A 72,089-nucleotide genomic window follows, 5' to 3' on the forward strand; every position below is an offset into this window, starting at 1 on the left:
CCAGCTTTTGATCACTTTTTAGTACCTTCAAAGAGTAACTTCCCATATTTCACTGAGATTTTCTTTTTCTTATTTTTTTTTTTGCAGAAAGTAAGTCTGACCAAGTCCCTTTATTTCTAGAATCCAGAAGTTACTCTTCCATTCCCAGAACCAGAAGCTTATGTTATTTATTTTAGAATTAAAAGTCAATCTTTTCCAACTGTCTTATGTGGCTTGGATATGTAACTGTAAGAATTTCTTAACTGCTAGAATTTGAACTCTTATATGATATCTTAAGTGTGTGTGTGTGTGTGTATGAAAATGTTAAATTTTGCAAGGTACAAGAGTATATTAGTTAATGAAATGTATACATTGTTGTAGACTTATTATTATTTCATCTTTCGAAGACTTTTCTTTACTATTTCCTGCTATATTCAATGACGTTTTTCTGATCTCTGTCATATAGATTTTACTGCTGATTTTTACTAACATTTTCCCTGGAAAAAATATAAATTGGTTAAAACCAGACTCTTAGAATAGATTTTAGTGTCTAATAAAAATGGAGATTTTCATATGGTCCACTGGTTTTAGTTCAGCCTGCTTTTCTCATTCCTGACTACAGAATTAATGTAATTGTATGAAAATTTTTCGTTATAGATTCCAGACTTTTAGCAATTCCAAAGGGAAAGAGAAAGTAAAAACCAGAGATGAAAGTGAGTTTTTCCCAGAGGGATGGTATGGGGAGGGAGGAGGGAGGAGGGTTCGGGATGGGGAACACATGTATACCTGTGGCGGATTCATGTTGATATTTGGCAAAACTAATACAATTATGTAAAGTTTAAAAATAAAATAAAATTAGAAAAAAAAAACAGTAACTCTGTGAAAAGAATTGAACACAAACAATATAGAAAAAAATCTTTGCTTAGTTCAAATTTTGTTAGTTATTTCAGAATTTTATTATCTTCATGGTCTTCAAGAGTTGTCAATATTTCATTAGAGAAAAAGACAAAGGCAATGTGTACATATTTTAAAAAAGTAAAGCACACTAAAAAATATAACTATGATTTGAGTTCCTTTTCTCCTATAAATTTGCAATATTAGTCTGAAGGTTATGTTGGGCTAGGAAAAAGTCAGCTGGGCTTCCTACAGAATTTTAATTTTTATGTACATGCTATCCACAGATATAAACATATCTGAAGGAAACAATTTTGCCATCAATCAATAACCACAGAGAAATAAACAATTTTACTAAAGTAAATGAGAAAACATGTCAGAGCATTTCATTTCAAAAGCCAAATGAATTTATTATATATACTTCAAGTATTTTTGATCACTATATATAATTTTTCACTATTAAGTATACTCATTTCTAGAGTGAGAAATTCAGCACATTTTTATATGTACCTATGGAATAATACAGAGAAGGCGATGGCACCCCACTCCAGTACTCTTGCCTGGAAAATCCCATGGACGGAGGAGCCTGGTAGACTGCAGTCCATTGGGTCGGGAAGAGTCAGACACGAATGAGCGACTTCACTTTCACTTTTCACTTTCATGCATTGGAGAAGGAAATGGCAACCCACTCCAGTGTTCTTGCCTGGAGAATCCCAGGGATGGGGGATCCTGGTGGGTTGCCATCTATGGGGTCGCACAGAGTTGGACACGACTGATGCGACTTAGCAGCAGCAGCAGCATGGAATAATAAGTGATGATAAAATGGTTTATACTGAAGACATTTAGATTGAAATTGTAAAAACTTGTTGTTCTGTAACTTCACAATTAGTTGAGGAGACAGTTCTAAATTTTAGTGTTCAGAAAATAGACACTTTATTAGAAATTAAACATGAAAAAAATTCAATTTGCCTAGATAAAACTTATCAGAAGCTCAATGATAACTGGTTGCAATGTCCTAGAGATGAAAAAGGAGGTTTGTTTAAGAATTTTGGTATTTAAAAAAAAAAAAAGAGTTTTGGTATAGACTTTCAGAGTTTGGGAGTTGGGGCAAAGCTCTATTTCATCTTTAAGAAATAACAAGATTATAAAATGAGACATTAGCCCCAAAAAATTGGTAATGAGATGCTACAAGCACTATAAAGAAAATTTAAATATTGAGGAATAAGTTAAATAATCTATAGATCATCATTTGGTCTTTTGAAATTGGGATTCCTTACATAAAAGAAAAAAATTTGGTCTTGAAGGATGCACTTTCAGATTGTTTTAAGCCGTGCCCTTTGGCCACTCTTCAATCATCTATTTCAGTTATTCTCAACAACAACAACAAAGGCTATAAAAAAAGATCCACAGGAGACAGGTTGAAAGGGAAGAGATGAGATCAGGTACGGAACTGAGTCCCTAAGAGGGGACACAGAAGAGGAGGGTGATTATATAGGCTTGGAGAGCTTGGCGAGGGTGCAATCTGAGCCACATATTGGACATCTCAGCCCAGGGTCCGACACTAGGAAGACAAGTCTCCTTTCCTGGTTTTGAACAAGTGGGACTTAAGGAAGAGCTACAGGAACCTAGACTTCTCTTGTGAAGAGCTCATCATACCTGCTCACTCTCACAAGCAGAGGAAGCAGACTGAAAGCACCTGCCACTCAGGACAGTTTTTCGGGACCACCTCAGCATGCACTCTGGCCCATGTCAAGTGCCCCTCTGACATGTCTAGCTCTGCAGCAACTTCCCCCTAGAGCAAAGGCTAAATAAAGAGAGTGAGCACCTGAGGTGAACGAAATCAGCTCAGACCTGGCACCGATCTGAACAGGGCGAGGGTGGCCATTATTGCTGCTTGCAGAGGTGGTGGATTGGCAGTTGTCTGTAGCTCTGACTGGTACTCCAGGACCACCCCAGTGAGCACCCCACCCTGCATCAGGCACCAACTGCAGCCCCTCTCACTCCAGTGCTGTTCCCTTCTGAGGCAAAGGTGTCATTGCTGAGAGTAGTAAATATGCACACTTACAAGAAATGGAGTCAGCTAATCTCCAACCCTCAGGGCCACAGCTTCAGCATCTTGGGATCTGACCCTGCCCTCAAGAGGGCAGTGATGGCCACTGAGAATAGGAGAAGCCCCGGTCACACCTGGCTTTGGCTCTATCCCCTCCATCTCCAGCCCCCCTCAGATCAAGGTGACAGCTGCCAGCACACCCTAGGGGAAGGTGTAAGCCTTGCTCATTTCAGATCCAGCTCTCCTACCAAAGCCACTAGGCACACATAAACTACATAGAGATTCACACACAAACATACCCCTTACAGACTGGGACTAGTTAACTGTTTCACCAAGTTTCATAAAGATAAAGTTAAACAAAATGAAGTGAAGAGGGATTTGTTTCCAAGGAAAGAGCAAAGGGGAAAAAAAAAACCTCAAACAACTGATGAAAAAGAGAAGTAATTTGCCAGATAAAGAGTACAAAGTATTAAGGATGCTAACTGAACTTGGAAAAAGGATAGATGAACACAGTGAGAATTTTAACAAGGAACTAGAAAACATAAAGACGAATCAGTAGGAGCTGAGACAAATGAAATTTTGTTATCAGACAACGTGAATGTTTTGTGGAATCTGAGAATTTAGATTAGATAAAACAATGCTAGAAAAGGAGAGACAAACTCAATTTGTTTCAGAGATAGCATCATTTGGAAAAAGGAAAAGCTTCTCTAAGAGTTCATAATCTGCTCAGTTACAAGTTTCTCATTTCTTTTGCCTTTATCCTTAGGGCCTCAGATACTAAGACATGTCTACAGGTATTTTTAAAGAATTTAATAGTTCTCTGAAAATATTAAAAGCAGATACAGGTAAACAAACATCAGAAATACTACATCAATACATCATAAAATACAAAAGACACATAAAGTGTTAAGTTCAACGGACATAGAATACATACATAAACATGTAGACCAGAACATTATCAAATTTTAGTAATTGATATTTTTAGATATTTATAGAATGCACACTCAACGATGTCAGAATATACTTTCTTACCACAAACATTACAGAATCCAGAAGTAGTCCCATACCTATGTGAAAAGTAGCTTTTTATCAAAGGTATAAAGGCAATTAAATGGGGAAAAAAAATAGCCATTTCAACAAATGGAGCTAGAGCCACTGGATATCTTTAGATTTAAAAAAGGCTCAAAACAGACATACACCTAAGTCTAAAGTCTAAATAAAACTATAGAACTTCTTGATCAAATGTAGCATAAAATGTTTGTGACCTTATGTTAGGCATAAAGAGAAAAATAACTTCTCAGTAAAGAAGAACATCAATATGCTTACCAACAGACATCTAATTTAATATGATGAATCCCTGAAAGCAATGGAATGACTAAGAAAAAGGGACGTGAACCAAAAAGAATTCTATATCTAGCAATATTATTCTTCAGGATTGGAGGTGAAATAAAGGCATTCAAAAGTAACCCAAAACTAATAAAACCAATTGCTAACAGACTTGGTTTATAAGAAATAATAAAGAATTACATAAGAAATTATATAATTTAGAAATAATATAGAATTATATAAGAAATAATAAAGGAATTCTCTGAAAAGGATAATTCTCTGAAAAAGATAGTATCTTATAGTAACTATTGTTTCTGATTTTTATTCCCCCATCCCCCAGAAGGTTATTGCTCTTTTTTCTTTGTTTATTTAGTAATATGGCTGGACTAAATTAATGAAATCTCTCACAGTGTGCTACCTGAGGTCTTTGCTTAGTTTAGTTTTATTATTATTGTTGTTGTTACTCTTATTTTAAATGGGGCTAGCTAGCTAGCTAGGAGTACAGAGACAGAGAAGGCGATGGCACCCCACTCCAGTACTCTTGCCTAGAAAATCCCATGGAAGGAGGAGCCTGGTAGGCTGCAGTCCATGGGATCACGAAGAGTCGGACACGACTGAGCGACTTCACTTTCACTTTTCACTTTCATGCATTGGAGAAGGAAATGGCAGCCCACTCCAGTGTTCTTGCCTGGAGAATCCCAGGGACGGGGGAGCTTTAGTGGGCTGCCGTCTATGGGGTAGCACAGAGTCGAACACGACTGAAGCGACTTAGCAGCAGCAGCAGCAGGAGTACGGAGAAGGCAATGGCAACTCACTCCAGTACTCCTGCCTGGAAAATCCCATGGACGGAGGAGCCTGGTAGGCTGCAGTCCAGGAGGTCGCTAAGAGTTGGACACGACTGAGCGACTTCACTTTCACTTTTCACTTTCATGCATTGGAGAAGGAAATGGCAACCCACTCCAGTGTTCTTGCCTGGAGAATCCCAGGGACGGAGGAGCCTGGTGGGCTGCCGTCTATGGGGTCGCACAGAGTCGGACATGACTGAAGTGACTTAGCAGCAGCAGCAGCCAGGAGTAGCCTGTGTGACTGCACTACAGGGCCAGGACTAAAGTGAGACGAGTAAGGAACCTTGAGAGAGAAATTCAAGGAGGTATTTGCTCTCAGTATTGTGCAGTACAGGACTGATTGATGGGTCCATGCATAGTTTTAGTAGCACACTCAAAGTTAAGCACTTTTCCATCTGCCCCCATTTTATTTTTGCTAGAACCTCTTGTGTATCCTTTACATGTTGTGCAGCCTCCTCTTGCTGGTAATATTTGGATATCTTGAACTATATGGATTGTTTGATGCAAATCTGCACAGCCTTTGTCCATATTCAGGCATACTTAGTGTACCAAGGCTGTCCATGGCTAGCTCACCTCCCAGATTTTCCAGTTAAATCCCTGTTTAGTCTGTGGCTCTGCCATTTACCTTGACTGGGACTGAAATCTCAGTCTAGGGTATCTGCAGGCCTTTGCTTTTCTCTGCTGGGTGCGGGGTTTCTGCTTTTACTCAATTAATTGATCCTTCTCCAGCATTAATGCTGCTGATTTTCTCAGTTTGTCTCTCTCTGATAGAAGCAAACTGACTGCTAAACTGGAAAGGAAAGCAGATGGGAGCAGCTCCAGGCAAGAATGCTACAGACACCCACCATTCTTAGTTGAAATTTAGTAGTTTCTCATGAAAAAAAAAAAAGGCATTTCCATTTGCTGTATGCATTTGGCTAAATTCCAGAGAACCAAATGGTTGTTTTTGGCAGTTTGGTCAAACTATATATTTACTTCTGAGGAAGAGGATTTGCCAACCTCATTTGGACATGCCAGAAGTAGCCTTGAGGGCTTCCCTGGTGGCTCAGAGAATAAAGAATCTGCCTGCAATGTGGAAGGCCTGGGTTCAATCCCTGGGTTGTGAAGATCCCCTGGAGAAGGGAAAGGCTACCTACTCCAGTATTCTGGCCTGGAGAATTCCATGGACTGTATAGTTCACGGGCTCACAAAGAGTCAGACATGACTGAACAACTTGGCTACTATAAGTAGCTTATCTTCATTTGACCATCAGGACATATTTTCTTAACCCATGATTTGAGCCTAATGTTGCTTAATGTGTTAATCGCATATGACTTTTAAGGCAGTCAAATGATATATTTATAATTTTACCAGAAAGCATTTATGGATGCCTCTACAGTGTCAAAAACTATTTTTGAGAATGTATTTAATTCTCAAAAAATCCTCATTGGTTATGCATCCTAATTATTAATTTCAGAGATTACAAAAGAATTTAAGAGGTTAAGTTGCCCAAGCACACAGTAAGAAGAAAAAAAAAAAAGATCCAGAGCCTAAAATTTTAATACCCACATTTTGTCACCAACATTGTAAAGTATAAGAGTAAGATGTTGTTCATGTTGTCTTCCATATTCTATATCATCCTCCAGATATTTAGAAGAGTTTTCAGTCACTGATTTATCTACTGAGTCTTTGTTATCTTTATCAGCTCTGTGTCTCAGAGTGGATGGATAACCTGTAGATATAAATAGAAGCAGAATTTTCAGAGCAAAGGGCAACAAGCCAAAGAGATTTTGATTAGGAACCTGAAGAGCTATGGCACAGAAATCATAGCACAGAAGAGCGCATGGCCTATATAGTTGTCATTTTGATAAAGGGATTTTTTTCCCTTTGGGAATGGTCAGAGTTTATAGTCATCTCCCATTAGCTGTCTGGAATTTCTTTCTGATAAAGAGTCTTAGATGTGTGGAGAAGCAAATCATATTTTCCTTTCCATGCCACTGTATCTTCAGAATTGAGGCTGTATCACACAGTGTTTTATTTTCTTATTGTTTTTTTTTTTTTTTTACCAACATCTTAATAGACATATAGTACAGATATCACTGGAAGGAATGCAAACCACAGCTACCACATAAAGTGTGGGTTGTGAAATGAAAACATTTTTCACTAGAGGTAGATAAAACACATGGAAACCACCCTCCCACTTCATCAGTTTATGTCAAAGCTTATTCCCACGCGGCCACAAGGAGCCCACACACTTGAAGCCTCGTTTGACATACACAAATACACTCTGGATCCTTTGCAGTAACAATTGTTTACCCTACACTATTCTGTCTCCATTATGTCAACATTAAATAAGCATTATGTCCAACATAAAGAACAATGACTGCCCTTTAATTCAAATGCCATTGATTCTCTATTTGTTTTTGAGGTAAATGTCAGTTAGGACCAAAAAGAAAAAAAAAGGCACCAATATTAAAATTGGATGTGACTGGGTTGCAAAGCACTTATTTCTTGCTTAAAGTACTTGGGCTTTGTTAGTGATGCCCTAAAAGTACACTCCCACAGAGAGGCAGCGTGGGTTCAAATTCAGCTCTACCATTACTGCCTCTTCAGTGCTGGCCTAACTCCGTTAACTCCCAAGCCTCAGCTTCTTCACTGTCCTGTCCACTCTAACCTATCTCACAACATGTTTAGGGGTTCAAAATGATAAAATGTTTATAAATTCTAATAACAGTAAATGCAAAATCACTTTATAATTACTGGTTCATGTTATTTTGTTAATGAAAACGATTCATATGAAAGTCCTGATTTGATTCTCACACTGAAACCTGGCTAGTCATTTTTAAGTATAATTTTCAGAAAGAGCCAACTAAAATCCTGCATTCAGAGGTTTGAATTTTTTTTTTTAAATCAGTGATCCACAATTAAAATATTTTGTACAAGAAGGTAAGTCATTGTAGGATTCAGACATATCAGGATACAAAGAAAAAACTCCATTAATGGGGAAAATAAATCAGCTGAATGTGAACTGTTGCATGTTGTAGGAAAGGAGTATTAGTTTTAGAGTTGTACAGAAGCAAATTCAAATTCTGATTCTACTAATGTATACCTAGGGAAAAATGGGAAAGGTACTTAACTGAACCTCTGTTTCCTCATTGGCTAAGTGAAAATAACAGAAATGCCTATCATCTACTGAGTATTCACAAAGTACTGCTGCTGCTGCTAAGTCTCTTCAGTCATGTCCGACTCTGTGCAGCCCCACAGATGGCAGCCCACCAGGCTCTGCCATCCCTGGGATTCTCCAGGCAAGAACACTGGAGTGGGTTGCCATTTCCTTCTCCAGTGCATGAAAGTGAAAAGTCAAAATGAAGTCGCTCAGTCGTGTCCGACTCTCAGCGACCTCATGGACTGCAGTCCACCAGGCTCCTCTGTCCATGGGATTTTCCAGGCAAGAGTACTAGAGTGGGGTGCCATACAAAGCACTATATTAAATATATGTCATTTAATTATTCAGGAATACAAAATGAAGCAAATTATATTAATATGCCTGTTTTATAGAGGAGGAAATTAAGGCTTTCAAAGTTTGAGTTCTTACCAAATTCACAAAGTTGGTAGGTGGGAGAGCCATTTTTATACTCAACCAGCTGGTTCTAAAGGCTGTACATTTAACAACTATATTAAAATGTCTGCTTACCTCTTTACAGTGGTTATATTTGTATGTGTCTGTTATTACTATATACAGTATAATTATTATTTATAATAACATATTTATCACTATATGGATATTTATTATATATATAAATTAGATATGTTACCTATTCAGTGTCTTTCATAAGCATTAATAGATGGCCATTTTTACTGATAAACTCTTTTAAAAAGACTTCAAGGATTTTAACAAATGTGTTATTTGTTTGGGCATTTCTTCTTAAACTCATTTAATTCCAATGAAAAACATTTTGAAGCAATTATAATGATCTATTAGATTAGATTAATTTTTTTAAAAAGAGAGCCCAAGCAATTGAGTGAGTTCCTCTGGATTATATAGCTACTGAGTAGGAGAGCTGGAATTTAAACTTGATTTTCTAGCTCCAGTATACAGATCTCACTATATCACACTGGGAATTAAACTATGCCTCATGGTTTATAAATGTATTTTTGACAAATGTTTTGTTATCAAACTATTAGCTTTTTCTTCACTTTTTTAAAAAACTATTTTTTTTCATTATTTTTTGAACATACACCAGGAGTATGATTAACACATGCCAGGGAAGGTAGAAAAATATCTTAGCTATTAGCAAACATTTTTCTCTAAATCCATGAATAGTTTTAATTAGACATATGGCACACTTGATAGACATCCCAGTTTTCAAGTGTCTATTACTCAAGACATCCTGTAATCGTAACATTCTCACCTTATTATTGCATAAAAGGATACGTGTATAATACAGATGAAGCTGTCAAAATCTCTAATTGCTAATGCAACATCAAAGTAAATTGGTGTGATCCTAGGTAAATGAGAAAATCCAGAAATACTATATGTCACAATATATTCTAAGCTACTGAACTCATTTGAGTCATCACTGTTTTGACTTGTGAAGGTAAGCTGACCCAGACAAGGAATCAGAAACACAATCAGACATTTACCATCTCATCATACATAACCCTGCGTTTTTTTACATTGATACATAATGCCAGCAAAAGCATGACTTTTTGAAGTGGTTTAGAAATCAGAAAGACCTGGTTCAAATCTGATACCCATCCCTATTTAGCTGAAAAAACAAAGGCAAGCTATTTAACAATTCCAAGTCTCATTTATAAGATAGGAAACTGAAATACTGTGAGAATCACATGAGACAAAGCACAAGTATAGAATGTAGAACAGTCCCTGTTAGCTTCTATTAACAGCTTCTCTCACCTGCTTGGGGTAGATTTTTCTGAATTTCTCTCAGTCTGCTAAATGTAACAAGATATTCACTGTTGATATTACAAATCTTCCTGACAATGAATTTCGATTAGATAAAGGATTATAAAATTTTTAAGCTTTTTAAAAGGATTTCTATTTTTTGGCTTAGACTTTTAATATTTATTGTTTTTGCCTTGATGTGTGGCAGACCTTTACAGTGTACATGGGGTGTAGAAGTTGTGGAGAAGGTAACTAATATGGTTAAGAACTACTTCCCAGAAACTTGTAATTTACAGAACGAGACAGACATGAATAGGACTCCAAACGGAGTGCACTATGGTAAGTTCTAAGTAACAGATAAATAACAGCCATGTTATAACATTCTGAGAGGAAAAAAAAATTCTCTCTTTGAAAGGATTCAGAGCAGAAAGCAAGCTTTGAAAAGTTGAACAGGAAGCATCAGAAGGATATTAAAATGGAGGAAATTACCAAATAGAACATGAGCCAAATTCTTGGGAAGTGACAGATTATAGGCAAATGAGAACCAAGACTAGATAGTAAATGCTGAAGAACTGAGTGCAGTGGAGAGTGAAAAAAGCATCAATTTGTTCCATGTCCAGGAGGACATGAATCTAACAAGCATTTCCCATGACTTATGGGGTGTATTCTTGCTTGGAAAATCCCATGGACAGACAGCCTGGTGGGCTCCAATCTATGGGGTCACCAAGAGTCAGATACGACTTAGCCATTAAGCACACATGGGGTAAAGAAGTCATAAAACCACTTTAAGAAAATAACTAGAGTCTTTTATTACTTTCGTGTGATATGTCACTTTTATTTGTTGGCATCTGAAATTCCAGTCACCATTTGTGAACCTCTTAATTTGTCACCTTTCATGGGTTTTATACTTTCTAACAGTAAAATAAAAGTCAGTAAGAGGTATTTATTTAGCTTTCAAAAAAAAAAAAAGTTGTTCATGCCCTGAAATCTGAAGGCAACAGATCAATGAGAAGTGAGTCTGCATTGTCTCTACAGGGTTCCTGGGATTATTGGTTCTAGGTGAGTTTTCCTGTTGATTCCTCCACTTGCAATGCTTTTCTGTGAACAGTGCTGAATTTTCACCTGTTACTACCCTCATGATACATACGTTTGGAGGTCCTATTTCTAAATTTGGCCTTCTGTACCTCATCCTCAGTCCAGTGAGAGGAGACTTTCTATACCTCATAGGATGGACAGCACTTGGATTTTTAGTTCAGACAGGGATCTCAGAAACTGCTCCTTGCAATGCACAAGGCTAATGCCACCTTCTTATTTTTATTTGCCTGGTGAAGCCTCAACTCCTGTAGTCTAATCATTTTCTGCTACTCTGGTGGACTACATAATCTCAACTGTAGCTCATGATTCTAGCTTTGAATTCTTTTCTTCTTTCTGATATATAAAATGTATCTGCTTAGTTTTTAAAATGCCTTTATTGGGATGTATTATATTTCACATGCCCATACAAGTCATCCATTTAAAACATACAACCTGAAACTAAATTTTTTCTGAATAATATATTAAAAGGATCATATATCAAGATCAAGTAGGGTTTATCCCAGGAATGCAAAGATCTTTTAATATCCACAAACCAATGTGTGATACACCACATTAATAAACTGAAGAATAAAAAATATATGATCATCTCAATAGATGCATAAAAAGCATTTGGCAAAATATAACACCAATTTATGATAAAAATTCTCCAGAAAATGGTCATAGAGGAAACATATCTCAACATAATAAAGGCCACATATGACAAACACTCAGGTAACATCATTCTCAATAGTGAAAAGCTGAAAGCATCTCTCCTAAGATCAGAAACAAGACAAAGATAGTTTCCACTCTTACCACTTTTATTCAACATAGTTTTGGAAGCCTTAGTCACATCAGCTAGAGAAGAAAAAGAAATAAAAGGAATATAACTTGGAAAAGAAGAAGTAGAACTGTCACCGTTTGCAAATGACATGGTACTATACATAGAAAGTCCTAAAGACACTATCAAAAAACGCAAACCAGGGCTCTGTAACAACCTAGAGGGTGAGATGGGGAAGGAGGTAGGAGGGATTTCAAGTGGGAAGGGACATAGGTTAAACCTATGGCTGATTCATGTTGATATTTGGCAGAAACTAATGCAATACTATAAAGCAATTATCCTTCAATTAAAAATAAATAAAAAATCAAAAAATACTAGAGCTCACGATTGAATTCACTAAACTTGCAGGAAACAAAATTAATACACAGATATCTCTGGCATTTCTATACACAAACACAAAAGGTCAGAAAAATAAATTAAGCAAACAATCCCATTTACCAACATACCAAAGAGAATAAAATACCTAGGAATCAATTTACCTAAGGAGGCAAAAGATCTGTACTCTGAAAACTATAACTCAGTGATGAAAGAAGTCAAAGATGACAGAGAAAGATATACCATGTTCTTGGATTGGAAGATTCAATATTATCAAAATGACTATACTACCTAAGACAATCTACAGATTCAGTGCCATTCCTATCAAATTACCAATGGCATTTTTCAGAGAGCTAGAACAAAACAATTAAATTCATATGAAAACACAAAATACCCTGAATACCCAAAGCAATCCTGAGAAGGAAAAATGAAGCTGGAGGAATTAAGATTCCCTGGCTTAAGTCCACACTACCAGTGTGGACCATATTGTTTTGATTCTGGCACAAAAACAGAAATATAGATCAATGGAACAGGATAGAAAGCCCAGAGATTTACCCCCACACCTATGGTCAATTAACCTACAACAAAGAAGGTAAAGAATATACAATGGAGAAAAAAGTCTCTTCCATAAGTGGTGCCAGGAAAACTGAACAGCTCCCTCTTGGTGTTATTCAAAAGTATAAAGGCACACATTCATCATTAATTATCATACAGAGTATAGTTAAGAGGAGATATTGTCTTCAGAGTGCTCATAGGCATTAATTTCCCCATATTTTTTTTTTTTTTCAAATAAAGTCAGTTCATATTGTGAGAGCTTTCTAATCTCTTTTCCTGTTGACTGTCCTTTCCCCGGAGCAAGCTTTCTGAGACACTATACTAGGCTCTGGGAGGAACAACTTTTTGTCTTCTTGTTTTGTGTCTTCCTGCATGGAACCTTGACCTTAAGCTGGGGCAAGAGTGGTTAGGTTGCAAGATTTTGTCTTCCACGCGTGAGGTAGATCTCCTCTCTTCTGAATAGGGCCAGAGGAGAGAGGGAGTCCCTGAACTCTCAGTTGCCTTCCTCATAAACTTAGCCTCTTCATCCTGGAGGAGATAAGTGCTTGGGAGCCTGTCTCTCTCGATGAGATATGGTAAGCCCTGATTGGGAGCTGAGGGGAGAGGAAGCCCCATCTTTTTGACCACATCTGCCCATATACATAGGTGGAGTGCAGCTTCCAACAAACCATTGGAAGAAGAGGTGGAGAATGGGTCATGGCTCAAACGTCAGACTCTTGCTAATCTTACTAAGCTTTAGTACATTTTCTCATATAAGTGTTTCTTCACTTTGGTATGCACTTGGTACAATTTCCAAAAACTTTAAAGGATTGCTTTTAAAAAGTTTTCCCCAGGTTTGCTTGCTTTTCCGGGGAGTTGGTATACTGCCATCCTGGAAAAGAAATCCCCTTCTTCCCTTTTGAACTTACTCTGTATTTTTTGTTCCTTTTTCTGTAATGTATTACAGTATTGTTATTATATGGAGCTAGAGGATCGGGGGTTCACATATCAGACCAAAAACAGGCTTAAAGAGTTTTGTACCTTGGAGCTAATTCTCTCAGTCACTCATGCCATAATATGCATATGTTAATCATTTTTGACACTGCATTGATAGAGAGTAAAATTGCCACATGCCAAAGGTTAAAAGAACTAGTTGATAAGGCAGTTAGGCTTAGATTCCAGAAGGAGTGACCCCTGGTCAAGCCATTGTTTCTCCAACACATAGTTCCTAACATAACAGTGTTTGGAAGGATCTAATAAGTATTACTCTAAGGATTGTAAACAGTCTAGATGTTAAATATCCAGTCAATTCTCAGAGCATAACTCACTTACAAAAGTATAGTATAGTTGGTTGAAGTCTTCCAGGAGTACTGCAGTCAGCTTCATTACTCTGCTTCCTGAGGCTTCCTAGCCAGCAGGCTATCCTTCTGTGCCTGAAACTCATACTTGAGTTAGGAGAAACTCATGAGCCCTTTATGCCTGTATCCCAAGCAAAATCTTAGAAGAAGAGCTTACAAAATGTCCTAATATGTTCCTGATGTCATATTTCCCTAACATTTGAAATCCTTCCCCTTATCCAAAATGAATTTTGATTGCAGCATTCCTATTATGAAAGATACAGTAAGAAGAGATAATTGGTAAAAAGGATACGACATGGACATACACAAAATCCTCATTTATGAAGTTTTGAAAACTAGCAAAACAGACACAAACAAACAAATATAAACCCATTTTCACAGGCAGTGTTCAGGTCATCTAAGAACACCTATACCTCTTGTTATGTCTCAGTTTTTCAATATTGCCAGGATCTTTTAAGTAGCAGCTACACAGTAAAAAATAATTCCTTCACTCTTCAATTAATTAGTCATAGTGACTCATGTACATATTTAAGAAGTTTTTAGTATATTAAATACACTTAATACAGCATTCATTTGTTTTTAGGTATTCTGTGAAGTATATTCAAAGGCACCATTTGATACCATTTTCCATGAAACAGGTTTCCACTGTCACTGATGAAAAAATGATCTCAAATTGGAATACAGTTTAACAAATTGGTTCTAATCTGAAATACCCACTGTCCCTGAATAGATTGGTAACTAGTGAGAAATAACCAAGCTTTACATTAAAAAAAAAAAAAATGTCTCTTACATTTTTTTCTGCCAGAGAAATTTCTCTGTCGTGGAAAGATGGTGACACTATTCAATACAGAGGTGAAATAAAGTATTTTTGAAGGGCAACTATGGAACGGATCATTGAAATGTTTAAGACAACACAAATTCTGATAAAACACTTTCTGGGAGAGAAAGTATTCATTTAGTTCTTGAAGTTATTTTAGTCTGAAAAGTTTTTGGTTAACATGTAAGTTTCTCTTTTAAAAAAAGAAAGAGAAGTAACTCAAGCTCATAAGCTAATATGTTAGAAAGGGTTCTCTAAAAATACGGTACTTCAAAGTGTCACAAAATAATCAACTAGAATCAGCTGTCCACAAAAGATAAAAGAGGTTTTGCCTCAACAAAATTATGTTGCACAGTGTGAGGTCAGATACAAAAAAATGATGGGAGAATTAATAAAGATGATGAACATGCAATCGGAAGGTTGATACAACAGTGATGACCAAAATATAAATAGTGTGCAGGAGGAAGCAATAAAGGTTTAAGGGGAGGTGATGGGTTTGGTACCAGAAACCTACCTGATTGTGAAAATTTAGGGAACTACCATGTACATATACACAAGGATGTAGAACTCATTTTATATACTCTCAATAATTCATGTATAATACACATCTATTATATGACTGTACATATGTATTCATGTGTTACTGCTGTATGTGTAAATATATGTCTCTATATACATATATGTGTATGCACATGTCTATGTATGTGTGTAAACCGATATTCACTAGGGACAATACAGTGTTCCTCAACAGATTTTGGATTGTGATGGACCTAAAATAAAATTCTGGATCTCTTGCCTACTAAATGTGGGTAAATTATTTAACCTTATTTGTCTGCAGGTGCCTCATCTAATATTACACTCCAAATGGAGTTATATGTGAGTAGTACATAGCAAGCACTTAGTGCAATGTATGACGCAAAAGTATTCAATACATGTTAGCTACATGATACAGATAAATACATAGTTAAGGACATGAATATGTTATTAATATATTTATAGCTACTGCTAAGTCACTTCAGTCGTGTCCGACTCTGTGCGACCCCATAGACAGCAGCCCACCAGGCTCCCCTGTCCCTGGGATTCTCCAGGCAAGAACACTGGAGTGGGTTGTCATTTCCTTCTCCACACAAAACCTAGCAAGGCCTAATTCCATGGCTCCAGCCCTTGCCCTCGGCCATGGTTCACACCCTGAAAGTCTTAATCACTCATTATGAAAACAATTTATTTCTCTTATCCCTTTAATACCTATGGGAAAAAAGGTAAACCGTCTTTATTATTTGAGTTTTTACATATATATTTTAGAAATATTTACAAGACATACATATATAAATGAGATGAGTGAATAATGATTTGACTTGATGTTGTTTACAGCCCTTGGGTGTGAATGTAGACTTAAGTCATTTTTCTTCTTCATAACATACTCCTTAGATGTTCATCTATAGCCAGAGTAACTATTGGTGACAACGTTCCATAATTTCACATTTGACCTTTGACACAAAACAATTAATCTAATTCGTAAGGTCAAAGCTTGTGACAGTAGAATTTCCTAGAGATTTTAAGCTATGATTTAGTGAAACCTGAAAGTATGTGAAATGGAACATTCCAGGTATATAGTCGTGAAAGTGAAAGTGTTAGTCGCTCAGTTGTGTTTGACTCTTTGTGACCTCGTGGACTGTAGCCCATTAGGCTTCTCTGTCCATGGGATTCTCCAGGCAAGAATACTGGAGTGGGTTGCCATTCCCTTCTCCAGGGGATCTTCCTGACCCAGGGATCAAACCTGGATCTCTGCATTACAGGCAGATTCTTTACCATCTGAGCAACAGGGAATCACATTCCATGTATATTTGAACACCTTGGTATCACCTCTGTATTTTATACATACAGACTTGTATAGCTGTGAATACACTAAAAACACATTGATTCTGATAAAGTTCTAATAAAATTATTGACTAGCTGGTCCTATTTATAATCAAGAGGACTCAGATGATATTGATGTTCCTGTTGAAAAGGCCTATGTGGTGGGTTTAGATACTGTGGCTACGATAAACGTTAGAGATACACCTAAACTATAGAGCTAACATTTGAAATGAGCCTGGTTTTACTTTGAAATTTGTCACCTTTCTAAAGGACAAGCCTGGGTTCACTGGGTAAATCCTCTGTTATTTTTTTAACAAGAAGAGGATAGAATAATGAATGTTATTTATTCCCTCCGAATGGCAGAAAGACTCTCACAGATTATTGTTTCTACCTCAATAGGTTCTTAAAAACATTGACAGCAAACTCACAGATTTATTTTGATCATTAGTTGCTCTCATGCATCAGACAACTGAACCATTAGTTGGTTTACACACAAGAGCTCTTTAATGCTGAGCTCTTACAAACATGGGAAATATAACATATATAACTTTAAAATCATAGAAACTTTTTTCTTTTCTTTCATCAAACTAGACTCATGCCCTTGGAAATACAAAACCATAAATGTGGTGACTTGGGAAATAACTTCTTTTTAACTCAATTCAGATTAAAAGGAATCTATTAAAATTCTCTTAAAAGTGAACATTAGTATAAACTGAATCTCAATCTGGAGTTTGGGGTGATGATTAATTAGATTTTTTTTACCTCCTCTCAGCTGATTGTTATTATAGCTTAATCAGGCATTTATCAGTATCATGGAACTAGATGTAAATTTGCCTTCAATGATTTAAAGTGATTTTATTACTTCATTTCCACGTTAACTGTAATTGTTGCAGTACAGAGTGTCTCAAGCCCTGGTAATAACATTTGATGTAGTGCCACTAGAGGAAGGAAGAGGCTGCTGTCTTCAGTAGTCCTCTCTTCTTACATTTTGCTGCAATTTAACATAATTCAATTGTATAGAGAAAAGGGAAACAGGGAAAAAAATGTTCTTGACATTTTACTTAAAAGAGAGTTCTTGGATACATCATTTGACTGGTTTCAAATGCAAATGTCTAAAGAAACCAGACAGATTGTCTCTAAATAACTGGTCTACGGGAACAGGGAAATCAGAGGGTGTTATTACTTTTAGGGGGGCAGCAGGTCTCAGACTCCAACTTACTGGGGCCAGCAAGAATGGAGTCCTATGTGTTGATGTAGCTACAGATTGCTCCAGAGAAGCCAGATATCTGAATCTGTGTATGTGTGTGAATTCTTCCAATTCACAAAGTACTAGCTCAATTTTTAAAAAAATACAGCTTCCTTTTCTTCCCTTATCTCCATTCCATTTCCCCCTCAAAAAAGTTATAGGTATATCTGGTTCAGAAGTCACCAATATACAATCTCTATGTATCATCATTAGCATTATCTATATTAATTTATATTGCTTATCAACAGTAATTTAATCAAGGTTTGTTGTGAAAATAATGAATAATGTATTATAGAGTTATGATGGATATATTAATAGCAGTATAAAAGTGGTAACATTCTACACAGAGGTTGCCTGGTTTAGTGGAAAGAGCAATGGTTTTGGAGTCAGTCCCTCTCAGTACTCCCACATAAGACTTTAAGGAGTTTGATTTTCCTAGACTTTTAGACTTGGGTTTTTCCATCTGCAAATAAAGATAATACTACTGACTTCACAGAATGATTGTGAAGAACAGAACTGATACACATTCTAAGTTCACAGAATAGTAATAGGTCTGAGTACCGAAGAATTGATGCTTTTGAACTGTGGTGTTGGAGAAGACTCTTGAGAGTCCCTGGGACTGCAAGGAGATCCAACCAGTCCATTCTGAAGGAGATCAGCCCTGGGATTTCTTTGAAAGGAATGATGCTAAAGCTGAAACTCCAGTACTTTGGCCACCTCACGCGAAGAGTTGACTCATTGGAAAAGACTCTGATGCTGGGAGGGATTGGGGGCAGGAGGAGAAGGGGACGACAGAGGATGAGATGGCTGGATGGCATCACTGTCTTTATGGACGTGAGTCTGAGTGAACTCCGGGAGTTGGTGATGGACAGGGAGGCCTGGCGTGCTGCGGTTCATGGGGTAGCAAAGAGTCGGACACGACTGAGTGACCCAACTGAACTGAACTGAACTACATGTTAATCATCCACTCATCCATTCATCCACACAGCCACATAACACTTATTCATTCATTAAGAGTATCTATGAAATGTGAATGTTAACTGCATGCCAAGTACTGTCCTAGGCAAACTGTATTTAAGAACACAAATGTCAGTTATTGTTTAAGAAATCTGGGAAGAAAGTGGAAACTGAGATAGAATGATTGCAGAGGTGAGAATGGAGTTGGCAGGAAGATGCAACTTGGATTTGACTTCTAAACCAAAATATGAAAATGAAGCATTTTCTAGCATAACAAAGAGTTGGGATAAGATTATTTTTTATGTTGAAAGACTTCAGAAGTGAAAAAATGGCTCCAGAAGCCTCCAGAGTTGAACTCATTAGAGAGGAATTGAAAGGATGATAGAATTATATATTGTATGACAAATACAAGTAACCTCAACAAACTTTCCCACTGAGTTGGGAGTTGACTCACAAACCTTCTCAACAATCCATTCTCAATAGAATTATACTGGCATACAACATAGAACCTATTTGTATTTATCTCTTCTATTTTAATGTTCTAATATTCTAATTTCATTTCTAAAATTTTATCATGAGGAAATAGATAATGCTTTATTGTGTGTGTGTGCGCTTAGTCACTCAATCGTGTCGAACTCTTTGTGACTCAATGGACTGTAACCCATCAGGCTTCTCTGTCCATGGGGATGCTGCAGACAAGAATACTGGAGTGGGTTGCCATGCTCTCCTCCAGGGGATCTTCCCAACCCAGGGATCAAACCCAGATCTCCTGCATTGCAGGCAAATTCTTTACCATCTGAGACACCAAGGAAGCCCAAGAATTCTAGAGTGGGTACCCTATCCTTTCTGCAAGGGATTTTCTTGACCCAGGAAATAAAACCAGGGTCTCCTGCATTGCAGATAGATTCTCTACCAGCTGAGCTACCAAGAAAGTCAGAACTAATAATAATACACCACTTTAATGAAAATGGTGATAACAAATTTGGGCAAATATAAGATTTAATATAATGACCAAAGTGAAATTGGAACAACACCATCTACTAAAAGGATGGGAGCTGGATAGTCATATAAAAAAGAACTATACTAAAGAAAATAAAACAACAAAAAAAAATCAATGAAAATGAAACACTATCTGAAAATGCCCAAAGATGATGTATTCCTAGACTGAAATCACCAAAATTAGACCTAGCTACCATTCAGTTCAGTTCAGTTCAGTCACTCAGTCGTGTCCGATTCTTTGTGACCCCCATGAATCACAGTAAGCCAGGCCTCCCTGTCCATCAACAACTCCAGGAGTTTACCCAAACTCATGTCCATCAAGTCAGTATTGCCATCCAGCCATCTCATCCTCTGTTGTCCCCTTCTCCTCCTGCCCCCAATCCCTCCCACAATCAGGGTCTTTTCCAATGAGTCAACTCTTTTTTATACGGTGGCCAAAACTGGAGTTTCAGCTTCAGCATCAGTCCTTCCAATGAACACCCAGGACTGATCTTTAGGATGGACTGGTTTGATCTTTTTGCAGTCCAAGGGACTCTCAAAGAGTCTTCTCAACAGCATAGTTCAAAACCATCAGTTCTTCGGCACTCAGATTTCTTCACAGTCCAAATCTCACATTCATACATGACCACTGGAAAAACCATAGCCTTGACTAGAAGAACCTTTGTTGGCAAAGTAACACCTCTGCTTTTGAATATGGTATCTAGTTTGGTCGTAACTTTCCTTCCAAGGAGTTCAGTTCAGTTCAGTTCAGTTGCTCAGTCGTGTCCGACTCTTTGCTACCCCATGAATCGCAGCATGCCAGGCCTCCCTGTCCATCACCAACTCCCGGAGTTCACTCAGACTCACGTCCATCAAGTCAGTGATGCCATCCGGCCATCTCATCCTCTGTCGTCCCCTTCTCCTCCTGCCCCCAATCGCTCCCAGCTTCAGAGTCTTTTCCAATGAGTCAACTCTTCACGTGAGGTGGCCAAAGTACTGGAGTTTCAGCTTTAGCATCATTCCTTCCAAAGAATACCTAGGACTGATCTCCTTCAGAATGGACTGGTTGGATCTCCTTGCAGTCCAAGGGACTCTCAACAGTCTTCTCCAACACCACAGTTCAAAAGCATCAATTCTTCGGCGTTCAGTTTTCTTCACAGTCCAACTCTCACATCCATACATGACCACAGGAAAAACCATAGCCTTGAATAGACGAACCTTTGTTGGCAAAGTAATACCTCTGCTTTTGAATATGCTATCTAGGTTGGTCATAACTTTCCTTTCAAGGAGTAAGTGTCTTTTAATTTCATGGCTGCAGTCACCATCTACAGTGATTTTGGAGCCCAGAAAAATAAAGTCTGACACTGTTTCCCCTGTTTCCCCATCTATTTCCCATGAAGTGATGGGACCGGACGCCATGATCTTCGTTTTCTGAATGGTGAGCTTTAAGCCAACTTTTTCACTCTCCACTTTCATTTTCATCAAGAGGCTTTTTAGTTTCTCTTCACTTTCTGCCATAAGGGTGGTGTCATCTGCATATCTGAGGTTATTGATATTTCTCCCGGCAATCTTGATTCCAGCTTGTGTTTCTTCCAGTCCAGCGTTTCTCATGATGTACTCTGCATATAAGTTAAATAAGCAGGGTGACAATACACAGCCTTGACGAACTCCTTTTCCTATTTGGAACCAGTCTGTTGTTCCATGTCCAGTTCTAACTGTTGCTTCCTGACCGGCATACAAATTTCTCAAGAGGCAGATCAGGTGGTCTGGTATTCCCATCTCTTTAAGAATGTGCCACAGTTAATTGTGATCCACACAGTCAAAGGCTTTGGCATAGTCAATAAAGCAGAAATAGATGTGTTTCTGGAACTCTCTTGCTTTTTCCATGATCCAGCGGATGTTGGCAATTTGATCTCTGGTTCCTCTGCCTTTTGTAAAACCAGCTTGAACATCAGGAAATTCACGGTTCACATATTCCTGAAGCCTGGCTTGGAGAATTTTGAGCATTACTCTACTAGCATGTGAGATGAGTGCAATTGTGCAGTAGTTTGAGCATTCTTTGGCATTGCCTTTCTTTGGGATTGGAATGAAAACTGATCTTTTCCAGTCCTGTGGCCACTGCTGAGTTTTCCAAATGTGCTGGCATATTGAGTGCAGCACTTTCACAGCATCATCTTTCAGGATTTGAAATAGCTCAACTGGAATTCCATCACCTCCACTAGCTTTGTTTGTAGTGATGCTTTCTAAGGCCCACTTGACTTCACACTCCAGGATGTCTGGCTCTAGGTCAGTGATCACACCATTGTGATTATCTGGGTCGTGAAGATCTTTTTTGTACAGTTCTTCTGTGTATTCTTGCCATCTCTTCTTAATATCTTCTGTTTCTGTTAGGTCCATACCATTTCTGTCCTTTATTGTGCCTGTCTTTGCATGCAATGTTCCCTTGGTATCTCTTTATTTTCTTGAAGAGATCTCTAGTCTTTCCCATTCTGTTGTTTTCCTCTATTTCTTTGCATTGATCGCTGAGGAAGGCTTTCTTATCTCTTCCTGCTATTCTTTGGAACTCTGCATTCAGATGTTTATATCTTTCCTTTTCTCCTTTGCTTTTCACTTCTCTTCTTTTCACAGCTATTTGTAAGGCCTCCCCAGACACCCATTTTGCTTTTTTGCATTTCTTTTCCATGGGGATGGTCTTGATCCCTCTCTCCTGTACAATGTCATGAACCTCATTCCATAGTTCATCAGGCACTCTATCTATCAGATCTAGGCCCTTAAATCTATTTCTCACTTCCACAGTATAATCATAAGGGATTTGAGTAAGTGTCTTTTAATTTAATGGCTGCAATCACCATCTTCAGTGATTTTGGAGCCCAAAAATATAAAGTCTGACACTGTTTCCACTGTTTCCCCATCTATTTCCCATGAAGTGATGCCATTACAAACACTAATACACATACTTCCTGTCATAGGTAAGTCACCCTCCTTCCTTTGTCCATTTAAATTTCTTAGGAAATTAAATCACTTTAATACCATAAGATCAAATGATTTCAAATTGTAACAATAGTAATTTATTTGTAATCAGCTCATAAAATGATATATGATGCTAGCATTTTATTTTTTCATTCATAAGTTCTTCAGTTATGATGTATAACATGGTCAGTTTACAGCTGGAAGAAAATATGAGTAAACAATCTCTATCCCAAAGAATGAATCGAGTATGGCAACATGGATGGACCTGGAGATGATCATATTAAGTGAAGTACATCACACAATACACTTACACATGCAAACTAAAATATAACACAGACTTACTTGAAAAAAAGAAACAGATCCAGGGACTTAGAAAACAAATTTATGATTACCAAAGGGGAAAAGGAGAGGAGGGATAAAGTAGGAGTTTGAGACTAACATACACACTATTATAAATGATAAGGACCTGCTGTATAGCATAAGGAACTGTATTCAATATCTTTTTTTTTTTATCTTTGAACTGTCACTTTTTATTTATGGTGGCTGAACAATACTACAGTTTTATAATAACCTATAATAGAAAATAATCTGAAAAAGAATATATATATATATACACATATATAAAAGCAAGCTGATCACTTTGCTATATACCAGAATCTGAAGGAAATGGCAACCCACTCCAGTTCTTGCCAGGAGAATCCCAGGGATGGGGGAGCCTGGTGGGCTGCCGTCTCTGGGGCCACACAGAGTTGGACACGTCTGAAGCTATTTAGCAGCAGCAACACAACATTATAAACCAATTATACTTCAATAAAAAATAAAATAAAAATTTAAACAATATCCAGATAAAGTAATCATGGTACTGAAAAAAATTTTTTAAGTCAACAAGAGAGATCAATAGGAATATTTGCAATAGAAAGTTTGTTATTTTAAAGATATGGAACAAATATGATAGAGGCAAAAGGGATAAGGATTTAATTCTTGCAGAGAATTCACAGGTTTTTCAGAAAAATAGTGATTTAAGAAAGGTCTTATAGGATGCTTGGGGCTGGTACACTGGGACGACCCAGAGGGATGGTGTGGGGAGGGAGGAGGGAGGAGGGTTCAGGATGGGGAACACATGTATACTAATTAAATAATTTTCTATTATTAAAAAAAAAAGAAATTAACACATTGTAAAACAACTATATTCCAATAAAAATTAATAAAAATGAAAAAAAAAGAAAGGTCTTATAAATGCACATGAGGTTACAAGTTGATTCTATGAATATACTACAGAGATCTTCAGCTTTTAATGTAGAAACAAAAGACAAAACAGGGCATTATATGTTAAATACTGAAGTATGCTGTATTAATTACTAAATATTATTGGTGTTCAAGAAGATATGAGAAATTATTATTGAAGAAACCTTCTAAAAAATTGATTTGTGTCTTGCTAGGTATTCATTCTAAGATAGAAAAACCATGGAAAAATCACTGAAGGTTACACAATTTGTACCAAATGAAAGGATGACTCACAATTATGGGGACAAAAACCACCTGAGCCCACATGCTCCTCCTGTTCCCTCCTGCTTTTACAGATGAGCTGTCCACATTGTTATGAAAAGCTACCTCTTCCATTTACGTACCAGATTCCACATTCTTTTGCCTAATCAAGAACATTGATCCTGAAGTTTCCTCTCATCATATTGACACTATTTCTTCTCTATTTGCCAGATGTCTTCACTTGACTTATACATACAGTGTAATTTCTACCATCATATAAAAAGCCCCCTATGTTTAAATTTTTTAATAGCATCATCTTTTATGATTTTAGTTTTTAATTAATATAACTGGAGGATAATTACTTTACAATACTGTGATGGTTTCTGCCATACATGAACATGAATCAGCCACAGGTATACACCTGTTTCCCCCATCCTGAAACCTGCTCCGATCTCCCTTCCCACCCTATCCCTCTGGGGCTTTGGGTGCCCTGTTTCATGCAACAAACTTGCACTGGTCACCTATTTTACATATGGCAATGTACATATTTCAGTGTTATTCTCTCAAATCATCTCACCCTCATCTTCTCCCACTGAGTCCAAAAGTCTGTCTTTACATCAGTGTCTCCTTTGCTGCCCTACATGTAGGATCATCTTTCTGAATTCCACATATATATATATTAATATACAGAGCATTTATCTTTCTCTTTCTGACTTACTTCACTCTGTATAATAGGTTCCAGGTTCATCTACCTCATTAGAACTGACTCAAGTGTGTTCTTTTTTATAGCTGAGTAATATTCCATTGTGTAAATGTACCACAAATTCCTTTTCCATTCATCTGCCAATAGACATTTAGGTTGCTTCCATGTCCTACGTATCATAAACAGCCCTGTAATGAACACTGGGATACATGTGTGTCTTTCAATTCTGGTTTCTTTGGGGTATATGCCCAGCAGTGGGATTCCTGCGTCATATGGCTGTTCTATTCCCAGTTTTCTAAGGAATCTCCACACTGGGCTCCATAGCAGCTGTACCAGTTTGCATTCCCACCAACAGTGTAAGAGGGTTTCCTTTCCTCCACATCCTTTCCAGCATTTATTGTTTATAGACTTTTTGTTGATGGCCATTCTGACCAGTGTGAGATGATACCTTATTGTGGCTTTGATTTGCACTTTTCTAATAAGGAGTGATGTTGAGCATCTTTTCATGTGTTTATTAGCCACCTGTATGTCTTTGGAGAAATGTCTGTTTAGGTCTTTTGCCCACTTTTTGATCGGGCTGTTCCTTTTTCTCGTATTTAGCTGCATGAGCTGCTTTAAACAAGCCCTCTCTTGACTCTATTTCCCCTTTCAAGTAATACCAACATTCCATTCACTTTACCTCAAAACTCTTCCAAAGTCCTAATACTCCTTTTACCCAGTGTTTCTATACTAATTCAGCCTGTTGTCTCCAAGCCTCCAACATACCTGCTGTTGTCAAAGTGACTGATGACTTCATATTATCAAAAGGAATATCTAAGCCTCAGAGGTCATCACTGTTGAACTTTCTGCACGTTTAACATTTCATATGTCCTTATTAAATAACTTTCTTCCCTTGGCTTTCACAACACCATGTACTCCTGGTTCCCCCCTTCCTTATTTTCAATTCTTCTTTGTTCATCTCATCTCACCTCATCTCCTCAACCACTAAGAAAAGCTCAGTCCTAAATTTTCTACTCTTATCAATGCACATTACCTTGTTGATTTCATCTAATCTCATTGTATTAAATCCAATCTATAAGATAACTTTCACAAATTTAGTATCCTAATCCAAACTCCACTTCTATGAGCTTCAGTTTTAAATGTTTAACAACTTATTTGATGTCTATATGTAGATGTCCAGTAATAGACATTTTGAAATTATTATATTTCAAACTGATTTTTTTTAATTTCACCCCATCACCCCACCAAAATTTCTCATTATCTTACCCATCTTAGTTACGGGAATCCTTTCAGTTCCTAAGGCCAAACCATTTGGATTTATTCCTGATTTTAAATCAACTAGCAAAATCCATTGTCTGTTCTTTCCAATATATTCAGAAAACTCATCACCGATAGTACAACTCTGATCCAAATCAACAGTATCTCATGTCTCAATCATTACAACAGCTATCTAATTGTTTTCCCATCTTCAGTGACTGTACATTCTGTTAATGGTAGATAATCCATTATCTACATTATCATTTAAAATGTACCTCAGAACATACTCCTAACCCCATATAACCACTATTTCACTCAGAGGAAAAAGCCAAAATTCATGCTGTGCCTTCCATAAGCCTACATGATCTAGCCCCTCACTACCCCTCTCATTTTCCCTTCCCTTCTACTCCCTCCATCAATCTACTCCAGCAGCACTGATGACCTTGCTGTTTCTTCATACCTAAGGGTTTTACGTTCACTCTTCCTTTGCCTGGGATATTCTTCTCCAAGGTATTTCCCAGCCATGTATCAACACTACTCTTCATTTCATTCAGGCCTTAGATCAAATATCATCCTTTCACTGAGCCCTTTCCTGCCCATCCTTCCCTGTCCCCTTTTCCAAGGTTACATTCCTTTTTAACACTGATCATTATCTATGGCTGTCTACCTACCTACTTATTTATCTGCTGACTGCTAGTTTTCACGAAGACAGGGATTTCTTCTTGTTTGTTTTCTTCATCTACTGAATCTCTGGTACCTAAAAAAGCGTCTGGCACCTAATAGATACTCAATTAATATTTGTTTAATGACAATGAATAAATGAATGGACCAGTTTTAGGGAGGTTAAAATGCTATGGAGTTTTAATAGGGAGATATAACAATAATAATCCCATAAAAGTTACTTAGTATATAAGCTATCAATGTCAGTGTGAAGAACATAAATTTTAAGTCACTACAGAGCTTATGGCACATGCAAAATAGAGCTGTGTCGCTGTCCAGTTGGGCACCAACAGGCTTGCATTACTCTAGCTGTCTTTTCTTTTCACTACTATCTCTCACAATTTCAGTGGTGAGCCAGATGGCTTTATACCGTGCCTAGACATAGCATGAAGCAATATCAAATCACATCATGAGATAATGTTCTTTTGTCAGCCTTCCTTTCACAAATCTTGCTTTTTAACTAAGAGAATAAGGGCTTCTGAAACAGAATTTTCAGGGGGCAACCATATTTACAGATAGGATTTTGGTTTTATTATTTCTGCCAAATACGTATTTTTATACAGAGCAAACAATACTGGTCTCCCATTCCTCTTCTCGGCATAAAGTCCTTCTCTAAGACGCATTTATTTAATAAACAAAAAAATGACTTAAGGAGAAATGTTGAGTAATCAACAAGTTTTTGACCTGTAAATATGGCAAAAATAATTAAGGGAATAAAAGAGTAAGTGTATATTTTAAAATGTCAGTGGAATAGGCAAATGACTATGTTTGAGAAAATGGTGGTTATTTATCCCAGATTGGAATATTTAAGCAATAGTATTGTTTGGGGCCTAGCATAAAACTTAAGAAAAAAGGACAGACTGACATAAAATAAAATCTCTTTAACTTCTCTGTGGATCCCTTGAGGCACAGCAAGTGGTCTTTAGAATTAGTTAATACATGTCTAATTAATGAGGCTTGGTACTTGAACATCTGCATTTTGCTCTTCATTTATTTTCCTTCTCCAACAGAATAAACCTCTGAACAGTGAAATTATATATAATAGGGCCAATTAGTAGAGAAGGAGCCTGAACATCTTTAGAGAAGATGTGAGAAGGTATGGTTGGCTTAAGATTAAAACTAATTGTCTTACTTCATTTGTTCTCATTTCTTTTTCTCTGCAACTTTAAATAAAGTACCCATAAATTTCAGATTAAAACAAAGAAAAAGCCAAGGTAAAGTTATGACAAAGATAGCAACACTGTGTTTTGCGGGCCATTTACTTCATTCCAGCCTTTTCCTTATCTGTGGTGGTTAGGAAGCCTGAACAAAACTTCCAAGAATTAAACATATTTCCAGATATTTCCTCCATCCAGCTCCCCTTGGAGATGGAAGTTATCATTGTCTCCCACTTTTCAATATGGTCGTGCTTCCTATAATCTTTTTCTGATACCATTTCTCTTCTCTGAAATTGCCACCTCCACTGTTCTCTAACACATTGTGTTTCAAAGCCCAAACAAGTCCAAGCTCCTCATGCAGACTTCCTAGATGATTCCAGCCACCAGAACCTTATTGAGCTCTCTGTATTATCATTTCAATCACAAAATTAAAATTTGGTTATGAACAGGCTATTTTCTGTTGCACAAAATTAGCAATTTATTATATACAGTCTTGTTCTCAACCATCATTTCATGTATTTAACATGTGTCTCTTAATTACTAGGTTATATCATGTTACTTTTGATCTCTACAGAACTGTGTGTGTTTCGTGCACAATCATCCCCTAAATTTCATGATCTTGTAAACCATGTGGAATACAAATATTAGTAACTTACATATCCTAATTATGTAAGAGAATGCCTGCATGTGTTTTGAAATTCCTGTTCTTGCTGATGAAATGCTTGTATTTAATAAATGCCCAGCTGTGACAGCTAAAATTAACACATCTTCCTCTAACATTAAGTAGAATGCTCTGTAAGCCTGCACTGGAGCAGAATGTATATCTGCCAATTTTTAGAACCTCTAGGAAAATAGGGCACCTTTTAGCATAACTGACAGAAGCATCAGTGTGTCTAACGTTGGAGGCTTCACCTTCCTAAATTTGTAAGTATTATATAATTATTTTCATAATAATGAAACTTACGATTTAGCGATACATTTACTGGGTTCCAGAAACATAAGAGCTTTACACATGTAAAAATTGTACCATCCTCCTGTAAACTATATTAGACGGTATAACTGTTTCCATGACTTTACAAATGAGTAAACTGACGCCTGTATAGCACATAAAAGACCCAGAAATAAAACTCAGTCTAGTTCATTATAAAGTTAAATGCATTAAAATATTAAGACCTTAATCAATTAACACAAAGACAACAAGGCAATCTCAGAGAGTGAATATATTAATAATTCAGAATCACCTATCATGTCCAAATCAACCAGTTTCCACCCTATCTTAAGGAAGACCACCCCCATGCATAGCTTCAATCACCAGGAAGCCAGTGATATCAGAGTGAGCCTCCTCCTCCTTCTGTTTCTAATACACTTGTTCTGCTTTGGAAGATCCTCTTTCAGTCCTCTTGCTCCATCCCACCATCTTCCTTCTTTGCTAGATTTTAGCTGTATCTTAGAACCTTAACTTCAGAAAAATTCCCTACTAAGTACAGACAGGCCTCTCTACACACACACTAGTCACCACATTCCTTCAACTGAATATTAATAACATATGGAGTGTCCTTTTCCTATGGGAGACATCTACTAATTACCAACCCAACATGCATTCACTAAATTTCAACATCCGCTGGATCATGAAAAAGCAAGAGAGTTCCAGGAAAGCATCTATTTCTGCCTTATCGACTATGCCAAAGCCTTTGACTGTATGGTTCACAACAAACTGTGGAAAATTCTGAAAGGGATGGGAATACCAGACCACTTGACCTGCCTCTTGAGAAACCTGTATGCAGGTCAGGAAGCAAAGGTTAGAACTGGACATGGAACAACAGACTGGTTCCAAATAGGAAAAGGAGTTCGTCAAGGCTGTATATTGTCACCCTGCTTATTTAACTTCTATGCAGAGTACACCATGAGAAACGCTGGACTGGAAGAAACACAAGCTGGCATCAATTTTGCGGGGAGAAATATCAATAACTTCAGATATGCAGATGACACCACCCTTATGGCAGAAAGTAAGAGGAACTCAAAAGCCTCTTGATGAAAGTGAAAGTGGAGAGTGAAAAAGTTGGCTTAAAGCTCAACATTCAGAAAACGAAGATCATGGCATCCGGTCCCATCACTTCATGGGAAATAGATGGGGAAACAGTGGAAACACTGTCAGACTTTATTTTTGGGGGCCCCAAAATCACTGGAGATGGTGACTGCAGCCATGAAATTAAAAGACGCTTACTCCTTGGAAGGAAAGTTATGACCAACCTAGATACCATATTCAAAAGGAGAGACATTACTTTGCCAACAAAGGTCCATCTAGTCAAGGCTATGGTTTTTCCTGTGGTCATATATGGATGTGAGAGTTGGACTGTGAAGAAGGCTAAGAGCCAAAGAATTGATGCTTTTGAACTGTGGTGTTGGAGAAGACTCTTGAGAGTCCCTTGGACTGCAGGGAGATCCAACCAGTCCATTCTGAAGGAGATCAGCCCTGGGATTTCTTTGAAAGGAATGATGCTAAAGCTGAAACTCCAGTACTTTGGCCACCTCATGCGAAGAGTTGATTCATTGGAAAAGACTCTGATGCTGGGAGGGATTGGGGGCAGGAGGAGAAGGGGACGACAGAGGATGAGATGGCTGGATGGCATCACTGACTCGATGGATGTGAGTCTCAGTGAACTCCGGGAATTGGTGATGGACAGGGAGGCCTGGCGTGCTGTGATTCATGGGTTAGCAAAGAGTCGGACACGACTGAGCGACTGAACTAAACTGAACTGAAATTTCTTATATATGTAAAACATAATCCCAGCAATTCTGAAAGCCACAGAACATCATGACAGAGCTTCTATCATCATGGATTCTAGACTATGCATTTCAATATATGAAGGAATATTAGTTTCCTATTGCTTCTATGGCAAATTATTACAAATTCACTAGCTTAAAATAACATGACTTGATTATCTTACAATCCTGCAGGTTAGAAGTGCACCACTAAATTCAAGATGTAGTTAGGGCTGTGCTTTTTTCAGGGGATACACCATTTTCTTGCACATTCCAGCTTCTAGATGCTGCCCACGTTCTTTGTTTCATGATCCCTTCCTCCATTTTCAAAGTCCTCATCTCTGCATCTCTGTGCCTTTCTTCTATAGCCACAGATCTCTCTATGCCTCTCTTCTTCTGTATCTTTCCTCCAATTAAATACCTTCGTGATTCTATGGTGGTACCCTGGATAATCCAAAATAAATCCTTATTTTAGTGTCAATTGGTGGAAGGTATTAAGTCCACCTGAAATCTCAAGCCTACTTTGTCAGGTAACCAGGCATATATATATATATATATATATGTATATGTATATATGTATATGTATATGTGTGTGTGTGTGTGTTACAGGAATTAGGACAAAGACATTTTTTATGGAAATAGCTCTATTCTGCTCATCAAGAAGGGTTAAGGAGAAGAACATCAAAGGAAAAAGGATCCACAAGGGAAAAAAGGACAGAAAAAAAGAAAAACACAGATTTGTCAGGGAACAGTCAAGGATAGAATTTCCACCGAGTGTTCCATCAAGACATCTTACAGACGTTACAGATTTTGATGAGATTGCAAGAACATAAGTATTTTCTGTATGGTGGTCTCATTTTTGAAACTAAGTTATAAAATATTAATAAATAACTAGAAGGGAAGAGAGAGAGAGGTGAGTGAAAGAAATCCAAGAGATCAATCTTAAATGCTATTAAGTTAGCAGATTTACTCTAGCCGAAACTTTAAGTCCTGATCTTTCTCTTATAGTTTTAGCATATCAATACAACTCTTAGAAAGTAGGCTATCTTCAACCAATACTCAAGGGGTGCATGAGCAAGAGAGACAGAAAGAAGGGGAGGAGGGGGATGGGGTAAGTGTTGCCTACTGAGATGCCAGCTTCAGCCCTCTTGATGTCCAGGCACAGAACATTTGTTTAGACCCAATTAAGGGCTTCTGACTGGAGTCAAGATATAGAATGTTAGGTTCTAAGATGAAGACTATGGAGTTATACTTGTGATGGGCCACACATCTGCACAGTATTTTTGGTGAGAGATCATATATTCACTTTTCAATAGTGATAGCATCTGAAAGAACTCCTTGGACAGAATAAATTCATCAATAGTATTAACAGTTTGATTTTATTTATCTCTTTAAAATAAAATTACCTAAATTCTCATCAAACTCAAAGACCCAAGCAGGCTTTACCTCTCCAAATAATTTTCCAAACTCTATTTTTATCATATTAAAGCCTATGTCATACTGTTTAGCATTTGATCATACATCATTATCTACTATTCTGTAACTGTTTTGCAGCCTTGATATCTTCCCAACTCATTTATATGCTTTTTAAGACCAGTTTTTTTTTTAAAGTTCTCATGTTTCTAGCCATACAGATTAGTACGCAATGGATGGAAAGGAATACAACTGAAAGGTCCTGGTCAAAAATACTTCCCTTGAATCAATTTATATTTCAAATGTAATCATTATTCAAATGTGTTTGAACTTTTCAGGGGGCTTCACTGCAACTACTGCAGATATTTATGATCATATTTCACATAACAGTACAGCAAGAAATTACAAAAGGAGTAATACTACCATGTGTTGCATAATGACTGTGTGCCAGAAACCATTCATTTTAAGTATTCTGTAGGTATTATCTCATTGTATCTTGATCAAAACTCCAGATCACAAATCACTGTACAATTTAAATGAAGGATTTACATGAAGTCCTAAACACAGAATCTTACCTACCAATGATCAGTGAAAGGTAGCAGAATATATAACCCCAAAACATGATGGAGGAGTTTAGGACACGCTACCCCAAAATATGCCACTTTGGTATACTGATTATTTTGCATTGGAAGCACTAGCAATTCAACCGCAAATTCAGGAAGAGGCTTTCTCTGAACTGCTCTTATCTGCCTAAAAACATAGCCTCCAAAAAGAAACCAGCAGTCACAGATCCCCTCCCCTGGAGTTTCATCAGCCAAGAAAGACAAACTCTTATCAGAGGACAGATGACTATAAATTGATGCCACATCCAGACAAACCTTGTCTTAAACTGTCACACCTCCCATCTATTCTTCAAAGATCCTGTTCAACTTTCCCTAGAAGTCATTCACTCTCCTCTAGGAGGCCTGTATTTCCCCTTCCTTTTTCCTATTAAGATGATATTTAATCCTGAATTCTAAGCCACTTCAGGAAGTTAATAATTTTTCCCTGGGTATTTCTCATATGTACATGAGCTACACATGTTAATAAACTTCTGCTTGTTTTTCTCTTGTTAATATGTCTTTTACTGCAGGGGTCTCAGCTAAAAATTCAAAAGAGAAGATGCAAATTTATTTCTCCTCCTTTACAATCGGCCGTCAAAAACTGTCAGCTACTTTTCAATCTTTATACAATATCTTTCATGAAAACAACTGGAATTCAATAATTACAGTGACCTATTTCTCAGTATTTAATAAAAATTAACAATACAACAACTAACAAGACGTTAACAACGGAATAATAAGTTATTCCGACCTGGTATGGCTCATTTTCTTGCCCCTGGATTCTTCCTAGTATGCATAAGCATTTGCAGTATTTCTCAATGAGAGCAGACAGCTTGCTTAATTTTGTTCCTGCGGCATTAAAACTATTCCTTAACTAAAGTTTTTAAGCGAAAGGCCTTAGGTGTCGGAATTATAACAACCAGTCATTTCAAAGCATCAACTAAAGCAATGTGAACCCTCAGAAGAGCTGAATGCATTAAAGAAATGGCCTCCCCATGGAGAGAAATACAGAGAGAGTCCTATTTTCTCTGTTTGAAAATAAAGCATCCGGTTTTCAGGGGTCCAGACCATTAGAAAAGGATTATGCTCTTGCTCTTTGGTTTGGAGGACAGAACAATTAGGTGGTGGGAAGCACACCTACATATCTCTGGTGAGGGTGTGTCAGAAAGACATATTAGAGTTCTAGAAGGGTGAGCGATCCATGCAGAACCTGAGGCAAGTAACAAATGAGTCTGAGTATCTTTGAAAAAATGTTGCATACTATAGCAGAACTTGAAAGAAAGTAGGTGTTTCTTTAATTTTTGGAATTACAGTAGTAATTGCCATTATAATTCATCTAGCATCAAAGCAAGCTTATGGAATAGAGCTTGGGGTGCTGTTCTTCAAAGGGCTTCTTTATTTCTCAGGATTTAGCATTGCCCTTCAGCCAAAACCACCAAAGAAGTCTCACCTGCTATTTCAGTGTAAAGTTAAAATATTAATGGGGCTGAAGAGCAGCACTGCCTCTGGAAAGGCATCTATCATTTTGCAACCATATTTTACTGTCCAGGGAACTGAGATACTTCAATGCTGAAATGGAAACCGGTGGAGGAGGAAGGGCAGATTTTCTACTCCTTTTCAATCCATATTTTTCATGAAAGTAGAACTATGAAACTCTTTTCCCGTCCAGACTTTAAGACCCCCTGGGTACATTTCAAGCCTTGAATATCTCTACCTTGTTCCATTTTGCTTTTCACAGCTCTTCTCTACCAGCTCTGCAGTACGAAAGCAACATTTTAGAGTCTCATTTTGATATACTTCCTATCAGGACAAGTAATAATTTCAAATAGTAGGAAAATCACCTGGGTAATAAAATACCTAACTTTATATATTTAAATACAATGATATTAGTTTTGAGATGATTGAAGAAGAAATAATTTACTTTTTAGATTGTTTTTACATCCATTTTACTTCATTCTTTCACACTATTCACTAAATTCATAGGTGTGCCAATAATGAAAAAATATTGGAAAACCATTCATTAAACCAAAAGACATAAAAAACCAACTTAGGTGAAAAATATCACCCTCTTTCATATACTGATTTAATATTTTATTGAACTGTTTGCAGTAACATACTAACAATAATAATAAAAAACAGCATCATTGAAAATTTACAATGGCATTGTAATGAGTAAGCCCTTAGCAGCCATTATTTTATTTTATCCTCAGAGCAAACTCTATTTGGAAGGTACTGTGTGTTATTTCACAAATGAGGAAAACGAAGCACAGTGTGGTTTAAGGCCCTTACCTAAGATCACACATGTACACAGGAGTCAGGATTTGAATCCAGGCAGGAAGTGTGACAACCAATGACCACACTCTAAAGCGTATCATTCATTTTGAAGAATGTGTTTTCTCTTCCCGTATGGGAAAATGGAATGAGGAAATGGAAATCTGGTATTTAATAAAAACTAGTGTGCACAAAGGGCTTTCCAGGTGGCTCAGTGAAAAAGAATCCTCCTGCCAATGCAGGACATGCAGGTTGATCCCTGGATCAGGAAGATCCCCCGGAGAAAGAAATGGCAACCCACTCCAGTATTCTTGCCTGGGAAATCCCACAGAGAAGTCTGGTAGGCTACAGTCCACGGGGTTGCAGAGGAGCCAGACACGACTTAGCAACTAAACAACTTTGAGACATTGCATTGTTTCATCCTGGTGCCTTTGTTTTTGTACAGCACAAAAACAGTGAGATGTTTCTAAAACGTTGGAGGATTTTAGATGCATTACAGTATGAACTCATTTCATCTGCATGATAACCCAATTAAGTAGATATTGTTTTTATACCCATTTTCCAATGAAGCATCTTCAACACAAAAAATTTTAGTAATTTAACGAAGATTATGAAGCTAGTAAATGGCAAGAAATATTCATACATACTTCCCCATAGCCAATGTGAATCTCATTCTCAGTTCAATGAAGTGGATGTTTCCTACACTCAGAGGAGACTCTTATTAATACCTATGCCCTAACCAAGGCAAGCTGGTATATGACTCAGGAACAGGTATTTCTATTTTCTATCCTCTGGGATTCTTATTTATTGTTTTTTCCACAAGGTTCACTGGATTAATTCCAATTTATTACATAATTTCTAAGTTACTCCTCTTAGTTCCTTGTAAAACAGTGGCCTTCATAGGTGTCTAAACAAAGAAAAGCCAGTTAAGCAGTTGTAATATAAGTAAGCAATGGTGGAACAGGTTTCTCCCTGGAAGGTTTCATACCAACTTCTCCAATGCTCTAAGGAATGCTTTTGACAAGCTGCAAAATCATACTCTTCAAAACTCACTATTTGTATGAACTGCATGACTTAGTATGACAGGAATTCTGAAATTGGATATTACAAATAATATTGTTAGTAACAAATTTATTCCTTAAATATGTATTTTCTTGCATGTTTTAAAAAATATTTCTGACATATTTTATAATAAAAAAATTGTGATTATCTCTGGAAATTAGTAGTTTCAAAAGGTGCAAATAAGCAAATGAATAGAGGTAAATGGAGAAAAATTCTTAATGAAACAAGAACGATAAGGGTAGTTTAACTGGCTTAATTGGGTCATCAGCCATAGTTAAATACACCTGGGACTACTGACCATCTTGAGACAAGGAAATCGTTTCTACACAGTATCTTTAGGAGTCTTGTCTTCTTTCTTTTCTTTTTCCAAATGTCGAGGAGAGATGAATGATCAACCAGTCCTGCCAAATGAAACAGTCATCTTTTCAGTTTATCTCCAGAAGATTAAATGTAGTTCATGAAAATTAATTTTATATAATCTAAAAGTCCGCATATTGCTGAAAATGTGTGATCAGTGACTTTTCATGATGAATTTGGAAAAAACCAAACTGAAGTCCTTTACTGCAAATTATTATACTTTAAATAATTTGACTTATTTACAAGCACTTAAGCTGACACATGTGCCATGGTAATCGTAAGAACTGGACTGAGACTGTAACCCCAGGAGTAACTATGATTATTTCCTTACCCCACAGCTGTGTTTCATGCAACAGAGTTACTCACTTGTTCACCATTTAAGTTCACCATTCCTTTTTCTGTAACTTCAGATTTCAGTGCTGCAGTTCAGATACATTCAACTTGTTTCTAAAACTCACAAGTATCTTCTTTTGAACTCTAGGCCTGCGCTCTTCAAAACTACCTACTTGTCCTCAGCCTCGGTGAACTTTCTTGTTTTATGATTATAAGACATATGATTATAAGACAACTTTCTTGTCTTATGATTATAAGACACACCTGTTAGAGGAAGCATCCAGAGGCTGTGCTCACTAGTTGACCCTCAAGCTGAATCCAGGCAACTGGAGGCTCCTCACCCTCTCCCGGAGAAAGCAATGGCAACCCACTCCAGTAATCTTGCCTGGAAAATCCCATGGGCGGAGGAGCCTGGTAGGCTGTAGTCCATGGCGTCGCGAAGAGTCGGACACAACTGAGTGACTTTACTTTCACCCACTCCAGTGTTCTTGCCTGGAGAATCCTAGGGACGGCGGAGCCTGGTGGGCTGCCGTCTATGGGGTCGCACGGAGTCGGACACGACTGAAGCGACTTAGCAGCAGCAGCAGCAGCAGCACCCTCTCGCTTGTCCTTAGAATGTGTGTTCTGCCATCATTCCCACCGGAGAAGCTGGTTCCAGGAGTAGTCTCGAGAGAGAAAGGTGATGTTGAGACCATTTTGAAGCTAAGGAGACTGAACTCTATTGAAGCCTCTGTATAAACTTTTAAGATTCTGGCAGATGGGTGTAGAGGGTGATTTCTTCCTCTAGCGAGAGCCCAAGTAAGCGTTACTCCCGTTTCCTTGCTTATTAAACCTGCCGCCAACATAGAGCCAACCTCACTCTGGCTCTATCCTGGTTCTAACCAGATACTGAACTGTTTTTAAGCTGTAACAGAATGAAACTGCAACTCACGCAGTAGACATTCGCAGAGGAGAAAATTTTTACCTCAAAACTTTCCAGAACCAAAATTGTCCCCTCCCACGGCACCAAAAAACCCCGAGTATGACCCGGAACCTGAATGTCCCGGACCCTTTAGAAAAGGACGAATCTATTACCCAGAAATCTGTTCTGCTGAAGCCCTTTCCCCACACCTTCCCATAAATTGCCAAGTTCCAGAGCCCTCCAGCAGTCAAATCCTGCCCTGCCAGGGCTTCAGCATACCAGCTGTCCTCCTCTGATTTATAGAAGTTTGACAGATTTGAGCCTGGCCACCTGTCTCATTGCCAGCCGAAATCACAGTACTTTTTCTTATCTCAAAAGTCTGTGCCATAGTATTGGTGCCTATGCATATCAGGCTTATATAGCCACCTACCAGTCTAGAATGGTCACCCTCTTTCTTCACTGTCTCCTTGCCCTGGGGTATGGGCGCCACTCTGTGAACCTCCAACACTCTCACTCCCTTGCCCTGCCTCTTCAGGACTCAACCTGACAAGGCTAGTTCATCCAAGTTTCATGTCAGTCAGACAAAATGGGATCAATAGTTTTTTCTCAGGAAAAGAGGTATGGTTGTGGGTTATGGACTTACGCAGAAAAGAAACTTGCAGAAAGGAAAAAAAGGAACTTATTTTGTTACTTATGCTATGAAGTGAAAAGAAAACATAAAAATTACCTGTGCTTCATGAAGATCACAGCTCTACTGCTGCAGTTCTCATCTTGGACAGAATTCTGTTGTACTAATGATACCACTGACTCTGGTCCCACCTCTCTATGAAGCAAGTTACTATGTCTGAAATTGCGTCCCATCTGTGACAGACATTCTTCTGCAAAGATTCCATTATAATTTGAGTTTGGAAAAATCCATATGTAATCCTTATGCAAGTGCAATCTGTGCGCTGTACATGAAGACTCTGCTTTCTCACCAAAGCCCTGATTCTGTTTTATTTTGCCTCTGATTTTCAATCAGTAATTTTCCTCCTCTGATTCCAAGAGAAAGACCAAAATTCAAAAATTAAATGTACATGGCCCCTCCATAATTTGTATGTGTGCTATGTATAATCAGATTATGGGCTTCTTCCCTGCAGAAGCTTAATTTTCAGAGGTCAGATAATGTGTGTCATCATCTGTAGGAACGCCCTGGTTTTCATGCTGGTACACATACATTAACCCTAAACAGTTTCCCACTTAAAATGTTTCACTAGAATCATGTACAAGTATGTGTATACTTGGACCTCCCTATCCCCAAAAAGGAATAAAATAACTTGCTGTTTAGCAACCAGCTAAGACCATACTTTGGCCATCTGATGCAAAGAACTGACTCATTGGAAAAGACCCCAATGCTGGGAAAGATTGAAGGCAGGAGGAGAAGGGGACACAGAGGATGAGATTGTTGGATGGCATCACCGACTCAATGGATGAGTAAATTCGAGTAAGCTCGGGAGTTGGTAATGGACAGGGAAGTCTGGTGTGCTGCAGTCCATGGGGTAACAAAGAGTCGGACACGACTGAACAACTGAACTGAAGAGCATACTGTGACATGTTTCCAATGGAGTATCTCTCTGTAAGACAGTTCTTGTGGGTTATAAACAATGACATCAACCAATCATCACTAAAAAAAGGTCACATGGTAGTTGATATTTCTCCTAGAGTGACCAAGGGAAAGGCTTGACTATATTTGTGAGAATTAAAAACAAATTGCAAGTTCCCAGTCTATCCTTTGTCCTTATAAAGAACCAACAACGTTTTGTTGTCTCTCAGTACCCCATTCGGTGCATCTTGACCTGTTTTTTTTATGTCTTAGTTTATTAAAATAAATGTTGTACATTCTTGGTGTGGCCAAAAATAAACGATGGTTCATATTGTGCGTAGGTTCTTGCTCATAACAGTCCAGACTGCTAACAGATTGCTAATGTGTTAACAGCTCTATTATAAGACTCTTAAGCATGCATTTTTTGTGCCATTTGTGAAGTCAAATTCTCCATGCTAAAGGAGTACTGCACAGGAACACTGGGACAGATGCCCAGACTCTTCCTGCACGCAGATATCCACAGTCAGTGTACTATATCCAGATGGCAGAGTGTTCTTACATTCTTCAAGGTGTGCTGATTATTCAGGTGTGCCCACACTGGAAACCAGAATATTGATCTGAAATTCTCAGATAGGCTTCCTGCCTCCTGCTTCAGACCTGCATATAATAGAATTAAAGGTATCTTAAATGTAGAAGCTTCTGGGAATGATGACAGTTTAAAAAATTAAGAATGGGTGGACTCCATAAAATCAGATACTTTTTCAGTTTCTCCTTCCAAAGATACCAGTGAAAATCTTTACACAGATGTGACTCAGAGTATCTCTAATTCTTGTGTGATCCAGACTTTTAAAACTGTAAATTATTTACATTGGTTAATATCTATTTATAAATTTTATGCTGTTGTCCCATGGAGTCTAGGTATTGATATTGTCAAGAGAGATTCTGACTTTAGATTGGAACATGGATGGTGGCTAGGAGCATGAATACATGTCTGATACATGCAGTGTGCGACATAAAGGCATTTCAGGGACATTGTTTAAGATAACTGGTTCTAACTTTAACATTATCTGTTCTGTTTTATGAAGTTACTCATTAGTGCTAGGAGAATATTCTGTAGAAGACTGTCACGGTCCCTCAATCTTCAGTTCACAGTGTCAGTGGGGTTCAGGCATTGATTTAGATTGACTCAGGTTGTTGTTGTTGAGTGGCTAAGTCACATCCAATTTTTGTGACCCTGTGGACTGTAGCATGCAAGGCTCCTCTGTCCACTACTATCTCCCAGAGTTTGCTCAAATTCATGTCCATTGAGTCGGTCATGCCATCTAACCATCTCATCCTCTGCCACACTCTTCTCCTTTTGCCTTTAATTTTTCCCAGCATCAGGGTCTATTCCAATGAGTAGACTCTTTGCAGCAGATGGTCAAAGTACTGGGGCTTCAGCTTCAGCATCCATTCAGCTTCCAGTGAATATTCAGGGTTGGTTTCCTTTTGGATGGACTGGCTTGATCTCCGTGCAGTTCAAGGGACTCTCAAGAGTCTTTTCCAGCACTACAATTTGAAAGCATCAATTATGGTCCAACTCTCACTTCCTTACATGACTTCTGTAAAAACCATAGCTTAGACTATACAGACCTTTGTCAGCAAAGTGATATCTCTGCTCTTTTATATGCTGTCTAGGTTTGCCATAGCTTTCCTTCTAAGGAGCAAGCACCTTTTAATTTGGTGGCTGCTATCACTATCCACAGTGATTTTGGAGCCCAAGAAAAGAAAATCTATCACTGATTCCATTTTCCCCCCTTCAATTTGCCATAAAGTGGTAGAATTGGATGTCATGATCTTCTTTTTTTTGAATTTTGGGTTTTAAACCAGCTTTTCCATTCTCTTTTTTCACCCTCATCAAGAGGCTCTTTAGTCCTCTTCACTTTCTGCTATTAGAAAGTGAATAGGAACTCAGATATGCCATTTCTGCATATCTGAGGTTGTTGATATTTCTCCTGGCAATCTTGATTCCAACTTGTGATTCATCCAGCCCAGCATTTTGCATGATTTACTCTGCATATAATTTAAATAAGCAGGGTGACAATACACACCCTCGTTGTACTGAGTCAGGTAACACACAGACAAATCATATTGAGTACTTATTTATAGTCATTATGCCAAAAACATACTTTATATGCACAAAATTCCTATAAGAATATAAATATTACAAATCTTACTCTGTATTCAATACTTTTGTAATAAAAATAATGATAATAAATGCAATGTATTTGTTCATGAAATTGAAATTTTAAGGAGGAGGTTTGTCTTCAGGCACAGAAGGTCAGGATGACCAAACAATATTGCATGGATTCTCTGTACTCTCCAGTTGTTTTGTTTTCCTCTATGCTGACTTCGGTGGCTCAGATTGTAAAGAATCTGCCTACAATTTGGGAGACCTGGATTCGATCCCTGGGTTGGGAAGTCCCCAGGGAGGAGGGAATAGTAACTCACTCCAATATTCTTGCCTGGAGAATCCCCATGGACAGAGGAGCCTGGTGGGCTGCAGTCCATAGGGTCCCAAAGAGTCAGACACAACTGAGAAACTAAGCACAGCAAGCACAGCACATGTTGACTTAATCTGGAGGCAAATTCTTAAAAAAAAAAAAAAAAAATTAACTACCCATCTGGATATTCAGTCCTATAGATTTTCCAGTAATTCCAACAATGATTCTGGGCTGTTGCTTGATCGTTGATATTCTGTGGTTGTGCCTAAATCATGTGCCTACCTCTGAAGCCACACGGCACATTCAGCATTGTCTGAAATACAAGCATTGGATCCAAGGGAGGGTAGTTCACAGAAAAAAAATGTGTGTGCATGCTGAGTCACTCAATCATAGCTGACTCTTTGCAACCCCATGGACTGTAGCACACCAGGCTCCTCTGTCCATGGGGTTTTACAGGAGTGGGTTGCCATTTCTTCCTTCAGGGGACTTTTCCCACCCAGGGATCTATGTCTCCTGCATTGGCAGGTGTATTCTTTACCACTGAACCACTTGGGAAGACCAAGAAGAAACTCAGGAAGCTGTTATTATAAGAGAACTAACAGGATGTTGTGCTGACTAAAACAGGAAGTATCCAGTGTATTGTCACCTTACAGCTAATTACACTGAAGCTTTGGTAATGTCCTATGTAAGTAAAACCAAAACTCATACGCAGGCCTGCTGACCTCAGAGCCACTCTTGATAATCATCCCTTATTGTCTATCAGAACCAGTTAGATGAGCTCTGATATCAAACTTAGGGAGGACTGTTTATTCTGATCCAATCTCTAGAACTCAAACAACAGTAATTTAACAAGTGAAAATAAATTTTTTTCCAGTTTTTAATCTTTAAAAATAACATATTTGTTAAAACTCAGATATATGTATGAATATCAAGAACTTCAGACATATATCCCACTAAGATCATGCTCTGCTTTAAGGACAATTTATGAAGGGCTTCAAAATCTCAGAAATGATGAACTATTTGACAAGCACATTATGATTTTTTTTTGCTGTAGCTTGGATTTTTAAATTAAAACTAAATAATTTTAATTTAATTTAAATTAAATAATTGTTTTAAATATAAGTAATTAACTCAAAATTGATTTTCTATAAGCATAGCTATGATATATGACAAAGAGCTAAGACAGACAAAGTAGAGGGTGATTCAAAGACCTTCTTTTGTCTTCCCTTTAAAATCCCTGCCACCCCTCATCTTTTTTAATCCTTGACAACCATTTTCAAAAAGGCTTTCTGAGATCATAAAACAGATCAGGTTTCACAGAACTGGATACATACGTCTACTCACATAAGAATGCAGCCTTCTAGTTCTATTTCTTCTGCTGTAAGTCAGCTAACTAGCCTCACAGTATGACTGCTAATAAAAATTCTCATTATACCACAGCATGTTTGGCAGAACTCACACTGCTTTACATAAAACAGCTTCAAAAGTGAGGAGGAAAATATCCATCGCCTCACATGGGAGTTGTGTTGATTATGACATTATCATTTTCAAGATGAGAAAACACAGAAAGGTTAAGTGACTGTGGAAGGTCACACATTTCCTCCGTGTGAAGGAGGATGACAATTTTGTTTGCAAAATTTGGAGAACTGGAAACAGCATTATCTAAGCAGTCACAGATTAACAGTCCCTGCACCTTCTGGCTGGGGCACACTATTAGGAATGCATTTATCCTCATATATCATGTGTCATTGTTGTTTTGCTACTGCATGAGTAATTAATTAATCGTTAGAGTGATGCTTAACTTGCTAGATTGTTTTCAATTTTCACTTAGTTTTACATAAAAGTTTACCAATTTATTTAAAGTTGGTTCTTCTAAATCTTATGAAATGTTGGCCTTTTTTACTGTGTAGGGTAACTGAAGCTCTATAACCTTTACCTTTAAATAATTTAACATGAGAAAACATGGAGGAAAGATAAAGATATTCAGCTGATTCAACTAAAATCTGATTCTGTTTAAATTACCTTAAGTTTCTTCACTGATTTCTCCAATGGCACAAATCAGAATGTCATCAACACCAAACCTACCATGTGAATCAACAGATGGGTTAATCTGAAGGGTGAACTTTACAAGTAGAAACCCAGGTGACAATAATTGCTTGATGTAGCCTTCTAAACCCGCATACTCTGTAATCACATCAGCCATTTTTATTCTTAACTTTCACACTGACAGCTTTTGAAGCTCTGTTTTCTGTTTTGCAGCATTCCAAAACACTAACCAGCCATTTCAACTTTCTTAACACATGCAGGTCAGCTCATATATTAACATTAAAGGAATTGTCTTTATAGACTAATTGATCAAAACCCTTATTCATGGAACACAAAGCAACTGCACCTGTGATTATAATTACAAAATTATTTTTATTCACAGCTCAGTTCAGTTCAGTTGCTCAGTCGTGTCTGACTTTTTGTGACTCCATGGACTGTAGCACATCAGACTTCCCTGTCCATCACCAACTCCCAGAGCTTGCTCAAACTCATGGCCATCAAGTCAGTGATGTCATCCAACCATCTCATTCTCTGTCATCCTCTTCTTCTGTCTTCAATCTTTCCCTGCATCAGAGTCTTTTCCAATGGCATCAGGTGGCCAAAGTGTAGGAGCTTCAGCTTCAACATCAATCATTCCAGTGAATATTCAGGATTGATTTCCATTAGGATTGACTGGTTTGATGTCCTTGCAGTCCAAGGGACTCTCAAGAGTCTTCTGCAACACCACAATTCAAAAGCATCAATTCTTCAGCATTCAGCTTTCTTTATAGTTCAACTCTGACATTCATACATGACTACTGGAAAAACCATAGCTTTGACTAGACAAACCTTTGTTGGCAAAGTAATGTCTCCACTTTTTAATATGCTGTCTAGGTTGGTCATAACTTTTCTTCCAAGAAGCAAGTGTCTTTTAATTTCATGGCTGGAGTCACCATCTGCAGTGATTTTGGACCCCAAGAAAATAAAGTCTGTCATTGTTTCCGATGTTTCCCCATCTATTTGCCATTAAGTGATGGGACAGGATACCATGATCCTCCATTTTTGAATGTTGAGTTTCAAGTCAGGTTTTTCACTCTCCTCTTGAACTTTCATCAAGTGAATCTGTAGTTCCCCTTTGCTTTCTTCCATAAGGATGGTGTCATCTGCATATCTGAGGTTACTGATATTTCTCCCAGCAATCTTTATTCCTGCTTACGCTTCATCCAACCCAGCATTTTGCATGATGTATTATGCATATAAGTTAAACAAGCAGGGTGACAATATACAGCCTTGACATATTCCTTTCCCAATTTGTAACCAGTCTGTTGTTCCATGTCCAGTTTTAACTGTTACTTATTGATCTACATACAGATTTCTCAGGAGACAGGTAAGTTGGTCTGGTATTCCTGTCTCTTGAAAAATTTTCCACAGTTTGTTGTGATCCATACAGTCAAAGGCACTGCCGTAGTCAATAAAGCAGAAGTAGATGTTTTTCTGGAGCTCTCTTGCATTTTCAATGATCCAAAGGACATTAGCAACTTAATCTCTGGTTCCCCTGCTTTTTCTAAAGCCAGCATGAACTTCTGGAAGTTCTTGGTTCACATACTGTTGGAGCCTCGCTTGGAGAATTTTGAGCATTACTTTGCTAGCATGTGAGATGAGTGCAATTGTGTGGTAGTTTGAACATTCTTTGGCATTGCCTTTTTTTGGGGATTGGAATGAAAACGGACCTTTTCCAGTCCTGTGGCTACTGCTGAGTTTTCCAAATTTGCTGGCATATTGAGTGAAACACTTTAACAGAATCATCTTTCAGGATGTGAAATAGCTCAACTGGAATCCCATCACCTCCACTAACTTTGTTCATAGTGATGCTTTCTAAGACCTACTTGACTTTGCATGTACTGCTTACATATGAATTAAAAAATCATTATGTTGCTATATCCTAGTGGCTCAGCAGGTAAGGAATCTGTCTGCAATTCAAAAAACACAGAAAACTAGAATTTGGTCCCTAGGTCAGGAACACCCCCTGGAGAAGGAAATGGAGTGTGTTGTTTAACCTTAGTTTATGTAAGAGTAATGGAAGGGTCAACCGAGAGAATGTAATATAGTATGCTGCTGCTGCTGCTGCTAAGTCGCTTCAGTCGTGTCTGACTCTGTGCGACCCCATAGACAGCAGCCCACCAGGTTCCCCTGCCGGGAGCCACCACAAGAAATCCCACCCATGACATGGTCATGTGGAAGAGATCTGACGAGCAAGGTGGATCAGAACTCTAGGGACCACTGGATCTGCTCGAACATCTACCCCAAAACCAGAATCTGTCTGTCTTACTATTTTGTGCCTTTCACCAACTCTTCTGACATTAATGGGGGGCTATTCCCAACCACCTTTCTCTAGAGAGAGTCAACTTAGAGCTTTAGTTAATAAGTCTCCTGGGCATGATAGGAGTGTTTCAATTCAGACCCCTCTGATGGCTTTCTAGCTTACCTGACAGGTTTATCCAGACTCTTGCAGCTATGCATGTGATTGTTCACAGCCTCCCAACCGTGAGAGACACGGGAAGCCTAAAACATTCTAAAAATATAGAGCCTTTCGAAGAGTTATAAACTATTAGAGTAGTGTTGGTGTAGGACTTCATTGTTGAGCCAATGCTTGCTGCCAAGTGCCCATATCTCTTATCCATTGTGCACCTGGGAGTGCATTGGTTAACGTAGTTGGAATGTTAGGAAAACAAGTAGAAGGCAATGGCAACCCACTCCAGTACTCTTGCCTAGAAAATGGACGGAGGAAATGAAAATTCTCCTCCTGCCATGGATGGAGGAGCCTGGAAGGCTGCAGTCCATGGGGTCGCTAAGAGTCAGACATGATTGAGCGACTTCACTTTCACTTTTCACTTTCATGCATTGGAAGAGGAAATGGCAACCCACTCCAGTGTTCTTGCTTGGAGAATCCTGGGGACGGCGGGGCCTGGTGGGCTGCCATCTATGGGGTCGCACAGAGTTGGACACGACTGAAGCGACTTAGCAGCAGCAGCAGCAGCCTTGGAATTACCCACATCAGACCTTTGAGCTAATTGGTTCTTTCTTTGTTGTAACTCACTGCACCTTTGCTCCGTGAGAATGTAACTCTGTTTAGCACTTTCTGAGGCTGACATAGATTGGAAATATGAAGAAAATCAAGGGAAAATAAGTTTTCTGGTTGAGCAGCCTTTATCAAAAAGGGGTCATAAAATGTCCACAGGCCTCCAAGGCCAGAAGATAATGTACACAACATTGTTTGTGGGAAAGGTATGCAGAAAAAATCCTGGTTTCGATAAAGACAAAACAGATGTAATGTTTGGGCTGACTCTGCATGACTTTGCATCTTTTATTTCCCTCTATGTACAAGTCAAGGTATAAAAGTTCGTTTTGAAAATAAAGTTATGAGCCTTGCTCACCGAAGCTTGGTCTTCCCGTGTCTTTGTTTTTTTCCTTTTCTCTCTTTTTCTCTCTCTCTGTTCTTCTTTCAGGATGACTCCTTAGAACACAGGAGTTTTATTGGCTTTCTGTGTAAACCAAGGAAGATCAAGCCTCTTTCTCTCCCCCTTTTTACTTTCCTTATCGCCGATGCCGTCATCCTGAGGGTACCGCTGGATCCTGCTGGGGCTGGACCCTGGCACTCCCCCGTCTCTGGGATTCTCCAGGCAGTAACGTAGTATGAAGTGAAGTGAAGTCACTCAGTCATGTCCGACTCTTTGCGACCCTGTGGACTATAGCCCACCAGGCCCCTCTGTCCATGGGACTCTCTAGGCAAGAATACTGGAGTGGATGTTACCAAAACTGCTGAAGAAACTGAAACAGTTCTATACTTAACTGATAGAGGAAGAATAAAAGAGTGATATATAAGTAAAACGGGGGTATATGGTAAGAGGAATTTGTACATACACACACACACACATATACACACACACTATTTATATCAAAGAGATTCTGAATTAGTACTGGAGCCACCATTTCAGAAGTAGAAAAGAAAGACAGACTTAAAGACACTTTTCTATCACTGCCAAGGCCTAGGCAGAGAAGAAAAGAATGCTTGGCTTCTCAGTACTGCCTCAGAGACACATGAGGCTTAAAAATCTGAACTAGGGCCTTACTAGTTTCCCAGGTGGTGCTAGTGGTAAAGAACCCACCTGCCAATGCAGTAGACATAAGAGACATGGGTTTGATCCATGCGTCAGGAAGATCTCCTGGACAAGGGCATGGCCACCCACCCCAGTATTCTTTCCTGGAGAATTCCATGGACAGAGGAGCCTGGGGGGCTACAGTACATAGGGTTGCAAAGAGTAGGCCAAAACTAAAGCGGCTTAGCATACACACAGGGCCTTACTAATAGGGCAGATAGCATTTATTCAACACGAGATAAGTTGTTCTGCTCAGTTAAAAACTTATTTTATTAGAGATACATGTTACCTAATGGTTCAAGTATTAAAGGATCCAGCAAATCCAGATATTACCTGTTGGGAGCTTTAAATAGAACAGAAAACTCTACTCATCCTACTGTTAGAGAACATCTTTCTCCTTCCCTTCCTTTCCCCTTTTCAAACAGGGTAGAGACAGCAAGGAGCATCTGATTAAAGTATGAGATGTTACTCAAGATTACAGGATGCATTACAGATGCAAGATAGACACCAGGAGGAAATCTCTTTTTGAGGAAGGAAGCAGTATTTTTCCTGTGGAAGAGATGTGGTAGTAAGTGGGTGAGTTCTGGGGAAGGAGAGGTAGACCAACAGGAAAGGGAGCTTCTACAGAACTATGAGTCAAAGCAAGAAAACTCAACTTCTGTGCCATAAATTAGTCAATAAAATCAAAAGAATAATTCAAGAACATGACAATGCTTACTTGACTTCTGTTTATATTGATGAAGGATTAGCTTGTTGCCAGTCAACACAACAGTAAACACTTTATGATAACCTTTATACATAACTCTAGAAAATGCAAACTAATTTATAGATTTTAAAAAGCTGAGGTTGGCCACTGGGAAAGGCAAGAGGAAAGGATTACAGAAAGGCATGAGAAAACTTTTGGGGTAATGAATATGCTCATAATTTTATGGTGATCATTTCATGGATATGTACATGTGTCAGCTATACATTTTAAATATGATGAGTTTACTGTTTACTGTATATAAATTATACCTCCATAAAACTGTTTTTAAAAGATAAACAAGAATAATAATAACAATTATTTTTGTCTCTATATGCTACAAATGTTTATTGAATGGGTTTCCTGTGCTGGGTTTGAGCCTCTCAGTAGAGACTAGATCAAATGTAGTTCTTGCACCCTGGAGTTTAGTTTAGAAAGGGTAACAGACATTCTTTAAATTTAAGGGTAGTAGGTACTACAAAGTGTGTTGTGAAACTGCACAATAAAGAATTTAACCTAGTCTGGGGTTTAATTTGAGTTTTCCAAGATTTAAAGGATGAGAATCATATGGCCAGGCTAACAGCGGAGGAATGATATTTTCCAGGCAAAGAGAATACTATATACAAAGCTTAAAATAGAAAGAAATTTCTCATGTGGCATAAAAGGTCCATCCAACTCAGGGAGCCACGAGAGAATAACTGAGAAGTATAGTGGATAAAGAAGAGTGGGTTATTGGTAAAGCTCTAACTATATGCAATACTGTAGAAATACTAAAAATTGTTCATTGCTTATCTGAACTTCAAATGTAACCGAGAATTCTTTATTTTTTACTTGCTAGATCTGGCAACCCCTGTAACTAGGGATGTCAAGAGTAGAAAATATTTCAAGGAAAGCACAACAATTACAAATCCTATTTATAAAGCATTGTACCAAGTGCTGTGCATGGATTATTTAATTTTATATCCCCACCTCTGCCAGTTCCACTGGTCACAGCTGGATAGCCTGATTTGCATTTCCTGATAACCTCAATCTGCTGCAGGGAGACACAGAAAGTTTCAATATCTTTTCCTATTACTCTCAAAAACCCATTTATATTTGCCTAGCATCTATGTCGGAGAAGGCAATGGCACCCCACTCCAGTACTGTTGCCTGGAAAATCCCATGGACAGAGGAGCCTGGTAGTCTGCAGTCCATGGGGTCGCTACGAGTAGGACACAACTGAACGACTTCACTTTCACTTTTCACTTTCATGCCTTGGAGAAGGAAATGGCAACTCACTTCAGTGTTCTTGCCTGGAAAATCACAGGGATGGGGGAGCCTGGTGGGCTGCTGTCTCTGGGTTTGCACAGAGTCGGACACGACTGAAGTGACTTAGCAGCAGCAGCAGCATCTTTGTAATAATATATTCCCTACTTTGCCAACAGCAGGATTATTTTGGAACCAGATTGTCTTTCTAGAACAAAGCACCTACCCTTAGAAAGTAAAAGTGTTCGTTGCTCAGTCATGTCCAACTTTTTGTGAACCCATGGACTGTAGCCCACCAGGCTCCTGTGTCCATGGAATTCTCCAACCAAGAATACTGGAGTGAGTCATTCACTTCCTCAGGGGATTTTTCAACACGGGGATTGAACCCAGGTCTCCTGCATTGCAGGCAGATTCTTTTCCATCTGAGCCTGCCCTTCAGTTCAGTTCAGTTCAGTCACTCAGTCATGTCTGACTCTTTGCGACCCCATGAATCGCAGCACGCCAGGCCTCCCTGTCCATCACCAACTCCCGGAGTTCACTCAGACTCACGTCCATCGAGTCAGTGATGCCATCCAGCCATCTCATCCTCTATCGTCCCCTTCTCCTCCTGCCCCCAATCCCTCCCAGCATCAGTCTTTTCCAATGAGTCAACTCTTCACATGAGGTGGCCAAAGTACTGAAGTTTCAGCTTTAGCATCATTCCCTCCAAAGAAATCCCAGGGCTGATCTCCTTCAGAATAGACCTGTTGGATCTCCTTGCAGTCCAAGGGACTCTCAAGAGTCCTCTCCAACACCATGGTTCAAAAACATCAATTCTTTGGCGCTCAGCCTTCTTCACAGTTCAACCCTCACATCCATACATGACCACAGGAAAAACCATAGCCTTGACTAGACGAACCTTTGTTGGCAAAGTAATGTCTCTGCTTTTGAATATGCTATCTAGGTTGGTCATAACTTTCCTTCCAAGGAGTAAGCGTCTTTTAATTTCATGGCTGCAGTCACCATCTGCAGTGATTTCGGAGCCCCAAAAAATAAAGTCTGACACTGTTTCTACTGTTTCTCCATCTATTTCCCATGAAGTGATGGGAGCAGATGCCATGATCTTCGTTTTCTGAATGTTGAGCTTTAAGCCAACTTTTTCACTCTCCACTTTCACTTTCATGAAGAGGCTTTTGAGTTCCTCTTCACTTTCTGCCATAAGGGTGGTGTCATCTGCATATCTGAGGTTATTGATATTTCTCCCAGCAATCTTAATTCCAGCTTGTGTTTCTTCCAGTCCAGCGTTTCTCATGATGTACTCTGCATATAAGTTAAATAAGCAGGGTGACAATATACAGCCTTGACGAACTCCTTTTCCTATTTGGAACCAGTCTATTGTTCCATGTCCAGTTCTAACTGTTGCTTCCTGACCTGCATATAGATTTCTCAAGAGGCAGGTCAGGTGGTCTGCAAATTTGGAAAACTCAGCAGTGGCCACAGGACTGGAAGAGGTCAGTTTTCATTCCAATCCCAAAGAAAGGCAATGCCAAGGAATGTTCAAACTACCACACAATTGCACTCATCTCACATGCTAGTAAAGTAATGCTCAAAATTCTCCAAGCCAGGCTTCAGCAATATGTGAACTGTGAACTTCCTGATGTTCAAGCTGGTTTTAGAAAAGGCAGAGGAACCAGAGATCAAATTGCCAACATCTGCTGGATCATGGAAAAAGCAAGAGAGTTCCAGAAAAACACCTATTTCTGCTTTCTTGACTATGCCAAAGCCTTTGACTGTGTGGATCACAATAAACTGTGGAAAATTCTGAAAGACCCTGCCCTTAAGCCCTGTCTAATTAGATTTATGCCAGTGCTACTTTTCCCCTAAATAACAATGGGTCTCATTCTTCATATTTTCTAAACTCCCAGAGTTCTGAATCACAATTGGCAAAGACTATCTTAATCATAATCATTATAATATTTAATTATTCCTGGTTCTTATTGTATACCAGGTGCTCTGCTAAGAGTTCTATATAAATTATCTCATTGCATTTCACAACAGTTTAATAACATTAACTTCATCAATTGTTCCTCATACACATGAAGAAACTGACACGTACAGCCATGTCACTTGCCAGAATAAGAGAACTGAGGCTCTCAGAAGTCACTTGTTCAAGTTCAAAGTGAAGTCCTTCAACCAACAGCACTCAGTTATGGATTCAAGATTCAATTTACGTGATCGTCAACCAGGCCCAGTCTCTTAATAAATACCCTTTACTCACTTCCCACATCCTTTCCCATCAACTGACACACTTCCTTGTCATTATTAAAGCCTGACTTTGGTCTGTTGTCTTGGTTATTTCCCTAAATGTCTCTGTCAGAAACAAGGACTTGGATTTTTGACAGGGTGGCCTTTATGTCAGAGCTCCCCTTTTCATCACCCTGTTTTAGCATATCTTATACTTAAAGAAACTCTTATTATCTCCAATGTACCAACTGTACTCTACCTCTAAAAAGTCCACTTAACATTTGGGTTTAGGATTCTCTTTTACATCTCAAACTACATGTGGAATTAAGAGAAATGATGAATTATGTATCTGAATTAGATTGTGAATATACAGAAACGTTGGTTTGTTTCTTTTAAATTGTGAATGCAATACAGAAGTTTTTTAGAAAAATCTCTTAATTATGTCAGTTAGCTCTTAGCATAGGCTCTGCTTCACTAACTCTCATTTTGATTACATTATTACCTTCATTTCTCTTCCAGTTAGTTATTCAGATCTATAAAGTACAAAAAAAAAAAAATGCTAATGAAACTATTTGAAATGGTAGGTCAAATAACCTGGAAGATAAAAGGGAGATTATGTAGGCTCTAGGTAATCATTTGAGGGAGTTAAATCTCCTTAGAAAGATGCAAAAATTGCTTAATATTTTGGACTATCAGTTGAAGGACATAAGCATGTTTAGAGAATAACCAAAATGATAATGCCAAAAATAAAATAGGTACTGCAGGACAGCATAGCAACTGAAATGAAATTTTACCCAGTAAGGATTTTTTTGTTTACTACACATGATTTGGGGATAGAAATGACACTCCAATATAGGATACACATCTATTCTGAGGTAACATAAGTTCTAAATGAAAAAACAAAACAAACATGATCAGTGGGATTATTTTCTTATTATAACTAAGAAAATATAAGTCAAACATAATAAAACACTCTCAACTCAGTTCATTAAAATTAAAGCTACCTGTTGCAGGCTACTGAAATTAATCCAAGGAGCCCCAGAATCATCTGATGTTTTAGATTCAGGCCAAGCAAAACTTTGCCAAAAAAGGTCCATATAGTCAAAGCTATGGATTTTCCAGTAGTCATGTATGGATGTGAGAGTTGGACCATAAACAAGGCTGAGCACTGAAGAACTGCTTTCTAACTGTGGTGCTGGAAAAGACTCTCGAGAGTCCCTTGGACTGCAAGATCAAACCAGTCAAATCCTAAAAGAAATCAATCCTGACTATTCATTGGAAGGACTGATGCTGAAGCTGAAGCTCCAATACTTTGGCCAACAGATGTGAAGAGCTGACTCATTGGAAAAGTCCCTGATGCTGGGAAAGATTGAAGGCAGGAGAAGAAAGGGACCACAGAAGATGGGATGGTTGGATGGCATCACTGACTCAATGGACCTGAGTTTGAGCAAACTTCAGGAGATGGTGATGGACAGGGAAGACTGGCATGCTGCAGGCCATGGGGTTGCAAAGAGTTTGACATGACTTAGTGAACAACAAAAACAAGAAAAGCTTCCCCCACTAAACTGTATATTATTCAGGATGCTTTCATTGAAACAATAGACATCCAACTCAATCTTACTTTACATAAAGCTTCCTTTATGTAGCTCTTATAACTGAGAGGCATATCGTGTGTGAGATACGACCATGTGACCAGAGGTTAAAATAACAACTTTATGGGCTAGTAAGTAGTTTTCTCTTAAATTTACTGTCCCAGGCCTTCTCCATGCCACCTGTTAAAGCTTTCAACTCCCATCCCAAGAAAGAGAGATACTTTATTCCCAAGAGACTGGGCAAAATTTCTAGAAGTAATGTCACATACCCTGATTGGGTAAACAAGTCAATCCCTGAACCAGTCATTTTGGTGAAGGAGATATATATAACAGATGGTTAAGCATGTTTAGAGCCAGAGGTGGATTCCATTCCCACTCAAACCAGTAAGGCTTTATGACTTTGAAACTAGAACAAGACACTATCATTGGGTGGAACAGAAATGGGTACTGGAGAGACCAAAGCCACAGATGTTTCCTTTCTTTTGTATCATTTTCTTTCTCTAAATACTGCAACAGTTGTCAAAACATCCTTTTTTTCCTCAATATTTATGCTTCATGGTAGCTCACACAACTAAAAGTAGTTCTTTGAGTGGATTACAATGTTTTAAATCTCTGAGACCCCACAGAGACTGAGATAGAACTGTGTTTGAGCATCTCCTGTGGAGGTATGGGTCAGCAGTGAACTGCCACGGGGGCAGGGGCTCTGGGTGCAGCAGACATGGGTATGGCATAAGCCCTCCTGGAGGAGGTCGCCATTAACCCCACCATAGAACTGCCAGAACTTACACAGGGCTGGGAAATAGAGTCATTGAGGGCACAAACAGAACCTTATGCACCAGGACCCAGGAAAAAGGAGCAGTGACCCCACAAAAGACTGACCCAGACTTGCCTGTGAGTGTCCAGGAGTCTCTGGCAGAGGGGTGGATTGGTGGTGGACTGCTGCAGGGCTGGGAGCACTGAGTGTAGCAGTACATGCATGAGATCTTTTGAAGATCACCATTGTCTTCATTACCTCCACCACAGTTTCAGTTCAATTCAGTCACTCAGCCGTGTCCGACTCTGCAACCCCATGAATTGCAGCACACCAGGCCTTCCTGTACATCACCAGCTCCTGGAGTTCACCCAAACTCATGTGCATCGAGTCAGTGATGCCATCCAGCCATCTCATCCTCTGTCATCCCCTTCTCTTCCTGCCCCCAATCTCTCCCAGCATCAGGGTCTTTTCCCATGAGTCAGCTCTTCATATGAGGTGGCCAAAGTATTGGAGTTTCACCCTCAGCATCAGTCCTTCCAATGAACACCCAGGACTGATCTCCTTTAGAATGGACTGGTTGGATCTCCTTGCAGTCCAAGGGACTTTCAAGAGTCTTTTCCAGCACCACAGTTCAAAAGCATCAATTCTTCGGTGCTCAGCCTTCTTCACAGTCCAGCTCTCACATCCATACATGACCACTGGGAAAACCACAGCCTTGACTAGATGGACCTCTGTTGTCAAAATAATATCTCTGCTTTTGAATATGCTATCTAGGTTGGTAATAACTTTCCTTCCAAGGAGTAAGCGTCTTTTAATTTCATGGCTGCAATCACCATCTGCAGTGGTTTTGGAGCCCAAAAAAATAAAGTCTGACACTGTTTCCACTGTTTCCCCATCGATTTCCCATGAAGTGATGGGACCAGATGCCATGATCTTAGTTTTCTGAATGTTGAGTTTTAAGCCAACTTTTTCACTCTCCTCTTTCACTTTCATCAAGAGGCTTTTTAGTTCCACCATAGTTTGGGCCCAGGTAAATAGCAGGGAAGGAACACAGCTCCACCCATCAACAGAGAATTGTATTAAAGATTTACTGAACATACCCCTGCCCGTCAGAACAAGACCCAGTTTCATCCTCAGTTAGTCTCTCCAGGAAGCTTCCATAAACCTCTTATCTTTCTCCATCAGAGGGCAGACAAACTGAAAACCACAATCACAGAAAACTAACCAATCTAATCACATGGACCACAGTCTTGTATAAGTCAATGAAACTATGAGCCTTGCTATGTAGGGTCACCCAAGATGGACAGGTCATGGTGGAGAGTTCTGACAAAATGTGGTCCAGTGGAGAAGGGAATGGCAAACCACTTAAGTATTATTGCCTTGAGAGCCCCATGAACAGTACAAAAAGGCAAAAAGATAGGATACTGAAAGATGAACTCCCAGGTCACTAGGTGCCCAACATACTACTGGACATCAGTGGAGAAATAACTCCAGAAAGAATGAAGGGATGCAGCTGAAACAATAACAACAACAAAAATACCCAGTTGTGGATGTGACTGGTGATAGAAGAAAGGTGCAATCCTGTAAAGAGGAATATTGCACAGGAACCTGGAATGTTAGGTCCATGAATCAAAGCAAATTGGAAGTGGTCAAACAGGAGATGGCAAGAGTGAAAACTGACATTTTAGGAATCAGTGAATGGGTGAATTTAACTCAGATGACCATTATATCTACTGCTGCAGGCAGGAATCCCTTAGAAGAAATGCATTAGCCATCACAGTCAACAAAAGAGTCCAAAACATAGTACTTGGATGCAATCTCAAAAACGACAGAATGATCTCTGTTCATTTCCAAGGCAAACCATTCAATGTCAAGGTAATCCAAGTCTATGCCCCAACCAATAACGCTGAAGAAGCTGAAGTTGAATGAGTCTATGGAGACCTACCAGAACTTTTAGAACTAACACCCCACAGAGAAGTCCTTCCCATTATAGGGGACTGGAATGCAAAAGTAGGAAGTCAGAAAACACCTGGAGTAACAGGCAAATTTGGCCTTGGAATACGGAATGAAGCAGGGCAAAGGCTAACAGAGTTTTGCCAAGAGAACACACTGGTCATAGCAAATACCCACTTTCAACAACACAAGAGAAGACTCTACATAAGGATATCACCACGTGGTCAGCACCGAAATCAGATTGATTATATTCTTTGCAGCCAAAGATGGAGAAGCTCTATACAGTCAGCAAAAACAAGACTGGGAGCTGACTGTAGCTCAGATCATGAACTCCTTATGGCCAAATTTAGACTTAAACTGAAGAAAGTAGGGGAAACCCCTAGACTCTTCTGCTGTTGCTGCTGCTGCTGCTAAGTCACTTTAGTTGTGTCCAACTCTGTGTGACCCCATAGACGGCATCCCATCAGGCACCCCCATCCCTGGGATCCTCCAGGGAAGCATACTGGAATGGGTTGCCATTTCCTTCTCTGACTAGACTTTTCAGGTATGACCTAAATCAAATTCCTAACTATTATACAGTGGAAGTGAGAAACAGATTTAAGGGACTAGATCTGATAGACAGAGTGCCTGATGAACTATGGACAGAGGTCCATGACACTGTACAGGAGAGAAGGATCAAGACCATCCCCAAGAAAAAGAAATGCAAAAAGGCAAAATGGCAGTCTGAGGAGGCCTTACAAATAGCTGTTTAAAGAAGAGAGGCGAAAAGCAAAGGAAAACGGAAAGATATACCCATCTGAATGCAGAGTTGCAAAGAATAGCAAGGAGAGTTAAGACAGCCTTTCTCAGTAATCAGTGCAAAGAAATAGAGGAAAACAATAGAATGGGAAAGACTAGAGATCTCTTCAAGAAAATTAGAGATACCAAGGGAACATTTCATGCAAAGATGGGCTCAATAGAGGACAGAAGTGGTATGGACCTAAGAGAAGCAGAAGATATTAAGAAGAAGTGGCAAGAATACACAGAACTATGCAAAAAATCTTCATGCCCCAGATAATCACAATGGTGTGATCAGTCACCTAGAGCCAGACATCCTAGGATGTGAAGTCAAGTGGGCCTTAGAAAACATCCTTACAAACAAAGCTAGTGGAGGTGATGGAATCCCAGTTGAGCTATTTCAAATCCTAAAACATGATACTGTGAAAGTGCTGCACTCAATATGCCAGCAAATTTGGAAAACTCAGCAGTGGCCACAGGGCTGGAAAAAGGTCAGGTTTCATTCCAATCCCTAAGAAAGGTAATGCCAAAGGATGTTAAAACTAGTACACAATTGCACTCATCTCACATGCTAGTAAAGTAATGCTCAAAATTCTGCAAGCCAGGCTTCAACAATACATGAACCATGAACTTCCAGATGTTCAAGTTGGACTTAAAAAGGCAGAGGAGCCAGGGATCAAATTGACAACATCCGCTGGATTATTGAAAAAGCAAGAGAGTTCCAAAAAACATCTATTTCTGCTTTATTGACTATGTCAAAGCCTCTGACTGTGTGGATCACAACAAACTGCGGAAAATTCCAAAAGATATGGAAATATCAGACCACCTGACCTGCCTCATGAGAAATCTGTATGCAGCTGAGGAAACAACAGTTAGAACTGGACATGGAACAAAAGGCTGGTTCCAAATAAGGAAAGGAGTTCATCAAGGCTGTGTATTGTCACCCTGCTTATTTCACTTCTATGCAGAGTACATCATGAGAAACGCTGGGCTGAATGAAGCACAAGCTGGAATCAAGATTGCTGGGAGAAATATCAATAATTTCAGATGACACCACTTTTATGGCAGAAAGTGAATAAGAACTTTTTAAAAATCCTCTTCATGAAAATGAAAGAGGAGAGTGAAAAAGTTGGCTTGAAACTCAACATTCAGAAAACTAAGATCATGGCATCCCACCCCATCACTTCAAGGCTAATAGATGGGGAAACAGTGAAACAGTTATTTTAGGGGGCTTCCAAATCACTGAAGATGGTAACTTTAGCCATAAAATTAAAAGATGCTTACTCCTTGGGAGAAAAATTATGACCAACCTAGATAGCATATTAAAAAGCAGAGACATTACTTTGCCAACAAAGGTCCATCTAGTCAAGGCTATGGTTTTTCCAGTAGTCATGTATGGATGTAAGAGTTGGACTCTAAAGAAAGCTGAGCACCGAAGATTGATGCTTTTGAACTGTAGTGTTGGAGAAGACTCTTGTGAGTCCCTTGGACTACAAGGAGATCCAACTAGTCCATTCTAAAGGAAATCAGTCCTGAATATTCAATGTAAGGTCTGATGTTGAAGCTGAAACTCCAATACTTTGGCCACCTGATGCAAAGAGCTGACTCATTTGAAAAGTTGCTGATGCTGGGAAAGATTGAAGGCAGGAGGAGAAGGGGACGACAGAGGATGAGATGGTTGAATGGCATTACCAACTCAGTGTACATAAGTTTGAGTAAGCTCTAGGAGTTGGTGATGGACAGGGAGGCCTGGCGTGTTGCAGTCCATGCGGTCGCAAAGAGTTGGACACGACTTAGTGACTGAGCTGAACTGAATTCCCTGAATCTTTATATATGTCATTTCTCACTTCCTGGTATTCCTATCTCTCCCTTATTCTTTCTCATTTTTGTTGCAGGAACAACTTCATTAATTCCCCATGTAAATGTCAGTTCCTCAAAGAAGCCTTGGAGTAAAGGTTTTTTGCCCTCTTTGAGTAAAACCAAATGAAAGCCTCTGCCCCATGGCACATGAGAAAGCATTTGCATCACTAGAGACCCTAAATCCAGATCTCATGAATGTGCTATAGTGCAGCATAACTAATATTGAGTGAGAACAGAAATGTACTGAAAATGGAGATGGGCAGAAAGGAATACAATCTGACAAGAGTGAGTTATTATGGCTGGAGGGTAATAAATAGGAAAGTTTGTTGAAGAGTGAAAAGTTAGAAAGGCAGTAACTACACATGGGTCTTTGTGTATTTTACAACGTTCTACAGCTGCACTGATCCAAGCATAAGATGACATTTGCAAGTTCAAAAAACCCAATAGCAATAAACCCATGAAATCAAAAGTGACTATATAACTTAAAAATAACAGCAAAATTAAATTCAAACAATGTTCTAATGACTATTTCTAAAATATCTTCTATTCCCTCTTAAGAAAATTTTTTGAAAGACAGAGGAAGAAATCAAAAAAGGAAAAAGAAGATATTTAAGGCTCTTAACCTAAGAGTTTCCAAACCATCACTTCTGGTTTAATCTGAAATTTTTTATACTTTTTTTTTTTTTTATGGAGGAATAACTCACCCTTAACCTTATGTTTGCTAGAGGTATATAATGGGGTAATTTGATATTTGTATATATTACAAAATGATCAAAACAATAAGTCTAGTTAACATCTGTCAACATGCATAGTTACAAAAAGAATTTAGTTTTCATTTTTTTAATAACAATGCATCGTGTTCTGAAAATTTTTTACTACCACAATGTTCAGAGAAGGCAATGCTTTAAAAATTCTTTTTCATTTTTTTGTTTGGTGGTTATTTCAGGGCAAAATTCTTTGAGTAAAAGAACAAGATGGCAGAGGTGTAGGTGGACATGGAGTACATCTATCTCCAAATCAGGAATATACCGTCAGACACCATCAGAAGTGCATGCAGAACACCAGCAGAGAGAGGACAGGAGTACCTGACCAGGGGAAAAGAATATATAGAACCATGCAAAACTCAGTAGGATGAAGGAACAAGGGGGAAAAACTGGAGTGTTACTAGAACTGGACCTGCCCTCGGCGGGTCGGGGAACTGAGGCAGAGGGTCCAATACCCACAGAGGGGCAATTGTCTGAGTCAGAGGAGAAACATTTAAGGCTGAGAGTGAAACAGCTGATCTGTGGCAGCCTAAATGGAATGAGAATCAGACAGTCCTTGCTGCAGCCATCCATATCCCAGACAGGGATGCAGGTCCCTGAGAAGGCGCAGAGAGAGGCTGGGAGCTGGAGCTTAGGGATTGTGGAGCAATCTCACGGTGAGGACTGTTGTTGACTGTGGAGAGATGGACCTAGGGGATGTCAGGGAGAAGACTGTGGTGGGAAATGCCTGTGGAGGAAAGCCAGGAAGCCAAGGAAGCAAGGCGATACTGCTGAGTCAGTGTAGGGGGTAGAGCCACATCACAGCTTCTCTCTCCCCACACGCCAGCATCTGCAGCTGAACAATAGAGAGGCTGGCCTGTCAAGTGCCTGACACACAGAACTACAGAGTAGGACCCCACCCAGGGTGCTCCCTTAAGTGACTGATGTGCCAAACTACAGAGTAGGACCTCACCCAGGGTGCCCCTTTAAGTGCCTGATGCACTGATCTACGGAGTAGGACCCCAGCTAGGGTGGCCCCTCTATCTGCCTGATACGCCAAACAACAGAGAAGGACCCCAGTCAAGGGAGCCCTCTAAGTGTCTGAATAGGGGAGCTATGGAGAAAGACTAGCCAGAGGGGCCTTCTGATCGCCAGCTACCAGAGGCTCAAAGAAAGACTCTGTTGTGCCTTAATTCCTGCAGCTGAGGCAGTCCATGTCCCTGCGCACTTGGTGCCAACAGGGTCCCCACAACCCAAGCATCAGTGCCACCTTCACGCTCAACCCTCACTGGGGCAGAGCTGCCCAAGGCAAAAAGAAAAAAGTCCTGGGTCTATGCATGCAAAGTCGCTTCAGTTTGCAACCCTGTAGACTGTGGCCTGCCGGGATTCTCTCAGGGGGGTTCTCCAGGCAAGAATACTGGAGCATATTGGCCAATAATGGTTGCCATAGCCTTCCAGAGCACTGTATTTCCTGCTGCCCTAGCTTCTAATGCTCCTGCATACCTAGTGCTGCCAGAACCCCTGCGACCCAAGCAGCTGCATTACCTCCACAACAGGCCGTCACAGGGGCAAACCCACTTCTTCAAGGGCAGCCTCAGGAGCAAACCCCAGTGGACGACCCACATGCAGAGGTGGAAGGAAAACCACAATTGAAACCCAGGGACAGTGTGGAAGAACACCCAAAACCTTCCCACCAGCTGTACAAGCAACAGAATAAATCCACATGATCAACTAGGCAAACTCTGAGTCTATGGAATATATAAAAGGCCATTGAGAGCTCCCACAAATAAAATGCACTAGTTCTGATGGCTGTGGACATTGGAGGCAAGAACATACAGGGGTAGGACCAGATTAGAATCTGAGCTCCCCCAAAAGAGGTCCGGAGATCAGCACAGTGTTGGAGGACTGTGAGATGAACTGTGATTCCCAGTGAGGGAAGGGCTCAGAAAGCAGTGACTCAAGAAAAACATTTACTATTCTTATGTTTTGACTGTGGAAAATGCTTAAAGAGATGGGAATACCAGACCACCTGACCTGCCTCATGAGAAATCTGTATTCAGGTCAGGAAGCAGCAGTTAGAACCAGACACGGAACAACAGACTGGTTCAAATCAAGAAAGAAGTGCGTCAAGGCTGTATATTGTCACCCTGCTTATTTAACTTATATGCAGAATTCATCATAAGAAATGCTGGGCTGGATGAAGCACAAGCTGGAATCAAGACTGCTGGGAGAAATATCAATAACCTCAGATATGCAGATGACACCACCTTGATGGCAGAAAGGGAATAAGAACTAAAGAGCCTCTTGATGAAAGTGAAAGAGCAGAGTGAAAAAGTTGGCTTGAAACTCAACCTTCAGAAAACTAAGATCATCTGGTTCTATCACTTCATGGCAAATAGATAGGGAAATAGTGGAAACAGTGAGAAACTTTATTTTGGGGGCCTCTTAAATCACTGCAGATGGTGACTGCAGCCATGAAATTAAGAGTCGCTTCCTCCCTGGAAGAAGAATTACGACTAACCTAGACAGCATATTAAAAAGTAGAGACATTACTTTGCCAACAAAGGTCCGTCTTCAAAGCTATGATTTTTCCAGTAATCATGTATGGATGTGAGAGTTGGACTATAAAGAAAGCTGAGTGCCAAAGAATTGATGCTTTTGAATTGTGGTGTTGAAGAAAACTCTTCAGAGTCCCCTGGACTGCAAGGAGATCCAACCAGTCCATCCTAAAGGAAATGAGTCCTGAATATTCATTGGAAGGACGGGTGCTGAAACTGAAACTACAATACTTTCACCACCTGACGTGAAGAGCTGACTCATTTGAAAAGACCCTGATGCTGGGAAAGATTGAAGGCAGGAGAAGGGGATGATAGAGGATGAGATGGTTGGATGGTATCACCGACCCAATGGACATGAGTTTGAGAAAGCTCCAGAAGTTGGTGAAGGACAGGGAGGCCTGGCGTGTTGCAGTCCATGGGGTCACAAAGAGTTGGACATGACTGACTGACTGAACTGAACTGAACTAATGGAGAAACAGACATAGAGAATAGACTTATGGACATGGGGAGAGGGGAGGACAGGGTGAGATGTATGGAGAGAGTAACATGGAAACTTATATTACCATACGTAAAATAGATAGCCAATGGGAGTTTGCTGTATGGCTCAGGCAACTCAAATACAGGAGTTCTGTATTAACCTAGAGATATAGGATGGGGAGGGAGATGCGAGGGAGGTTCAAAAGGGAGAGGATATATGTATACATATGGCTGATTCATGTTGAGGTTTGACAGAAAACAACAAAATCCTGTAAAGCAATTATCCTTCACTTAAAAAATAAATAAGCAGAGGAAGGTAAACTTCCAAACTCATTCTATGAGGCCACCATCACCCTAATACCAAAACCTGACAAAGATGCCACAAAAAAAGAAAACTATAGGCCAATATCACTGATGAACATAGATGCAAAAATCCTAAACAAAATTCTAGCAATCAGAATCCAACAACACATTAAAAAGATCATACACCATGACCAAGTGGGCTTTATCCCAGGGATGCAAGGATTCTTCAATATCCGCAAATCAATCAATGTAATACACCACATTAACAAATTGAAAAACAAAAACCATATGATTATCTCAATAGATGCAGAGAAAGCCTTTGACAAAATTCAACACCCATTTATGATAAAAACTCTCCAGAAAGCAGGAATAGAAGGAACATACCTCAACATAATAAAAGCTATATATGACAAACCCACAGCAAACATTATCCTCAATGGTGAAAAATTGAAAGCTTTTCCTCTAAAGTCAGGAACAAAACAAGGGTGCCCACTTTCACCATTACTATTCAACATAGTTTTGGAAGTTTTGGCTACAGCAATCAGAGCAGAAAAAGAAATAAAAGGAATCCAAATTGGAAAAGAAGAAGTAAAACTTTCACTATTTGCAGATGACATGATCCTCTACATAGAAAACCCTAAAGACTCCACCAGAAAATTACTAGAACTAATCAATGATTATAGTAAAGTTGCAGGATATAAAATCAACACACAGAAATCCCTTGCATTCCTATACACTAATAATGAGAAAACAGAAAGAGAAATTAAGGAAACAATTCCATTCACCATTGCAACGAAGAGAATAAAATACTTAGGAATATATCTACCTAAAGAAACTAAAGACCTATATATAGAAAACTATAAAACACTGGTGAAAGAAATCAAAGAGGACACTAATAGATGGAGAAATATACCATGTTCATGGATTGGAAGAATCAATATAGTGAAAATGAGTATACTACCCAAAGCAATTTATAGATTCAATGCAATCCCTATCAAGCTACCAACAGTATTCTTCACAGAGCTAGAACAAATAATTTCACAATTTGTATGGAAATACAAAAAACCTCGAATAGCCAAAGCGATCTTGAGAAAGAAAAATGGAACTGGAGGAATCAACCTACCTGACTTCAGGCTCTACTACAAAGCCACAGTTATCAAGACAGTATGGTACTGGCACAAAGACAGAAATATAGATCAATGGAACAAAATAGAAAGCCCAGAGATAAATCCACGCACATATGGACACCTTATCTTTGACAAAGGAGGCAAGAATATACAGTGGATTAAAGACAATCTCTTTAACAAGTGGTGCTGGGAAATCTGGTCAACCACTTGTAAAAGAATGAAACTAGAACACTTTCTAACACCATATACAAAAATAAACTCAAAATGGATTAAAGATCTCAACATAAGACCAGAAACTATAAAACTCCTAGAGGAGAACATAGGCAAAACACTCTCTGACATACATCACAGCAGGATCCTCTATGACCCACCTCCCAGAATATTGGAAATAAAAGCAAAAATAAACAAATGGGACCTAATTAAACTTAAAAGCTTCTGCACATCAAAGGAAACTATTAGCAAGGTGAAAAGACAGCCTTCAGAATGGGAGAAAATAATAGCAAATGAAGCAGCCGACAAACAACTAATCTCAAAAATATACAAGCAACTCCTACAGCTCAACTCCAGAAAAATAAATGACCCAATCAAAAAATGGGCCAAAGATTTAAATAGACATTTCTCCAAAGAAGACATACAGATGGCTAACAAACACTTGAAAAGATGTTCAACATCACTCTTTATCAGAGAAATGCAAATCAAAACCACTATGAGGTACCATTTCACACCAGTCAGAATGGCTGCGATCCAAAAGTCTACAAATAATAAATGCTGGAGAGGGTGTGGAGGAAAGGGAACCCTCTTACACTGTTGGTGGGAATGCAAATTAGTACAGCCACTATGGAGAACAGTGTGGAGATTCCTTAAAAAACTGGAAATAGAACTGCCTTATGATCCAGCAATCCCACTGCTGGGCATACACACTGAGGAAACCAGAAGGGAAAGAGACACGTGTACCCCAATGTTCATCGCAGCACTGTTTATAATAGCCAGGACATGGAAGCAACCTAGATGTCCATCAGCAGATGAATGGATAAGAAAGCTGTGGTACATATACACAATGGAGTATTACTCAGCCATTAAAAAGAATACATTTGAATCAGTTCTAATGAGGTGGATGAAACTGGAGACTATTATACAGAGTGAAGTAAGCCAGAAGGAAAAACATAAATACAGTATACTAACGCATGTATATGGAATTTAGAAAGATGGTAACGATAACCCTGTGTACGAGACAGCAAAAGAGACACTGATGTATAGAACAGTCTTATGGACTCTGTGGGAGAGGGTGGGAAGATTTGGGAGAATGTCATTGAAACATGTGAAATGTCATGTATGAAACGAGATGCCAGTCCAGGTTCAGTGCACGATGCTGGATGCTTGGGGCTGGTGCGCTGGGAAGGCCCAGGGGGATGGTATGGGGAGGTTGGGAGGGAGGAGGGTTCAGGATGGGGAGCATGTGATTTTTTTTTAAAAGTAATAAAGAGAATTAAAAAAATAATAATAAATAAATAAATAAATAAATAATTTTTAAAAATTCTTTGAGTAAAATAAATGAAATTTTGCTGCCTAGAATGCTCTTTTCTATCTTTGCTTAGCTAACTTCTACTCCATTTAAGGTGTCAACTCAAATATCATTTTCTCTAAGAGAGGCTTTCCCTGAGCAATTTATTAACATTTGGTCTATCTGCAATGTTCTCTTATTGAATTTTCCTCACTTAGCATATATTTTTATTTGTTATATGTCTGTCCCCCTCACAGGCTATGAGTTCATGATGGCAGTGTTCATGTCTGTCTTTTTCCCCACAGTATATTCAGTGTAGCCTAGTTTCCTTAAAAGTCATTCAGTAAATATTTGTGAAATGGATAAATGCAATTCCACCTCAAAACTCAGCACAAGTACCTGCAACTCCAGGTAGCCATCCTTGATGCCATTGTCCTGTAGATGTCCTTGTTTTTATTTCCAGCACAGTCAGCATACATACCGGTATCATAGCGTGTAACATTTTACTGAATCCATCATTATTATTGTCTCTCATCTTCTAGAGGTTGCCTAATAGTTTTTAGAATAGCAAAGAATACTACTAGAATGAATGTTTTTGAAAGAATGAATATATAAATGAACAAATGTTTTTGAAAGAATGAATATATAAATGAACAAAATATTATATATGCCATATTTGGTACTATAGCCAAGCTGAGGATCCAATGAACTGCTATATTAAACACCTCTAAAAGGCACTTTTCAGTTGAAAAGGCTATTATCCAGAGAGAAAAGATGCAATTATAATAGTCTCATCCTTTAAAAATAGTTTTAAAGGTAAGCTTTTAGTGTCCTCACTCCCTTATACCAAAAGAAAATATTTTTAACCACTGGATTCTAAAGTTTTTCAATGTGACAATGTAACAGTTTCATTAACTACACTTTTCATCATGTGAATGAAGGCAAATAGCTGACACATTCCTTATGAGGCAATGTGATTGCAGCGTGATTCGACTGCTTTTCACGTACATGAAGTGAGAGTGATTCATAACACCTGAGGAGTGGTGTGACCCTCTTGAAAAGAAATACTAATAAAATATCTTAATTAAGACCTCTGGGTCCCTTTCAAATATAAAAGATGAAGCGGTCTATTCAAGATTACCAAACCCTCTTTTTATTTTGGACTTATGGGAGATTCCTATGCCTTTGAATAAAAGAACTTTCATGACTAATAAAATGAACTTTTATTAGCATCTACAACATTACACAAATATTGTGTGTGCACATGATTGGGTGATATGTCAACCTTATATATGGACACATGGCTTATCTAAATAATGGTGTGTATATATATAATACATGATCTATAAATTCAACAAATATGTACTGATACCTATTATGTACCAGTCACTATTATAGGGCCTAGGGGTGCATTGATGAATGCATCATAGAAAGTTCTTATCCTTTTGGAATTAACATTCTATTAACAGAAGACATAACAAATATTTTTTTTAATTCAATACTTTATAAAGGGTTGCATAAGACAATATGGTAAATAATTAGGGAAACCACTTTAGATATTTCATTTGTATACATATATGTATGCTATGTTATGCTATGCTAAGTCGCTTCAGTCGTGTCCGACTCTGTGCGACCCCATAGACGGCAGCCCACCAGGCTTCTCCATCCATGGGATTTTCCAGGCAAGAGTACTGGAGTGTATGAGTAATACATAAAATCTTACTGAGTATCTCAGTAGAAATTTAGCATACTTTTTAAACAAACAAGAGAGTAATAACTTTATTTTTAAGGAGTGTATAAGTAATTAAGGGTTGTTCCATGTTTAGATATTTAATAAGTCAAATATTTTAATTAACTTTAGTATGGTTAAAAAAAATCAGATCATTGCCAACGTTCAGATTTTTCTAAAACTGTTGAATACTGAAGATGAAACTGCTATTAACGTGCTTTTAGAAAGTCATCCCAAGTGTGGCTTTGATAAGAATTATATGAGGTGCTTTTGTAAAATATGGATTCTGGTTGCCCATCTTAAGATTTGCATAATCATATTTGTGTGGATGAGAGCTGTGACTGTAAGTGTTTGAATACTCCCAAGGTGATTATGATAACTGGCCAGAATTAAGATATGTTCATCTAAAATGGTCAATGTATGCAAATTCAGAAAACATTCACTAAAGAGCTTTCCAGATTCAGAAAAATAAACATGCTCATTTGGTAAAAATGCAGCCTACAGTTTCCAGCCTAGAAGGTTGGACTCACTAGGCTTAGCATGCTGTTTGTCCAGCTTTTATCAAACTGCCCAGAGAATTCTGATGTACAAATAATTTTCTGGAAATCATTGTTTTGAATAAAATGTATTAGACAGGAAGAACTGCCTACAGGTACAAGTATGGTAATTCTTTGAACCAACCTGGGGCAGCCTACTAGCAAAATTTCAAATAACTTCTTCCTATGATGAAATGCCATACAGACCATGTCAACAACTACTATGGCTTCATAAGAAAATGGTGCTTTGGAAAAACACAGCAATAGATGTGTATTATACCTGAAAGTAAATGGCTGGTTTTCATGAGCATCTTCTGGTTATTGCATTTAAGTGACAACAAAGTTTTTTATTTACAAATGCAAAAGGAGACTTAAGGATTTTTGTGACGTGGTTTTTTATGATAATTATTGGGCATGAAGACCATAATCATAAATATAGCATTCATTCAGACATGAAAACAGTCTGCTTTGGGTTACTTTTCTCACGTTTACTTTCCTATTACTTGGAAAAGTAATTCTGCTCTCCATCCCTTTTCTATATTCATCTAGCTTAATCTTCTAATGACTTTTTACTCCTCTCAACTAAGACTCACACCTATTAGAACAAGACATTCCTATCCTGATCTTGGAATTAGAGAGAAGGGTTTGAAGAAGCATCAATGTTGGACCAGATGTAAGAAGTAATGAAGGAGAAATGTGTAAATGGTCAAAGAGCATCTATAAAGCCACCAAGGACGGCTGCCTCAATTGGGAACTGTCTTAGTGGGAAGGTATATCACAGTGGCTTGCTGTGAATGTAAGAGATTTGTCGTACCTTGGGTATCAGGATTTGGAAAAGGCAGGTGACTACAAGATGCTCAATGAAAAGGAAGAAAAGAAATAGAGTGTAGTATACCCTATAATCACTGAAAAGTAAACACATCATTAACCTACAGCAATTAAAACTGTATGGCACTGAATAAAGATTGACCCACAACCTAATTAAAGGAATTAGAGCTTTTAGAAAAAGAAGCAACAACATGTGAAAGTAAAGGAGTCATTTCAATTCAGCTTAATATACATTGCTATAAGAATCAGAAATTGGGTGAGTAAAACAGCATAATTCAACATGTTGCTATTGTTAAAAATAATATCAAGCAAAATGAAATGTGTAACAGCCCTGGGAGATGAACTTGGCGAAGAATTTGGAAACTGTAGGTCCTTATCCCATTCTTTCATCTTGGTTTGGGGACTATACATCTTGAACTCACCAAATAGTTCACACCTTCGATGGCAACTCCCTGCCACACCTGTTTTTTCTTCAGGCTTTCTTCTTTCTCCAAAGCTCCATTCCAGGAAGCCAAGTCTCTGTTTTGAGAAGCACACTGGTTTCCTTGATGTAGAACCAAAGAATAGAAAAAGAGGTAAGAATTAGTACACCCTTTCCCATTACACAGTCACTTTCAGAGAAAAGAAAAATAAAAATGCTTGCATTGACCTAAGGTTGACAATTATTAATAAAAAAAATCTCAGGTTATTAGTACATCATATATTTGGTTTTAAAAGTTTTTAAAAATAATCATGAACATGAAATAAATTATAAAAACTCACTCCATAGTATTACCTAATAACATATAGCATGCTGCTTGATTTCTCTCAACCACACCATCTTTAGGTTTGCACTTACACTGAGCTACGAGTGAACTTGATGTTGCTTAGCTTAAAATAGTAGCAATTCTGTCACATATCAAGAATGCTGAGAATCATTGCATTTCTTGGACACAATTTTGCAAAATGGCAAGAGCATGATGTTTCTAAGGAAGATGCCTTTAAGTGGCTCTGAAGCAATCACCATTTCTAGTTTTGTACTGAAATGAAGCCAAAAATATAATTTTATTGTAGATTTCTGCCAAATGAATAGCAGAAAATAATCCTCTTCAAAAAAATGAAAGAAAAATAATCCTATTTACTTACATTCCTACAACATCATATCAGTGTATAAAGCCTGACACATTTATACATAATGTTTTTATCTGAGCACTTACTCATTCCAGGCACCTATAAACATGTACAAACAGATTAAAGAACAATATTTATCCCAAGTTGCCTATGTTTTGGCAGATGCAAGCTTAACAAGACTTTCTACTTACATCCTATGTTATCACTTGATTTTAAAAATACTTTATGATTTGCTGCAGGACACTGCTGTGAATAATCAGCAGTTAATTAAAAAATTATTCAACCAGAACCTTTTAAAATGGTAATTATTAATGAATCTATAACTGATTTTTCCAAAATGGCTTAATAACAAAGGAGAATATATTTATAATTAAATAAATAGCTATTTTGAATAGCATCCATTGTGTGGCCTCATTTCTCCAGTTCTAACAAAGGTAGATGTAACAAAGATCGTGATAGTGCTTTTCACAATGAACATTAAACACATCATTCCAACATAATTTCAAACTACTGTCCTGCTCCATTTAATCCTTTCAATTTTTCAAATATAAAAGCTGAATATACTAACCACATAGTCCTTCTCTCTGACAGATCCAACAAGCAAGACAAACTTTCTGAAAAATTTCTTACACATGAAAAAGAATCAAGACTGCCATTAAGTTTTCTAAAATATTTTTCAACTTCTACTTGGAAAACTTTGACAATTTTCAAAAACTTACTCTCTATATGATTTTTTCTCACTCCTTCAAAGCTCCTAAAACACAAAGAATGGAAAATGGAAATCTGATGCATTAGCTTGTGTACATATCAGCTGTTGCTATCTATATTGGGGAACATTGTTTCATCTATTTTATCAGGTTTAGAATGCATTGAAAGTTAATTGAAAAAGCGTTTTTACTGAGTAGGTTAAGAAGTATTTATGATTATAACCTTCAAGGTCCCTAGTACATGAGCTTGATCTTTAAAGTGCCCTTTACAACATTCTTTACTAATAGATTAGGACCTGCTGTATTCTTGCCTGTATTTTTCGTTTTGCCTATTTTCTCTTTTTCCTCATCTCCACTTTCTAAAATACTACATAGTCAATGACATCATCTCAAAAACTTCCTCTCCCAGGTCACTTTTCCCAGTTGCCTGACTGGGTATTATATTTTCTTGCTGATACTTACAGCTTAATCTATATATGATTATACATACATTTGTCCTATGTATTCATCAATATTTTGAGATTTGGAAGTCACTGATATATCTGAGTTATCCTTAGATTTCATAGTACAGTTATATGCATAAAATAAACATATTGTCTTAGAGAATCTGAATATGACTCCTTAGTCTGTGGAAAGAGAATGAAGTTTTGACTAAATGTATTCTGATCCCCAGTGAGAGCCAAACCTATCATGTGTGTACCTGCAGGCTTAAATGAAGTTCCAACTTGGAAAAAAAATGCCCTCAGTTATTATGATTCGATCCAATGTTGAAGTGTTTCAAACTGTTGTCAAATCTCTTTATAGGGTTAAAATTGAGTGACCAAGAAGAAAAAAAAGACAGAGGAAAAAAAAAATCTGAAGTTCATGAAAATGTTTTGAAGTGATCTTAGAAGTTAAAATGTACTAAAGTACATTTAGTACTATGAAGAATCTATGAGACTGTAAGTAATGACTATACCAATAGTTACTTTTCTGAAAGAAAGTAACAATGAGAGTAATTATTTCTTTAGTAATTGCTCTATAACAAATGTGCTGAGCACATTAGATGTACAATTTCATTTGTTATATAGTGGTCCTAGATTACCACATAGCACTAATTTGTAATAATCCTATGCAGCATGGTGTGCACACCC

The 72,089-nt window shown here is 38.5% G+C and overlaps 1 long non-coding RNA gene across 1 annotated transcript; it reads right to left on the bottom strand.

The window, feature by feature from the left end:
* Positions 1-36,413: 36,413 nt before the first annotated feature.
* On the bottom strand, positions 36,414-37,708 carry LOC147369833 (uncharacterized). Its single transcript, XR_015168478.1, has 2 exons — positions 37,308-37,708; positions 36,414-36,754 (listed from the first exon to the last, which is right to left on the bottom strand). It is a non-coding gene; the product is annotated as an uncharacterized LOC147369833 (long non-coding RNA).
* Between the last annotated feature and the right edge of the window lie 34,381 nt (positions 37,709-72,089).

The sequence above is a fragment of the Bos grunniens genome, chromosome 7, assembly GCF_055505025.1.
Source record: "Bos grunniens cultivar Pamir isolate PY7600 chromosome 7, Bosgru_T2T1.0, whole genome shotgun sequence".
Classification (NCBI taxonomy): Eukaryota; Metazoa; Chordata; class Mammalia; order Artiodactyla; family Bovidae; genus Bos; species Bos grunniens.